The sequence below is a fragment of the Triticum aestivum genome, chromosome 3A, assembly GCF_018294505.1.
Source record: "Triticum aestivum cultivar Chinese Spring chromosome 3A, IWGSC CS RefSeq v2.1, whole genome shotgun sequence".
Lineage (NCBI taxonomy): Eukaryota > Viridiplantae > Streptophyta > Magnoliopsida > Poales > Poaceae > Triticum > Triticum aestivum.
This window is the reverse complement of record NC_057800.1, coordinates 676,098,632-676,170,720: the sequence shown is the minus strand read 5'-3', so window position 1 is coordinate 676,170,720 and position 72,089 is coordinate 676,098,632.

Genomic DNA, 72,089 nt, shown 5'->3' with positions numbered 1-72,089 from the left:
ATGTTTGCAAACTAATTGACAAATTCAGAGAGTTCACATATATTTAGGTCAATCAAGGAGATACTGTACTGTTCTGGGATGATAATTGGCAATTGGACAATTCAGTGGTACCACTAAAGCAAAGATTTGCAAGACTATTTTCCTTTTCTAATGATACTTGGGCTACAGTCAAGGACTTTAAAGATTGCCAACAGTGGGAGACTCTTTTTCATCTTCCATTGTCTCAGCAGGCACACCAGGAACTTCTCCAGGTTCACCAGATGGTGCAGTCCATGCAGTGTCATGATGCTGAGTTAGACTGCTGGGTGCTCAAACAAAATGGCAAGACATATTTAGCCAAAAGCTACTACCAATATGTCCACAAAAATATCATCCCTAACTCCTTGTTGAAATGGATTTGGGCTTCTTCCTGCACAATGAAAATCAAGGTTTTCTCTTGGATGATGATCATGGGCAGGCTCAACACTCAGGATATGTTACTGCATAGGCATTGGAATGTCTCTGACTCCCCTGCTTGTGTCCTCTGTCTAGGAAATAATCGAGAGGATAGAGACCATCTCTTTTTTAATTGCAGATTCAGCCACATAATATGGAATTTTTTGCAAATATATTGGACTCCAAGGGAGGATCTGGCTCAGAATGTGATTGAGGCTAGGAGAGATTTTGCTAAGCCTTTCTTTACAGAGGTGGTATTCATAGCTTGCTAGAATATTTGGACAGTCAGAAATGGAAAGGTCTTCAGAAATGAAAGACCATCTTTCTACAGATGGAGATCTAATTTCATCTATGATATCACTCTGATGACACACATGATCAAACCAAAATTTAGAGATGAGCTATTTAGATGGATTGCTTTCTTACCTCCTTGAGATGTTTTATTTTAGTTACCCCTAGTGCTTTTTGTAAGGTAGGTACAGTATATCTTTTTGTCTTTAGTCCCTCTGGGACTTTGTACATTTGTATATATGTTTTCTTTCCTTCAATTAAGTAAGGCTGTGGAACCAAGTTATGTAGTGGTTTCTCAAAAAAAGTATATAGCTACTTGAAAATTAAAAAAGAGATCAACATGCTGAAGCATAGCACATCCTCTAAAATGGGAGATGTATATATGGAAATAAGACTTTATACTGAAAGATGACCAACATCAGATCAATTATCTAAATTGTGATCAAACATTGTAGAGATATATGATATATGATATGATAACAACACTAAGATTGTGAATGTTGTGATGAACTTCAATGTGATTATGCAGTACCTACTGAAAAGCACCTTTGAGACATGGAAGTAACTACCACACACACACACACACACACACATATATATGTATATATATATATATATATGTTGCAAATCTCTGAGCAGATCCAAATCAATCAAAGATATCTGAAAACCACTTTTGTATCTGTAGGCATATTTGTAATCGACATATTTATTGTATCTTGATTCTTCACTTTTGATTCTCTTGAATCCATCAGAATGGTCTTCTTGGTGCGGACTTCGTCCTTCATCAACTAAAAAGACGAATCAGCTTGTACACAAAATCTTACATCACTAACAAATTTCCAAGATCAATATATACTCCCCGTTGTGAAAAGTTAGAACATGTTCAAATTCAGAAGAGTTAGAACATGCTAATCAATTTTTTCTCTTGCTCTGGTTTTGCTATTATTACGACTTGCCGTGCTTAGTTTAATTTTCCCTTCGTTCTTTGACTATAACTGATCAATTAACACCAGTCCTTTGTATGATCTACTACTTCGTACTTGTTAGTCTTGTTTCTCTGCATCGTTTGCTGCAAAAATTAAAACTTTTAGGTGTAGGTTCACAAGAATATTAGGAAAATATTCAATATTTTTTACAAAAATTGATATTGTACGTTGGATTGCTACCTCAAGGTGCTCCAGAGATCTAAAAAATAAAAATGTCCAAGGATCTTTTACCCATGAGCACACACAAATGGGCACACAATCAAAACTTATGACCTTTTATAGTCTGCTGGATAATGTACATGCTAAGATGCTGGAATTCTAACCTTCAAAGAACTCCTAGTCAGTCTGTATGCACAAATAGAGGCGCACTTTAGCTACCTCTCCCAATCATGAATCTGTTGGTAAACTAATTATAGGCTGCATAATCTACTGGATACACAGAAATATGATGCACTTGTTCTTGGAGTAACCTGCAACCAAAACAGCCATTCATGCCCATCTTCTCTAAAGTTTGAGGCAGCGGTTGCTCTACTACAAGTACCGCGACAGTAGCATGATTGAGATTCTGTATTGTTTTTGCCTAAAACCAAAAAGGAATAAGAAAAATAATATTTGGTCAAGGTTGTTGCAATTCCTCTAACAAATTTCTATGAAGTCCTGCTAGCTGGTATAAAATGCAAACTTACTATATTATCACTGCCAACCTCTAATAAAAATTCTTGACCTTGATTCCCTTGAAAAGAATACTTTTCCACATGAAGTTATTCATCAAAAAAGGGAGAACTTACATGTTTCTAAAGTTAAAAGGACACAATACTAAATAGCTAATACTCATGCACACCTTCAGCTAAATAACTACAGAGACGCAAAGTGGAACCATGTAGCACTGGTCTTACAAACAACTCAATTATAAACACACCTAGGTATGGAACTCTTGCTCAATTAATCTGGCAACTTTAGCTTCCTCCTCTGCTGTCATCTTCAATATTTTAATCCCTCTCTAGCAGTTGTGTTAAGTCCATTTTCAGACCCTCAACCTGAAGAATGCATCAAACATAGATATGTCCTTCCTTGTTGACTCTATGCTTCTTAGGAGAAGAAGTATACTTGAATCATCATAATAGACATGAGAATATTACACTTTCGTACATTAGACAACTAATGGCTTGACTGAATTAATCAAGCACATGTTATGTTTGGTTTTTTCACAGCAAGCCATACACAAAGAGGAAGCACAGGATCATAGTAGGCATGCTTGAACACTTAATAATTTAGCAAGAACATGATTTATTAACCGTAAATAATTTTCTCTAGCCATGTAATCTATAGTATGTCTTGAACTACAATGCAAAAAGCCTCTCCACATACCCCGAAACAAAGCATCATCAATAAAAATTAGTAAAATCCTATCCATCCAGATTTATCTGTTGACAATATCTAGCGCTTAGTTGTTAAATAGGTAAAAAACAGCTTGGCTAAGCCCCCACTGGTGCTGGTCTACATACCAAGAAGATGGTGGTGCACTTGAGGCCACCGTCCATGTCGGTGTTCAAAGTCAGACATTGGTTCACGCATTGTAGCCACATCAAGGATAAGTAGGCTGGCCACAAGTCCGTGGCAGTCACTGGTACACGTCGGTCCTAAACAAACGGTTTTAACCCCTTTCCGCGATGGCATTTGGAACCGCCACCAAGTGAGTGTGTGCGATAGGGTGTCCATCCCACATGACCCAGAAATCGTCGGGGATAGGCCCTCCTAGGATCCAGTCTGGGGCCGTGTGTGATCGGGCGAGGCATCGAAACCCAATCATTTCTGTAGGTATGTACATCCCACACGGTAATCCGAGAAAATCATTTCCGTAGGTATGTACAATCCACACGGTGAATCCTAGAAAAACATTTCCGTTTGTATGTATATCACACACAGTCAATCCAAGGAATACATTTCTGTTCTTATGTACATCCCACACAGTCAATCCAGGGAAAACATTTCCGTTCAGATGTACATCCCACATAGTTTTATGTATATGCTCATGTGTGAAAGGTGTAACTATCACACATGCTCTGCCTTGGTTAACTGTTTGCTTTCATTAACTACATCACACATGATTTGATGTAGAAAATTGTGTGGCATTGGGCTATACATCACAAACACCTTTTACTGCCAGAACTGTTTGCAAAGTTCCATGACTATCTGTTCTCTTTTTAGTTTTGCCTATAATTTATTATTCGAATTGGAAATTTTGAAATATGAAACGTGCAATTCGAATTCTTAGCACAACGGTTCAACAACGAATCCATAAATAAAATTGCCAGTACAATATGTTCAGTAATTACATCATTAGGCCGCAATTAACTATGATGAACCAGAGTATTTAAAGGCGGACAAGTGTAAATCATTTTGACTGCCGACGGTGTTGAAGAAGCGGAATACCCATAATGTGCCTTCCTGCATATGCCATTGGCACGAACCACTTTTATCCAACCACTTGTGACGATCGCCCGCCCATCCTTCACCACCTTCAGGAAGACTTCTAGAGCATTATCATGGTAGCATGAATTATATAGTTTAACCTTAGTTGCCTCCACTCCGGTCATGTAGTTTGCAAGATAATGATCAGTAAATAGCTTCAGAAACCACTGAAAAGAGAAGAATATTAGATATTGAGGTCTAGAAGAGTAACTTGTTGTGGGTAGGGGGAAAAGGCAACACATTACTTACCATCCTAAAGTTCACTGTTGTCTTCGACAAAGTGTAAATAAAGAGCTTAATTCCAATCACCCCTTTCTTTCGCCTAACAATCTTTCTTAGTTTCCTCACTTGACGCGTGTTCATGAATATCTCATTACCCAATACGCAAAAGGGATCGAAGCATGGATCAGTACCGCTCATACATGTACCTACAAGCAACCAGTAAATGTTAGAAGCTAAACTGAGATTGCACAAATGATGTAAAATACAACTACCTATGTTCCTAAGTACAAGTATTTTTTTTGAGATTTCAATATGAACTACATACATATGTATATAGAATTATAGATATAGTTTAGATTAGAATCTAGATTCACTCATTTTGCTCCTTATGTAGTCTATATTGGAATCTCTAAAAATACTTATATTTAGGAATAGATGGTGTATAAGACATGGGATGCAGCTAACCTCGATGGCAAACAATAACATCGCCCATTATAGCCTTGTGTAAGTACATGGAAAGCCAATGGTAACTACAACATGGTTAACATCCACCAAAAATAGCAAATGGTAATAAAACAACATCATCTGTAGTGATATCTTCATTTTGAAAGAGTAGCACGGTAGCAAAGGGACGGATTAAAAAATGGATACAACTGTTAATTACAACAGGCTTAACAACATCCTAATTCATGTTTTGTAAGTTTGTAGCCATTGAAATACAACTCTTTAAAAATGGATACAACTGTTAATTGCAACAGGCTTAATGGCCATTGAAACCGGTACTGATAAAAATGCAATTGGTAGAGTTAAACATCACAGGGCAGGTGCGGCCAGAGCAGATAATGGCGCAATTGTCTTTAAAAAGGTAGGGAAAATAGCTCAAACATGTTAGGCATGTTTACTACAACATGCTTAATACATCGATAGTACAAAACATAACCATTAATTGCAACTGGTATTGTTAAGATTGAACTGGTGGGTACATACTTGGTAAGTCCTGAGAGGTAGTTGCTGGGGCACTTCATCTTGGCCAGAGCCCGCCCAAAGTCAGCAGCGGCGGAGGCGATCTGTTCCTCTGGGTCGAAGCGTGGATCAGTGCCACTGACATGTGTACCTACAGGCAACCACTAAATGGTAGAAGTTAAACTGCAATTGCACAAATGATGTGAAATACTGTAAGACATGGGATGCAGCTAACCTCGACGGCAAACAACAGCATCAGCCGTTATGACCCTGCGTAAGTACATAGAGAAGCATGTTAAGTACAATAGGGTTAGCATCCACTAAAAATAGCAAATGGGCAGCATCTCTAGTGATATCCCGAGTCATGTATTGTAAGTTTGTTGCTGGTATTGGTGAAATTGAGCTGGACACGGTAATATTTGAACATCACACAGTGTGCAGTACTGAAATAAACAAGGCATGAACATGCTTAATACATCAACCGTACAAATCATAGCCATTGCAAGTGGTATTGGTAAGATTTAGCTGGTCAGATCTTACCTGTTAAGTCCTGGGGGGTAGACGCTGGGGGACTTGATCTGGGCCAGAGCCTGCACCATGTCTGCAGCGGCGGCGGAGGCGAGGTGTTCCGCCGGGTCAACACGCACATCAGCCATCGTGCCATAGACCGCCATCAGCTCTTGGCGAGGGGGGGGATTTGGAGGCATGAGGATGTTTTGCAGGAGGCATTTAGGCAATCAGGCCGTGGACGTGATAGAGATCGGTGGGTTACCTGACTGTATCTGAGCAGAACGTAGATGTGGTTGAAGCTATGGTTGCGGCGGCGGCGGTTTGAGATGCCGGTAGGGGGAGGCGCGAGGGAGGGGGGATACTGAGGGGAAGGGGATGTGGTTGGAGGAATAAATTCTGAAATCGCGCGCCTAATGAAAATTTCGGTGCGAAACTTGAAAATTGTGCGGGGGAAACACACAATGCAGACAAAGCGCATAAAATACTCGTGTGTAAGAAAAAAGGAAGTTGGCAGATCCCGTCTCCAAAAAAATGTACACGTGTACTTGAATTTTTTCGGTCAATGGTATGCCTGGTTTATTAGGAAATATCGCACAGGTAACTGACTTATGGGTCATTAACGCAAAAAACGCAGACGGGTACAGCATAGAAACCGTGTGTTTTGTGATCTTCTAATGATTAATGCAAAAAATGCACACAGGCACACATGCTAATCAACGCTCAAAGACCTCAGAGGATGCTCTTACCGACATTGTACGTTAATACTTCAAACTTAAAGTACTACTGGTAATTTGCTCTAGTACTACAAACTTAAACTACTTCTCACATGTTGCCATAAGGGCATGCTGGCCAGACGCCGGCGTTCTCCTTCCCAGCCTTGTAGGCGGCAGCCCACCGTGCTTCGATCTCTGCCAAGCTCTCCTCACCATGGCATGCGGCCTCTTTTTTCTTGCGGCGGCGGGACTCTCTTTTTTTGACTGCCTTTTGCCTTTTTCGCTCCTTCTGTGCAACTTTGGCCGCCTCTAGATCCACCACCCATTCGGCCATGGCAGCCTCAAAGTCTACCAATGTAACTGTCTAGCCGTTGGCGGCGATGAACTCGGCACGGCGAGATGCCATCGCTTCCTTACCACATGTGCGGTCACGGGAAGCGAGGAACGCGGCATGGCAGGATGCCATCGCTTCCTTACCAGTTACTATGCGCCGCAGTGTCATAGACGATGCCTGAAGAGAGCTCTGGGATGGAGGGGCCGGGCAACCATACAGTGCGGTGGCATTCAAGAGATCAACGACAAACGACAACATAAATTTGGCTTCCCTTGCAATTTTGCTCGTTCATTATCGTACACGGTACATCTCCGTCGCTTCCAGAAACAATGTGCGCAGTGTGTTGCGTTATGATTGGCCGGAACCCCAGCCACGCGGGTTGCGCGTGTGCACCGTTGGATGCGCCAAGATCGAACGACAATCCATGTCCCTCACATCACACCCGTGCACCTGTAGCTAGATTGGATTTATATGCGCTAAATGCCTAGAAAATGCACATAATCCCCTAAATATGGTAAATGAGCCCGGAAAAATGCCAAATTTGAACACTGTGATCTGCAGGGTGTATGTTCATCATAGAAAAAAACTCCAGGGAAAATAACAAAGAAAATTTGGATTCCCCTTCAATCTTGGGGATTTCCCTCTCGAAAGCATGGAACTTCCTCGGTGATGGTTCGATTTCTGAAGGGTGTGCATGATGACATAGTCCAAACCTTCTCAAATATTTACCAGGGCATGGTGAGGTCATACCATGACACCATGCCAGGCATCATGTTTTTAAGCATTTATTTCATTTTTTCTATAGTTGAAAACCCAACAAACAAACATTTGTGGTTGACTATTGCCACACATTTCATCGAAATATCTGTCCATTCCTTGTAAAAGGCATGATAATTTACTAAATGACACAAGAATGGTTTTCTAGGCCGTTCTTATGGACCCTTTCATGCATCGATTGTTTGAACTTGAATTATGCGCATTAATGCCTAGGAAATGCACATAATCCCCTAAATATGGCAAATGAACCCGGAAAAGTGCCAAATTTGAACACAATGATTTGCAGGTTGTATGTTCATTGTAGAAAAAAACTCGTGGACAAAGGACAAAGGAAATTTGGACCCCCCTTCAATCTTGGTGATTTCCCCCTCGAAACCATGAAACTTCCTCGGTGATGCTTCGATTTATGAAAGGTGCGCATCATGACATAACAAAAACATTCTCCAATTTTTACCAGGGCATGGTGAGGCCATACCATGGCACCACGCCAGGCGTCATGTTTTCCAACCATGTGTTTCATTTTTTTTGTATAGTTGTTAACCGAGTAAACAACGTGTTTATGGTTGACTATTGCCACACATTTCCTTGAAATATCTTCCCATTCCTTGTAAAAGGCATGGGAATGCACTAAATAACATGCGCATGGTTTTCCAGAACGTTCTTGTCCACCTTTTCATGCACCGATTGTTCAAATTTGAATTATGTCCATTAATGCCTAGAAAATTCACATAATCCCCTAAATATGGTAAATGTGCCCAGGAAAATGTCAAATTTGAATACGTTTCATTTGAGGTGGTATGTTGATCGTTGGAAAAAAACTTAATGGCAAACTAGGACGGAAATTTGGATTCCCCTTCAATCTTGAGGATTTTCCCTCTCGAAAGCATGGAACTTCCTCGGTGATGGTTCGATCTATGAAGGGAGTGCATGATGACATAAGACAGACCTTCTCAAATTTTTACCAGGGCATGGTGAGGTCATACCTTGGCACCATGCCAGGCATCATGTTCTTTCAGCAATTATTTGATTTTTCTATATAGTTGAAAACCCAACAAATAAACATTTGTGGTTGACTATTGCCACACATTTCATCAAAATATCTATCCATTATTCTTTGTAAAAGGCATGGGAATTTACTAAATGGCACGAGCATGGTTTTCCGGGCTATTCTTTTGGACCGTTTCATGCACCGATTGTTTGAACTTGAATTATGTGCATTAATGCCTAGGAAAGGCACATAATCCCCTGAATATGGCAAACGAACCCAGAAAAGTGCCAAATTTGAACATGATGATTTGCAGGTTATATGTTCATCATAGAAAAAAACTCGTGGACTAAGGACAAAGGAAATTTGGACCCCCTTCAATCTTGGTGATTTCCCCCTCGAAACCATGAAACATCCTCGGTGATGGTTCATTTTATGAATGGCGTGCATGCCAACATTTTTACCAGGGCACGGTGAGGTCATACCATGGCACCACACCAGGTGTCATGTTTTTCCAAGCATATATTTCATTTTTGTATAGTTGTTAACCCAATAAACGATGCGTTTATGGTTGACTATTGCCACACATTTCCTTGTACTATCTGCTAATTCCTTGTAAAAGGCATGAGAATGTACTAAATAGCACGAGCATGGTTTTCCAGACTGTTCTTTTGCACCTTTTCATGCACCTATTGTTCGAATTTGAATTATGTGCATAATTAATGCCTAGAAAATGCACATAATCCCCTAAATATGGTAAATGAGTTCGGAAAAATGTCAAATTTGAACACATTGCATTTGAGGCAGCATGTTGATTGTTGGAAAAAAATTGAATGACAAACTAGGATGGAAATTTGGATTCCCCTTCAACCTTGGTGATTTCCCTCTCGAAAGCATTAAACTTCCTCGATGATGGTTCGATTTATGAAGGGCGTGCATGACGACATAAATCAAACCTTCTCAGCTTTTAACCCGAAAGGTGTGTGATTTGTTCAGGAAGCAGTGAACTTCCTCGGTGATGGTTCGATTTATGAAGGGTGTGTGATTTGTTCAAATCCCAAAAGCACAAGTTCGACAGGGCACCAACTACATCAGTAACATTACAAATTGAACAACGTACCCCCACGGCCAGGTTAAATACGTACGATGTCGGGAACACAATTCGAGGCGGATGGGGGAGTAGGGGCCAGGTGCCATCCAACACATGTGCTGAAACTTGATTTGCTCTAACATAGCACACGGAGCAAAGAGTAAACCCTTCTCGTGTGTTGAGTCAAAGGGATAATTTGTGTGGGCCAACAGATGTCGATCATTGATACGCCCATTTTGCATCATGCTTTTATATCGATATTTATTGCATTATGGGCTGCTATTACACATTATGTCACAATACTTATGCATATTCTCTCTTATTTTATAAGGTTTACATGAAGAGCGAGAATGCCGGCAGCTGGAATTCTGGGATGGAAAAGGAACAAATATTAGAGACCTATTCTGCACGACTCCAAAAATCCTGAAGCTTCACGGAAGTCAGTTTTAGCATATATATAAAATATTGGGTGAAGAAAGCATCGGAGGGGGGCCACCCACCATCCACGAGGGTGGGGGCGCGCCCTACCCCTGGGTGCGCCCCCCTGCCTCGTGGGCCCCCTGGCAGGCCTCCGGTGCCCATCTTTGGCTATATGAAGTCTTTCGCCCTGGAAAAAAAATCATAAGAAAGCTTTCAGGACGAAACTCAGCCGCCACGAGGCGGAACCGTGGCGGAACCAATCTAGGGCTCCGGCGGAGCCGTTCTGCCAGGGAAGCATCCCTCCGGGAGGGGGAAATCATCACCATCGTCATCACCATCGATCCTCTCATCGGGAGGGGCTCAATCTCCATCAACATCTTCACCAGCACCATCTCATCTCAAACCCTAGCTCATCTCTTGTATCCAATCTTTGTCTCAAAACATCAGATTGGTACCTGTGGGTTGCTAGTAGTGTTGATTATTCCTTGTAGTTGATGCTAGTTGGTTTACTTGGTGGAAGATCATATGTTCAGATCCTTTATGCATATTAATACCCCTCTAATTATGAACATGAATATGATTTGTGAGTAGTTACGTTTGTTCCCGAGGACATGGGAGAAGTCTTGCTATAAGTAGTCATGTGAATCTGGTATTTGTTCGATATTTTGATGAGATGTATGTTGTCTCTCCTCTGGTGGTGTCATGTGAATGTCGACTACATGACACTTTTGCGCCTAGGGGAAGGCATTGGGAAGTAATAAGTAGATGATGGGTTACTAGAGTGACAGAAGCTTAAACCCTACTTTATGCGTTGCTTCGTAAGGGGCTAATTTGGATCCATATGTTTCATGCTATGGTTAGGTTTACCTTAATATTTCTTTTGTAGTTGCAGATGCCTACAAGAGGGGTTAATAATAAGTGGGATGCTTGTCCAAGTAAGGGCAGTAGCCAAGCACCGGTCCACACACATATCAAATTATCAAAGTACCGAACGCGAATCATATGAATGTGATGAAAACTAGCTTGACGATAATTCCCATGCATCCTCGAGAGCGCTTTCCTTTATATAAGAGTTTGTCCAGGCTTGTCCTTTGCTACAAAAGGATTGGGCCACCTTGCTGCACCTTATTTACTTTTATTACTTGTTACCTGTTACACATTACCATATCACAAAACTATCTGTTACCGATAATTTCAGTGCTTGCAGAGAATACCTTACTGAAAACCGCTTGTCATTTCCTTCTGCTCCTCGTTGGGTTCGACACTCTTACTTATCGAAAGGACTACGATAGATCTCCTATACTTGTGGTTCATCAAGACTCTTTTCTGGCGCCGTTGCCGGTGAGTGAAGCGCCTTTGGTAAGGAAAGATTTATATAGTGTGTTGAAATTTACTGTCACTTGTTACTGTGGAACATAATCCTTTGAGGGGCTTGTTTGGGGTATCTTCACCCCGACCAGTAGAGCAAAGAGTTTCTCCTCAACCTACTAAACCTAGTGAAAATGTTTACTTCAAAATTCCTTCGGGTATGATAGAGAAACTACTAGCTAATCCATTTACCGGAGATGGAACATTGCATCCCGATTTACACCTAATCTATGTGGATGAAATTTGTGGATTATTTAAGCTTGCAGGTATGCCCGAGGATGTTATCAAGAAGAAGGTCTTCCCTTTATCTTTGAAGGGAAAGGCATTGACATGGTTTAGGATATGTGATGATATTGGATCATGAAACTACAACCGATTGAAATTGGAATTTCGTTAGAAGTTTTATCCTATGCATCTGGTTCATCGTGATCGTAATTATATATATAATTTTTGGCCTCGCGAAGGAGAAAGCATCACTCAAGATTGGGGGAGGCTTAAGTCAATGTTATATTCATGCCCCAATCATGAGCTCTCAAGAGAAATTATTTTTCAATTTTTTTGCTCGGCTTTCTCTCAACAATCGCTCCATGCTCGATACTTCTTGTACTGGATCTTTTATGATGAAGAATATTGAATTCAAATGGGATTTATTGGAAATAATTAAACGCAAATCTGAAGATTGGGAACTCGACGAAGGTAAGGAGTCATGCATAACACCTAAGTTTGATTGTGTTAAATCTTTTATGGATACCGATGCTTTTCGTGAATTTAGCACTAAATATGGACTTGACTCTGAGATAGTAGCTTCTTTTTGTGAATCCTTTGCTACTCATGTTGATCTCCATTAGAAGAAGTGGCTTAAATATCATCCTCCCATTGAAGTAAAATTAGTTGAACCTATTAAAGTTGAAGTAAAAGTAGTTGAACCTAGTATTGCTATGGTTAAAGATCTCTTGGCCGATAATATTGATGGGCATGTTATTTACTTTTGTGATGAAGCTGCTAGAATTGCTAGACCCGATACTAAAAATAAACATAGACTTGTTGTAGGCATGCCTGTTATTTCTGTTAAAATAGGAGATCATTGCTATCATGGCTTATGTGATATGGGTGCTAGTGTCAGTGCAATACCTCATTCTTTATATAAAGAAATTATGCATGATATTGCACCTGCTGAGATAGAAGGTATTGATGTTACAATTAAGCTTGCCAATAGAGACACTATTTCACCGATTGGGATTGTTAGAGATGTTGAAGTCTTTTGTGGGAAAGTTAAATATCCTGCTGATTTTCTTGTTCTTGGTTCCCCACAAGATGACTTTTGTCCCACATTATTTGGTAGACCCTTCTTGAATACTGTTAATGCTAAGATAGACTGCAAAAAGGATATTGTTTTTGTTGGTTTAGGCGATATGTCTCATGATTTTAATTTTGCTAAATTTCGTAGACAACTCCATGATAAAGAATTGCCTAGTAAAGATGAAATTATTGGTCTTGCTTCTATTGTCGTGCCTCCTACTGATCCTTTAGAACAATAACTGCTAGACCATGAAAATGATATGTTTATGAATAAAAGAAGGGAAATAGATGAAGTATTCTTTAAACATGGACCTATTTTGAAAGACAACTTGGGGATCCTCCTCCACCCAAGGGTGATCCCGTGTTTGAGCTTAAACCGTTGCCTGATACTCTTAAATATGCTTATCTTGATGAAAAGAAGATATATCCTGTTATTATCAGTGCTAACCTTTCAGAGTAGGAAGAAGAGAAATTATTCAAAACTCTGAAAAAGCACTATCTTGCTATTGGATATACTCTTGATGATCTTAACAATGAAGACCACATGCCCTTCAATGGCAATCTACACCCCCTCCCTGGCAATTTGCAGTTTGATAATCACAATTGGGTTATGCCAGAATTTCCTGAGCTAGGTTGGAATGATGTGCCACATCCTGTCAATGAGAAACAACACAATGATATACATCCGGTCCAGGAAGCTGTGCAGCAAGAGGAACTTCAGGATATTCACTCTCAGGAGTCTATAGTTCTGCAACTTTCTGATGAGTCAGTTAACAATGCTGACAATGCTGCAGAGGTAGCTGTCTTCCAGCCCCCAATGGGACCACAACAACCTCCTCTTCTGATTGGGCAAGTTTTCACTATCTATGGACCGGTTTTGCCACCTACGATGCAGTGGCAGCGTACTTTCGAGAAGATGTCGCCGCTTATGTGGTCTTCGGACAGTCCCCAGTTTGTTTTCAAGTCTGACATTGGTGCCATGCTCAGCAAGCAGTCCTTGGAGGTTCTCTGCAATGCCCCATCTTCCACTCTTAAGCTCCTGCCTGCACCTGCCTCCTCGATCACCTCTGCTCTGGATGTGCCAACTGCTCCTGTTAAAGGCCAGTTGCTCGGGCTCTCTGCTTTGAGGACCTTGATGAGCAAGTTTTTGAAGTCTTTGAATTCTCAGCTGTGCCTGAAGTAGCTTTGAAGAGAGCAAGAAAACCTAAAGCCTCAAGAGTTATTGCTGACACTGATGTTCGGTGCAGTGCACGTCTCAGCGCTCTCCGTGATGGCTACCACAAAGTAACAGGTGGCACTTCATCCAAGAAGCCTCACACTTCGAAGAAGCGCAAGAATAGCAGTTTCCAGTCTGAAGATAGTCCTTCTGTGCCCCACCAACTGCTATTACAGACCTTCAATGCATTGGCGCTCTTCTTCGCATTGCACCCGAGAAGATCTCTACGGATAAGCTTGTTGCTGATCCTGCCAACTCCAATAGCAGTGTGGGTTCTGATGATTAGTTACTTCATGCAGGGTTCTAGTCTATGGCGTACCACAATCGCCATTTATCTTTCTTTCTATGTTTGGAACTATGCGATGCTTGTTTGCTCTGTGGGTCAGTGTAGGTCACTGCGTGGTCTACTTTTTATGCTTTTACTTTTGGTTTGTAATGAATCGGACAAGGTTTAAGGAGTGGAAAGTTCTATGTTGGAATGTTCGGGGCCTCAATTCTGAAGCGCGTCAGCTTGCGGTTAGACAAAAGATCGATGAAAGTGGTTGCTCTATTATTTGTCTTCAGGAAACTAAATGCATGCATATGGATCAACGTTTCATTAGGAAGTTCTGCCCGAGGCGTTTTGATAATTTTGTTTATGTTCCCTCGACTGGTGTGTCTGCTAGGATGGTGGTTATTTGGAATTCATACTTTTTCATAAGTTCTTTAATTGAGGAAAAATCCTATGGGATAATTGTGGAGTTCAAATCCAAGCATACTTCTGAAACATGGTATTTAGTTTCCGTTTATGGCCCGTGTCAAGGCCCTGCCTGTGACGAATTTGTTCAGTGGTTATATAATCTTGATATTCAGTTTGGTGTCAGTTGGTTGCTTTTGGGTGACTTCAACTTCATGCGATCGCTTGAGAACCGCAATCTTCCGGGTGGTGATGTTAATGATATCTTCTTGTTTAATGAAATAATTGGTCATTTGGGTCTTGTTGAGCTGCCAATAAAGGGTCGTCAATATACTTGGTCGAATATGCAAACTTCCCTGCTTCTCGAACAGATTGATTGGTTCTTCACGTCGGTTGCTTGGACATCGGACCACCCCAACACGATGGTATTTCCTCTTGCACACATTGCCTCTGACCATGTTCCGTGTGTGGTCTCGATTGCCACATGTATCCCCAAGGCAAAGGTTTTCCGCTTTGAGAATTATTGGGTTGATTTGCCTGGTTTTGCAGACTGTGTTTCTAAGGTTTGGAATAGGCCAGTGGCAAAATCGTCAATTGCCTTAACAATTTCGGCTAAGTTTAAGTCTCTCCGTTATGCTCTCAAGAAATGGCATTTAAACCTGTCCACAGTCAAAGCTCTAATTGCTGATTGTAATAAAGTGATTATTTTTCTTGATAATCTTGAGGAAATTAGGCCTTTGAGTTGGCCGGAGTTCAATTTTCATACAATTGTTAAATTGCACCTTGAGGATATATTACATTGGCAATTTATCTACTGGAAGCAGCGTTGCACAATCAGAAACATCAAAGTTGGTGAGGAGAATTCGAATTTTTTTCATGCCATGGCTACGGAAAGATATCAGAGGAACACTATCTCCTCGATCAAGTTTGTGGAGGGTGATGTGGTCACGGATCACCAACAGTTGGCAGGGATGTTCTGGGCTGATTTCAACCAACGAATGGGCCAATCAAAAGGGATTCAAATGGGATTTGATCTATACACATTATATCCCCGGATCAATGGTCTAGGGGAGTTGTCTTTACCGTTCACGGACTCTGAGGTGGATGCGGTCATTAAGAATATGCCTGCTGATCGTGCTCCGGGACCAGACGGGTTTACTGGCCTTTTCTTAAAGAAATGTTTGTCTATTTTGAAGGAGGACTTTATGAAGCTTGTGCAAGAATTCTATGAAGGGAGGTGTAATTTTGAGTGTCTCAACACATCTCTTATCACCCTCATTCCGAAGAAGCTGAGCCCTGTATATGTCGGTGATTTCCGACCCATATCATTGACTAATACATGTTTGAAGTTTTTAACCAAGCTTTTGGAAAATCGTCTTAAGGGTGTGATCTTGAAATGTATCCACCGCAACCAATATGGTTTTCTTTGGTGTCGATCCATTCAGGACTGTCTGGCATGGTGTTTTGAGTACATCCACCAATGCAAAGCCTCCAAGAGGCCTATCATTCTTCTTAAGCTTGACTTCACAAAGGCTTTCGACACCATTGAGCATGAACTTATTCTTAGGATTCTGAAATGTAAGGGATTTGATGATCGTTGGACAAGTTGGGTTGAGAGCATTTTGTGCACGGGCTCTTCTTCGGTTCTTTTGAATGGAGTACCTGGTAATCATTTTGTCTGTCGTTCGGGTGTTCGTCAAGGAGATCCGCTATCTACTTTGCTCTTTGTGATTGCGGTGGACTTACTTCAGTCGGTCGTAAATGAAATATGCTCAAGGAATATTCTCACCTTGCCAATCCCAACTACCTCGAGGGACTATCCGATCGTTCAGTATGCGGACGATACCCTCATCGTTCTTCCAGCTATTGACGACCAGCTCATTGCTTTTAAAGACATGCTTGAAGTCTTTGCTAAATCAATTGGTCTAAGGGTAAATTTTAGTAAGTCCTCTTTGATACCCATCAATATGAGTGATGACGAGGGCAAGCGTGTTGCTTGCATGCTCGGGTGTGATGTTGGTTCCATGCCATTTACTTACCTGGGACTACCAATGGGTACCACCCGGCCAACAATTTATGATCTGTTGCCTTTGGTGGATCGTATCGAGCGACGATTATCTGCATCTTCTTGCCTGTTGAACCAAGGAAGCCGGCTTCAGCTCTTGTAATCTGTTCTTAGTTCTATGCCAATATATTTCTTGTGCACTCTTTCACTACCGCGGGGCATCTTAAAGCAGATTGAGCACCTCATGCGGCAATGCTTGTGGAGAGGGAACTCGGATAAGCCCCGGCAATCATTGGCGGCTTGGGACTTGGTATGTCTTCCTAAATCATTTGGAGGTCTGGGCGTTCTGGACTTGAGCATTCAGAATGATGCCTTGCTGATCAAGCATCTTTTCAAGTTCTTTAATAAGATGGACGTGCCATGGGTATCTCTTATTTTGGACACTTATTATGCCGCTGCGCCTCCCCAAGTCACTCAAAGCTGCGGTTCTTTCTGGTGGAGGGACGTATCCAAGTTATATGATAAGTTTTGCAAGTTGGCAGTTCCACACGTTCGAACGGGAGATACGGTGATCTTCTGGCTGGACCGTTGGCAACTTGGCAACAATACGGTTATCATGCAACATCAGTTTCCGAGGATTCACTCTTTTGTGATTGATGACTCTTTCACAGTCAAGGATATGATGGAGCTATCAGACCTAACGGGAAATCTCCATCTGCCACCGTCTGCTGAGGCCTTTGAAGAATTTAATCAACTTCAGGCGTTACTTCCCTTGGTCAACCTTCACGATGGGGAAAAGGATGTCTAGAAATGGCCTTCCAAGTCTAGTGACAATCTGTCCAGGATTTATTACTTGTCATGCTTTTCGGACACAGTGGTTGATCCCATATTCCGGTGGATCTAGAAATGTTCTTGTACTCTGGAGTTTAAGGTTTTTGGTTGGCTCCTTTTGATGGATCGCCTGAACACTAGGGACATGATGCAGCAGCGGCATTGGATTGTCCAGGATGACACTTGTGTTATATGTGACTTGGCCTCTCATGAGGATAGAGCGCATCTCTTCTTTGCTTGTAATTTAGGCCAGCGTGTCTGGAACTATCTGGGTATTTTATGGAATCCTCAACCTAACCAGACCACTTATGACATAGCTTCTGATGCTAGGAGGGATTTTGGCCAACCTTTTTTCTCAGAAGTAGTCTTCACTGCCACTTGGAATATTTGGACACAAAGAAATGGGAAGATTTTCAGAAATGAATCACCTTCATTCAGATCATGGAGGAGAATTTTTTTGCATGACATCTCTCTTTTAGCTCATAGAATCAAATGTAAATATAGGAATAGATTAATCTCTTGGATAGCTACCTTACCCTAATCACTTCTTTTGTAAGTATTTTTCTCCTCCCTTCTCTTACCTTTGTAACTTGTAATACTTTGGTATTGTGGTTCAATAAAGGACTGTGAGGTTGTTGCCTTGCAGTATATAGTCAAAAAAACAACAACATTAGTCCCACTAGTCATCGACCCGTGCAACTGCACGGGCTAGTTTTAATAACCAATAAATTAGCTAAACTATTTTGAAAAATAAAACTGGTTGTGCAGAGTTCTACAAATGATGATATAGACACTTGGCGATAAGATCTTGAGTTTATTAGTGCATTCGGATGATGCTTATATTTCATTGTACAACTGATGCAACAACCAAAATGTTAATTTGGAAATCCTCCAGGAGAACCATTAAGTTCTATAACTAACATAGTCTGAAATATTATTATAAGGAAAAGGTAGTTACATTTATTTAATATTTCTCTTACTTTTTCTTTTAAAAGTGCTCTGATTAACATATGTTTTTACGCTGCTTATAAATATTATATAAAATAAGCCTATAAAAACAACTTTCAACCTCGTTTTCATTAATAACGAACTTTGTCTACACACACAGAGAATTCCAAGTGGTAACATGATATGAACTATTTGTATCTTCTCATTTCTTTTCAGAGTGTTCCATGAAATATTTGTATCTTCTCATTTATTTTGTCCACCCACACACCAATAAGTATTCCCCAATGTATATGCTACTAAGTTTTGGTCTATATAAGACTACATCAATCCATCATGTAATGGTAAGAGTATGTCCACGTGAGCTACAAAATTTTCTTTTCCTCACAAAAATAAATAAACTAAAAGCTACCAAATTATATGTTTCTTATTCATCTCAACCCGGACTCATCAACAAAATATCCTAAGTTGGTAACTAAAATTGTCTGCAATGATTTTATAATGTGCATAGACACACAATCTAAGATGCAATGTGACAATAGTCATGAGTGATCTTATTGTATTATTAATCAGAGAGAACTTAATAGTCAACTGCATAATAGAATAACTTTCTTAGGAAAACTTCCACGCCATTTTACATATGGAAGGATATATAGTTCTTCATTTGTCCACTTCCCAATAATTCAAAGGTTTCCGAAATATAGAAAGCATATTGATTAGTCTATCTCAAATGAAACTATAATTCTGGGTTACAAATAGTTGTCACATCTTATGAAAAGATGAACAAAACATTTCTGTAGTCTTCCAAAATAGTGTATTAATATTGAAAATCATGTGCTAAACAAAGTAACAATATGCATGTATATCCACCATGGTGCGTACTAACAAACAACTCAACAAATCTGAGCTTTTGGTTACTCCATGGTTGTATGTTGACTAACTCATTGTTCCTTGATACATACAACTCCTTCTATATTATTCATGTGTAACTGAAAAAAGATAACACGTAGCATATGATGCAATCACTTTGTAATTAATTATTGGATTCATCCTCACGGAAACATACATATGTCTGTTTTCTTTAAAATGGGAAGGCCCAACAATAATTGAATATTTGCATGTATGATACAAATATCAAATGTTTCACTCTATTTAGGTTGTATCAGGTATGCTGAACAATATACGTTAAAACTGGATTAATAAATTATGTGTACTATCGTCGCAATTACTCTGAAGTTGTTTTGTACAAAAATGATTACTTAGTCGCCATGAGCTTCATAGTATCTCAACCATATCAGATCCAAGTAGCTATATGAAATACTTCTAGATCTGACATGAATAGGTGAGCGCTTAGCTTATCTAGTATCAGATCTAAGTAGAGCATGCTCCAAAGAAACTGATGCGGGTGGCTGCATGATCTTGGCGTCCACTACTGCAGAAGTTCTTAACCTGCACAATAGTGAGAGACCATGGGGAGGTAGAGAAGGCTTGTCAACCATCCACTGTTGTAATGGGGCTTGGTGAAAACTAAGAGATGAAATGCTGATTCACAGCCAGTGTTCTCAAGTTAACTAATAATCTAACGGGCTCATAATAGAACCAATTTATTCTGCCATTCGAAGAGCTATACAAAACTAAAACTAGATACATCATATGTACCTAGGTCTGCACCAAAAGGGGACAGAACTTGGAGTCTCCTTGTCGATCATGGTTTCAAGGAGATCGTTGGACGTCGCAGAAAACGAATAGTCGTCCACACAGGAAAGTTTAAGTCCCCCGGGACTGGCTATGGTGATAGCATGGATAGGGTGCATATCTTGAAACAGAGAACTATTTCCAGGAGGCCAGATGCGACCTTAAGCACATCTCCTATGCTTAGGTCATCCTCGTCGCCCATACATCCTGGACCTGGAGGAAGTAATTTTCCCACAAATCACCGAAGACATCTGGAAGTTGGCTCTTGGCTGCATATTTGCTCCACCGGGGAGAAGAGGTAGCAGCGCATAGACCTAGATTTTTTCCTGGATCCCCCAGATTGATTATGGGGCTAATGAGCTGCGGGATGCTAGGGAGGCGGAGATGTCTTCTTTTTGGGAGCCAGAGGAAGACCTTTGTAAAGAGGCATGTGTGTTGGATACTTCGCCATGACTCCGTAAGGGACAATGTATGGCTGCACACAGGTAACACCCAGATCGGATGGATGATCTTCACAAGTTTTTCTAGGATTATAATGTGGTGGCTCCATTGGTGCCTCTAATTCCATCGTATTTTCTACATCAAAGCATCAAATCGATCCGTCTTGAAGGAGATCATGGCCACAGGGAGGCAGCAACGACTATCTTCAACCGAAGATATATCAAGAGGATAGTTCCTCATTCAATCTTAACCACACAAAAAATCATGGATTGTCGCATGGTTGGGGCAGAACTGTTGGAGAGAAGGTAATCAGAGAGAGCCTCGTTCATAGCATGGAAATTATTAGGACGCCGTGGGAGGAAGCTTTCCATGTTTTTTTCAGGGGACCTTTCCTTGTGTTTCTACATGAGTCTTTCCATTTATTCTGTATGTTACGCTATCCTTATTTTTTTCACAAACGTTGGAATTGGATGGGTTAGATGCGTTTTTCTATAGGACTGTTTTCTTAATGTGATGCTTCCCTTGAATAACATTGAACAAATATTGGACGCATCATCTTTCCTTATTTGGTATGTACGTGGGGCTTTCCTTGCTTTTTAGACTAACATTGGACTTTTTTTGACAATTGACTAACATTGGATTTAATTAACGTGTTAGATGCGTTTTACTCTAGGACTGGTTTTTTTAACGTGAGGCTTCCCTTCTATTTTGTACATGACGCTTTCCTTTTTTCCACTAACATTGGACTTTAATGTGTTAGATGCATTTTTCTATTAGATGCCATCATTTGCGTTACGCGAGTTTTTATTTTATCCTGGCCGTAAATTTTATAATCTAACGGTTTAATTAATTTTGATGATGTGGATTAATGAGGCGTCATGAATGATGCCTTCAATTAGTAAATATAAGATATAAGACTCTATATATGCCAGCACAAAATAAAATTGGAGAAAGACGCTAAAACAGTTGTTGATCACCAATGACATTTAAATCCTAAGATGAAAGAAGTGGTAAGAAAAGAAATACTAAAGCTTCTGGAGGCAGGTATAATTTATCTTGTTGCTGATAGTCAGTGGGTAAGTCCTGTCCATTTTGTCCCTAAGAAGGGAGGTATTACTGTTGTTCCTAATGATAAAGATGAATTGATCCCACAAAGAATTGTTATAGGTTATAGAATGGTAATTGATTTCTGCAAATTAAATAAAGCTACTAAAAAGGATCATACCCTCTACCTTTCATTCATCAAGTGCTAGAAAGATTATCCAAACATACACATTTTTGCTTTCTAGATGGTTATTCTGGTTTCTCTCAAATACCTGTGTCAAAAAAGGATCAGGAAAAGACCATTTTTACTTGTCCTTTCAGTACCTTTGCTTATAGACGTATGCCTTTTGGTTTATGTAATGCACCTGCTACCTTTCAAAGATGTATGACTGCTATATTCTCTGACTTTTGTCAAAATATTGTTGAGGTATTCATGGATGATTTTTCTGTATATGGAACTTCTTTTGATGATTGCTTAAGAAACCTTGATCGAGTCTTGCAGAGATGTGAAGAAACTAATCTTGTCTTGAATTGGGAGAAGTGCCACTTTATGGTTAATGAGGGTATTGTCTTGGGACATAAAGTTTCTGAAAGAGGTATTGAAGTTGATAAAGCTAAAGTTGATTCTATTGAAAAGATGCCATGTCCTAAGGACATTAAAGGTATAATAAGCTTCCTTGGTCATGCCAGTTTTTATAGGAGGTTCATTAAAGACTTCTCTAAAATTTCTAGGCTTCTGACTAATCTCTTACAAAAAGATGTTCCTTTTGTCTTTGATGATGATTGTGTAGAAGCATTTGAAATACTTAAGAAAGCCTTGATTTCTGCACCTATTGTTCAGCCACCTGTTTGGAATTTACCCTTGAAGTTATGTGTGATGCTAGTGATTATGCTGTAGGTGTTGTTCTAGGACAAAGAGTTGATAAGAAATTAAATGTTATCCAATATGCTAGTAAAACTCTAGACAGTCCCCAGAGAAATTATGCTACTACTGGAAAAGATTTTTTAGCAGTTGTATTTGCTTGTGATAAGTTCAGACCTTATATTGTTGATTCTAAAGTAACTGTTCACACTGATCATGCTTCTATTAAATATCTTATGCAAAAGAAAGATGCTAAACCTAGACTTATTAGATGGGTTCTCCTACTACAAGAATTTGATTTGCATATTATTGATAGAAAGGGAGCTAAGAACCCCGTTGCAGACAACTTGTCTAGGTTAGAGAATGTTCTTGATGACCCACTACCTATTGATGATAGCTTTCCCGATGAACAATTAGCTATCATAAATGCTTCTCGTACTGCTCCATGGTATGCTGATTATGCTAATTACATAGTTGCTAAATTTATACCATCTAGTTTCACCTATCAGCAAAAGAAATTTTTTTTCTATGATTTAAGACATTACTTCTGGGATGACCCACACCTTTATAAAGAAGGAGTAGATGGTGTTATCAGATGTTGTGTACGTGAGCATGAACAGGAACATATCTTACGCAAGTGTCACTCTGAGGCTTATGGAGGACACCATGCTGGAGATAGAAGTGCACATAAGGTATTGCAATCTGGTTTTTATTGGCCTACTCTCTTCAAGGATGCCCGTAAGTTTGTCTTGTCTTGTGATGAATGTCAAAGAATTGGTAACATTAGTAGACGTCAAGAAATGCCTATGAATTATTCACTTGTTATTGAACCATTTGATGTTTGGGGCTTTGATTATAGGGGACCGTTTCCTTCCTCTAATGGGTATACACATATTTTAGTTGTTGTTGATTACGTTACTAAGTGGCTAGAAGCTATTCCAACTGGTAGTGCTGATCATAACACCTCTATTAAGATGCTTAAAGAAGTTATTTTTCTGAGGTTTGGAGTCCCTAGATACTTATTGACTGATGGTGGTTCACATTTTATTCATGGCGCTTTTCGTAAGATGCTTGCTAAGTATGATGTTAATCATAGAATTGCATCCCCATATCACCCACAGTCTAGTGGTCAAGTAGAACTGAGCAATAGAGAGCTTAAATTAATTTTGCAAAAGACTGTTAATAGATCTAGAAAGAATTGGTCCAAGAAACTTGATGATGCATTATGGGCCTATAGAACTGCATATAAAAATCCAATGGGTATGTATCCGTATAAGATGGTTTATGGAAAAGCATGACACTTACCTCTCGAACTAGAACATAAGGCATATTGGGCCATTAAAGAGCTCAACTATGACTTCAAACTTGCCGATGAGAAGAGACTTTTTGACATTAGCTCACTTGATGAGTGGAGAACCCAGTCCTATGAGAATGCCAAACTGTTTAAACAAAAAAGTTACAAGATGGCATGACAAAAGGATACAAAAACATGAGTCTAATGTAGGTGATTATGTATTGTTATACAACTCTCGTTTGAGATTTTTTGCAGGAAAACTCCTCTCTAAATGGGAAGGTCCTTACATTATCAAGGAGGTCTATCATTCTGGTGCCATAAAAATCAACAACTTCGAAGGCACGAATCCGAGTGTGGTGAACGGTCAAAGAATCAAACATTATATCCCAGGTAATCCCATAAATGTTGAAACTAATGTTATTGAAACCGTAACCCCGGAGGAGTATATAAGGGACACCTTCCAGAATGTTTCAGCCTTCGAAAAGGAAGAGGTATGTGGTACGGTAAGCAAACCGACTCCAAAACAATTCTAATAGCAATTTGTCACCGTTTTGGGATATTTAAGAAAATAGGAAAATAAGAAGCAGTCCGGAAAGGACACGAGGCGTCCACGAGGGTGGAGGGCGCGCCCTACCCCCGTGGGCGCGCCCCCTGCCTTGTGGGCACCTTGTGTGCCCTCCGGACTGAGTTTTCTTGCCCGATACTTCTTTTGGTCGGTAAAAATTCACTATATAATCTCCTGAAAGTTTTGAACACCTTACCATGCAATTATCCTCTGTTTTTGTTTCGAGCTGTTTTCTACCAGAGTTGTCAAGGTTAGGCATCATGTCGTCCCCCTCCTCGAACAATGAGGGCGACGATGCTTGGCTAATGAAGATAGAGCTGAAGAGAGAAGAACCCAGGGAGATCAACAAGGATGATGGGATCAAGAAGGCCATGGAGGATCAAGCTCCGACAGCAGCAGAAGAAGAAGACATCCTTCAACCTCATTACAATCTTCTTACCCCTACTGAAATTGAAGCTTTCGAGATGATTGAAATAGTTCGGGTGCAGAACAAGTATATAAGTCATGAAAATATTCTGTTGTAAGAGCATATCATCGCACTCAAAGGGCATTATTTGTAAGTTGGAGCATCTCCTGCACTCGATGCTAGACAACAAGCCTACATCAACAACTCCATCATCACTACTTCCCAAGAAAGAGACGTAAATACATGGGTATGGGCACTCCCCTTGGCAACTGCCAAGCTTGGCGGAGTGCCCCAGTATCGTATCACCATCACACTTTTATCTTTACCGTTTTCTTAGTTCGATCCTTTTGGTAATATCTTGATCTAGTAGAATAAAGTTTTAGTATGATTTAGTTTTGAGTTTTGCTTTATGATCCTTCTATGTAATTGAGTCCGTGAGCTATATATAATAAAGATTAGTTTTGAGTCGTGGGCTTGATTACCTTGCTTTGATCATGAGGGAATAAAAGAAAAAATAAAAAGAAATAAAGATATCATATTGATCTTATGGAGAGTAATGACTTCATGTCGGTGGGAACGACACCTATGGGATCACAAGAATCCCTACTACGGTTGCGGGGCGCGGGGTCGTGAGAAGAGCGGATCAAATAGATAGCACACGATTCGTTTATCCAAGTTCGGGCCGCGAGGATGCGTAAAACCCTACTCCTGCTTTGGTGGATTGTATATTTGTGTTCTTGAGCTGGCTATGGGGCGTGAGGAGCTCCAAAAAAGCCGAATCCTCCTCCTGGTCGCCTCAGGCCTCCTTTTATAGGAAAGGGGTTGCTATAGTGGCACATAGTAGGTGGAAAGGGAACAGTGATGTGAGGTTATCCCTCACATTACATGACAAGGCGCATTTAATGCGTCTTGCCCAGGTGTCCTTGCTTTATCGGGGACGGGGGAGAGCCCTGTCTCGTCCGTCGCCGCTCCCTCTCGAGTCGACACGCGCCCTGGCCAGCGGCGCCCGCGGTGCCATGTAGGCAGGCAGGCAGCTGAGGTGGCGCAGTGGTGGCTCTCCACGAAGACCTTCGTGCCGCCACGCAAGTGCCTGCCCAGCTGGTTGGGTCGGCAGCTGCATGCGAACGGCGGTGGAGGTTTGACTGGCGTGGTCCTGATGGTGGCCCTACGGGTGTTCTTAGCAAGGGACTTGCCGGGGCCCCGACAAGGGTCTTGCCGTGGCGCCTGCTGTCATCCCCGGCAAGGCTCTTGCCGGGGGCCTTGTGGTCCTCCTTGGCTGGGATCCCGCCAAGGATCATCATCTTCTAAAGGGTGTATCTGATCTTGAATGTCTTCACAAAGATCTGCAAGCCACCACGGGGATGTCTCCCAAATCCTTGCCCCATGGGGGCAGTGGACTCAAGGGTGACTCACTCCGTAGGTGTGGGGCGAGCTGCCACGGCAAGGGCCTTGCCGGGTTTGCTATCCTTGCCGGAGGGTCCGTTTCGTCCCCTTTGCTCTTTGTGGTCTTGGTCTTGGCGTCGTTCTGCTTCTCCTGAGCTTCGGCCTTACCTTGGCTCACCTCCCTTGCCTTGCTCAGTGTGGTGGTGCCCATGGCTCAGACTGCCTGTGCACAGTTATAGGGGTACAAAAAGCGTACCCCTCTTTTTTTACACCGACACTTCACATATAAAGAGTATGATGAAAAAAAGTTGTTGAGAGTTGACAAACATAGTTTTGGTCATCGTTGCAATTAATAGGAAGTAATAAATAAAGAGAGGTTTTCACATATAAATATACTATCTTGGACATCTTTTATGATTGTGAGCACTCATTAAATATGACATGCTAAAAAGTTGATGTTGGACAAGGAAGACAACGTAATGGGTTATGCTTTCTTACATCCGAAATAAATTATATTTTCATGCATCATCCAATATATTGAGCTTGACTTTCCCCCTCATGCTAGCCAAATTCCTTGCACCAAGTAGATATACTACTTTTGCTTCCAGATATCCTTCAACCCAGTTTTGCCATGAGAGTCCACCATATCTACCTATGGATTGAGCAAGATCCTTCAAGTAAGTTGTCATTGTTGCAAGCAATAAAAATTGTTGTTTAAACATGTATGATTATTAGTGTGGAGAAAATAAGCTTTATACGATCTTGTGATGTGGAAGAAATAAAAGCGACGGACTGCATAGTAAAGGTCCATATCACAAGTGGCAATATAAAGTGACGTCCTTTCGCATTAAGATTTCATGCATCCAACCATAAAAACACATGAAAACCTCTGCTTCGCTCTGCGAAGGGCCTATTTTTTATTCTTGTCTTATGTCTTATGCAAGAGTCGTGGTGATCTTCACCTTTCCTTTTTACATTTTGTCCTTTGGTAAGCACTGTGTGTTGGAAAGATCTTGATATATATAGCTAATTGGATGTGAGTTTTCATGAACTACTATTTTTGACATTACCCTTGAGGTAAAAGGTTGGGAGGCAAAACGGTTGTCGGATTTCGGGTTCCGGCAGACCCTTGAGGTTCGAACACTGGGGTGCGCGCGGAGATCTCTCCCCTACCGATCTACGTCTGATCTCCTCGCGTGATCTAAGCTGGAAACAATGAACAACAAAAGGGACACGAGGTTTATACTGGTTCGGGCCACCGTTGTGGTGTAATACCCTACTCCAGTGTGTGGTGTGGTGGATTGCCTTAGGGGCTGATGATGAATAGTACAAGGGAAGAACAGCCTCGCGAGAGGTGTTCTTGAGCTGGTGCGATGAACTGCTTGGGTGAGTTCAGTTGCCGCTCTCTCTCTGCTAGGGCTCTATCAGATCTCTAGATGTCTAGGTGTGTCGATCTCTCTCTGTCTCGATGTCTTGATGCCCCCCCTCACTCTGTGGTGGCTAGCTCTATTTATAGAGGCCCTGGGCCTCTCCCCAAATAATGAGCGGGAAGGGCGCCAACAATTGGCCATTCTGAAGGGGAACATCTAGTACAAGTTATCCTAACCAAAGGTGGTCTTCGGCTGCCAAAAGCACTGGTGGTGACACTCTCTTGGGCTCCACGGTGACCTCCGTCCTGCCGCTCTGCTGGTCTTGGTCTTGTTGCACCGGAATGGTAAGCTTTGCCTGATGCCTTGGCATGTGCTTGCCCCCTTTGCACCAAAGGGGAAACAAGGATACTGCGCAGGCTGGCGCCCGCCTGGTCTCGATCATCATGGCTTGCGTCACGGGCACCTCACGAGGTACCCCTGCCTTGGTCTCTCCGCCACCTCGCGAGCCCGCCTGAGGAGGCTACCTCTGAGGAATCTTTTTGTCGTCCGCCCCGCGAGGCTCGGCCCCTCGCGAGGGTCTTGAGCTTGAGCTGATGAAGATGGGCCACGCTGGGCCCCCACTTGAGCCACGCCGCAAGCCGCAGGCAGGCAAGTCTGGGGACCCCCGTTCCCAGAACACAGACAGTAGCCCCCGGGCCCAAGGCGCGCCCGGGCTTGGCCAAGTAGGGAAGCGAAGAGGCAAGCGCGAAGCGCCGCGGGCCCCAATAGCCTGCGGCCTTGGGCGCCGCGTGGCGATTGATGGGACGTGGGCGTCTGCGCTTCCCCACGACACCTCGGCGACCGCACGACTTGACAAATCCCTGCATGTCGCGCTCCTCTGGCCATAAGTACGGGACTGCGCGAGCCCCTTCAGCCCATCCCTTCTTGCTACTCCTTTTCTTCTTCTTGGCTACTCGCCATTCCCATGGCTCCAAAGAGATTCTCGACCGCGGAGAAAGGAAAGGCCCGCCAGGCTGGGCCTGATCTCCCCCTACCAAGCGTGGCCGAGGCCGCCCTCGCAAGTATTCCACGGTCCCCGTAGTGGCCTCCCGCGGCCATGGAGGCGGTTCCCTGCGCGGTGGTGAGCGCCCGGCCGCCGATGGGGGGCACGCCGTGGCTACGCCCCCCCTAGGCCATGCTTTCGCTCTGCGGAGGTGCTGCCGGAGTTCGTCGTGTGGTCAGCGGACCCAACTAGCACCCGGCTCCAGCTCTCCCCTTTCTTCGTAGGTGAACTGCCGGCCAGCGCCCGGTGCGGCCTCTGGCTCCAGGCAGACGGCTGCTGCAGCAGGGCCTCCTGGGCTTCGCTGGAGGTCTCCATTTCTAGGAATGGGGCCCTGACCTGCGGCTGGCAAACGTTTTCCCGCACGCGCGGCCTAGGCTGGTGGTGCACCCTGCACTTCAAGTTCGATGGCGACGCCACCCTCTACGTGAGGGCGTTCGGGGAAGACGGTCGCCGTGCTGGGTGCTGCCCCGAAGACGACAACCGCGGCCGCCTGCCCAGCACCGGTACTGACCAGGATGAAGATGGCGACAGGCGTACAGGCAGTGGTGCTCGGGGTTCGCTGAGCTTTGGCGACTCCCTCGCAGACAGCAGCTTCTCTAGCTGTGGCCGGGACCAGCCCCCGCGCCGTCGCGCCCGCCTGGGTGAAGGTAGCGGGTCAGCCCGCCGTTGCACTCCGGCGAAGTGAGAGGAGGGATCCGCCTGAGCCCCAGGAGTAGCTCGAACCTTCACTGTGGGTTGGTGCATGATGAATCGTGCCCATTTTGTTTTCCTTCTTTTCCTGCGCAAAAATAGAAGGTAGTATAGGGCCCCGCGGGGGCATGTTAGAATTGTTGCAGTTAACCATCGTGCTGCTTCCGCTATTTCTGCGCTGTGTTTCCGCACCGTGCACCCATGTGCGGGTATTATTTTTGCTCGGTGGGGCTTGACGCGGTCCTCGCCTCCCGAGGCTGTGGCCTCGCCTTGCGCTTTGTGCCCTATAGGGATCAGTAGGAGGGGTAACTTTCGGTCTTGGTTGTGGGGGCGATCGGCCCAGGTCATGTGCCCGTGTCGCGATGCCCGTGGGGCACGGACTGGGAGGGGTGCTCCCGCAGAGGACTCGGATAGGAAAGCTCCAAATGATTGGGGCAGAAAACACTCGCGAGGGCGCCCATGAACCTCCCTCGCGAGACTTGTGCGAGAGAAAACGAGGCAAGCGAGTGAAAAAGATAAAGAGTCACAAGCCAGGAACGTCAACAGCTTTAATAAAACTTCAAATGGGAATAAACAAGCCAACTGCAGAAAGCAAATGGAAAAGCCGACTCCGGCACCTATTCTAGTCTTTGACGTCTTCTCACCAGTGCGGAGCTAAGTGCTGCCACTGGGCGTGGGCGGGAGCCCCCGAGGCCCGAGGGCGGCACTCCGGAGACTCCGGGGCGTGTACAGTCCCACTCATTATTACGTGAGAGTGTCACGTGCGGCGAGCTTCATAGGCATTGGCCTTCTTCACAGGCACCGGGCCTTTCCCGCAATGCGGCAGCTTCACGGGCATTGGCCTTCTTCACAGGCACCGGGCCTTTCCCAAAACACGACAGCTTCACAGGCATTTGCCTTCTTCACAAGCACCGGGCCTTTCCCAAAACACGACAGCTTCACACGCATTTGCCTTCTTCACAGGCACCGGGCTTTCCCAAAACATGGCAGCTTCACAGGCATTTGCCTTCTTCACAGGCATTTGCCTTCTTCATAGGCACCGGGCCTTTCCCAAAACACGGCAGCTTCACAGGCATTTGCCTTCTTCACATGCACCGGGCCTTTCCTAGGTGCTAGACCCCGCTCAGGGATAGAACCTCCGGAGATGTTGAATGTTCCACGCGTTCTGGACAGGTACCCCCTCTGTGGTCTCCAAGCGCGCGGAGCCAGGCCTGGAGACATGAACAACCTTGAATGGTCCCTCCCACATTGGAGAGAGCTTGTGCAGCCCCTCCCTGGAGAGAACCCGTCTGAGCACGAGATCCCCTACCTCAAGAGTTCTGGGGCGGATGTTGCGGCAATGGTATCGTCGCAGCGCCTGTTGGTACCTTGCCGCTCGCAGTGCGGCTTCTCGGCGGCGTTCCTGCCCGAGCACGAGATCCATCCCCCGCATGGCGTCCTGCTATGTCTCGTCGAATGCCAGGACCCATGCGGAGCAACGCCTGACCTCGTGAGGGGGAACAGCCTCTGCTCCGTAGACGAGGAAGAACGGGGTCTCACCAGTCGGCTTGGTCGCAGTTGTGCGGATTGACCATAGCACGGACTGGAGCTCGTCGTACCAGCCCCTGCCAAATTTCTCCAACTTCTTCTTAAAGGTCCTGGCTTTGAGGCCCCTCAGGACCTCTGTGTTGGCTCGCTCGGCCTAGCCGTTGCTCCGGGGGTGTGCTACCGAAGCGTAGCATATCTGCGTTCCAAGGTTAGCACAGTATGTTTTGAAGAGATTACTGGTGAATTGTGAACCGTTGTCGGTGATGATGCAGTTGGGCACCCCAAATCGGCTCACGAGGCCCTTGATGAACTTGACAGCGGAGCCTGCCGAGATTGTGCGGACGGCTTCCACCTCAGCCCACTTGGTGAACTTGTCCACAACGACGTAGAGGTAGCGATAGCCCCCTGGCGCCCGAGGAAACGGGCCCAGAATGTCCAGCCCCCAAACTGCGAATGGCCATGAGAGGGGTATAGTCAGTAGACCCCCCGCAGGCTGATGGATCTGCTTAGCGTGAAACTGGCAGGTCTCGCAAGCCTTCACCAGCTCAACGGCGTCGATGAGCGCCGTGGGCTAGTAGAATCCACTACGGAACGCCTTGCCGACGAGGGTTCGTGACGACGAGTGGTGCCCGCAGTCTTCGCCGTGTATGTCCGCCAGTAGCTCCTTCCCTTGCTCTCGGGAGATGCAACGTAGGGACACGTCATTTGGTCGCTTCTTGTAGAGCTCTCCATCCCTGATGCAATAAGTTGTGGCCTACCGCGCCACACGCTCCGCTTCCTCCTCGTTCTCTGGCAGAGTCCCTTGCATCAGGTAGTTCTTGAGCTCCGGGATCCAACACCCTTCCTGAGGCTCCAACGCCAGGAGCAGGCGTGCCCCTGAGGCCGGGCCGCAGACCGGGGCTCCTGAGGCAGGCGGCTGAGGGAGCTCCTCCCTTGGTTGCATCGTGCTCGACAGTGACGGCACCGCCGACGGTTTGAAGAGCCGCTCCTCGAAGACGCTAGGCTCCTAAGGCAGCCGCCGAGATGCCCTCTTGGCAATGTCATCAGCGCCCTGATTGGTGCCGCGGGGCACGTGTTGCAACTCCAGCCCCCAGAACTGTTTCTCCATCTTGCGAACCTCAGCGAGGTAGCCTTCCATTTGCTTGTCCTTTGGCTCGTATATCTTGTTGGAGAAGTTGACGAGGAGCCGCGAATCGCCCTTGATGATGAGGCGCTTTACCCCTAAGGCCATTGCGGCCTTCAAGCCTGCTATTAGGCCTTCGTACTCTGCTATGTTGTTGAAAACCTTTTCTCCATGCTGGAAGCAGAGTTGTACGACGTAGTAGAGTTTGTCCTGGGTAGGGGATACGAGCACTGCGCCAGCTCCCGCACCGTGTCGGGAGAACGCCCCATCGAAGTACATGACCCAGCCGTCCAGTGCTTCACTTCCCGGGGAAAGTGATTGGTCTTCGCCTGCCTCAAGACCTGACGCTTCTGCCCATTCTGCCACGAAATCCGCAAGTGCGGCTCCCTTGATGACTCTGGTCGTACTGAATTCTAGCTGAAATGCCTGTAGTTCAATGTTCCATTTAGCAACCCTCCCAGCTGAGTTGGGGCTCCTGAGTACTCTTTCCAAGGGGTATGCTGAGACGACTTTGATGGGCTGGCCTTGGAAGTAGTGGTGCAGCTTGCGTGAGGCCACTAGCAGCGCGAGGAGGAGTTTTTGAGGCATGGGATACCGTGCCCTTGCGTCCTGTAGCATCGTGCTGACGAAGTACACGGGATGCTCGACGAGGTTGAGGGTGCTGGCACAGCTTGCGTCCTTCAGAGGTTGACGCGTCTCTTGAGACGACGGAGCCCCCAGCGCTTGGTCGCCTGAAGAGGCCTCTCCTACCCCGGGTGCGTTCTCCTGCTGCGGCTGTTCCTTTCCGGCTGCGGTTGCGGCCTTCGCGAGGCCCTCTCGGCTCTGCTTGGCTTCAATTCGAACGGTCGATGCGGCCTTGTCACAGCGCTCCTGCCTGACCGCCACCAGGGCTGCGCTAGCGGAGTAGGGGGTGGCCGCAAGGTAGAGCACTAGGGGCTCCCGAGGACGTGGAGCTACCATCACTGGTGGGCTGGTAAGGTACCTCTTGAGGTCTTGGAATGCCTTGTCAGCCTCTTCAATCCATTCGAAGGGGCCCTTTTTCTTCATTAGCTTGAAGAAGGGCAGCGCTCGTTCCCCCAGCTTGGAGATGAAGCGCCCCAGCGCAGTTACACGCCCGGTGAGCTTCTGCATTTCTCTGAGGGTCCTTGGCAGGCTCATGTCTTCGACTGCCTTGACCTTCTCCGGGTTGGCCTCGATGCCCCTGTGGGACACGAGGAAACCCAGGAGCTTGCTCGAGGGGACTCCAAACATGCACTTCTCCGGGTTGAGCTATAGGTCCACTTCGTTGAGGCTCGCAAAGGTTTCTTCCAGGTCCTGTATCAGGGTTCTTGCCTCACGAGACTTCACCACAATGTCATCGACGTAAGCTTCAGCGTTCCTTCCGAGCTGCCGGCCTAAGGTGATGTGCATCAGCCACTGAAAGGTCACGCCTGCGTTGCGCAACCCAAATGGCATGCATGTATAGCAGTACACTCCACACGGGGTCAGGAAATCCGTCTTCTCCACGTCTTCTACCGCCATCTTGATCTGGTGATAGCCCGAGAAGGCATCTAGGAAGCACAATAGGTCACACCCTGCGGTGGAGTCGACTATCTGGTCAATGCGTGGGAGCGGGAATGGATCCTGTGGGCAGGCCTTGTTGAGGTTGGTGAAGTCAACACACATGCGCTCCTTTCCTCCCTTTTTTGGCACAACGACCAGATTAGCCAGCCAATCAGGGTAGCGTACCTCGCGGATAACTCCTACCGCCTCTAGCTTCCGGGTCTCTTAGACGATGAAAGCCTGTTTCTCAGTGGACTGTCGCCTCGCCTTCTGCTTCACGGGGTGCACATTGGGGCACACGCTGAGGTGATGCTCAATCACTTTCCTTGGGACGCCTGCTAACTGATCAGGTTCCCACGCAAACACCTTCTTGTTCGCACGCAGGAACCTCACCAGGGCCTCCTCCTGCTCGGGCTCGAGGTTGGCCCCTATGGTGAAGGTGGCGCCAGTGGACCCATCCTCGTCGACTAGTACCTGCTTGGTTTCCGCCTTGTCTTGGGTGAATAGCTGCTTCTTTTTAACCGGTGCAGCCCCCTTGGGCTCAAGGGCATCAGTACTAGTGGGCTGTGCCACCACGGCCGCCCTAAAAACAAGCTGGAGCACTTGTAGCGCATCCCTTGTGTCTCCTGACACGGTGAGGACGCCGCTGCTCCCAGGCATCTTCATGAGATTGTACGTTGGGTGAGTTGCCGCCATGAACCAAGCCAAGGCCGGATAGCCGAGGATGGCCTTGTAGGGGAGGCCAATGGGGGCGATGTCGAAGTCGATCAGCTCCATGCGGAAGTTGTCGTAGGTGTCGAAGGTCACTGGGAGGCGGTGGAACCGGCTCCGACGCCCGCGAAAGGCTTGCTGGGTTGGAGCCGCTCCAGCGGCACGTGGAGGAAGCTGAAGGCCTCCACCGAGAGCATGTTGAGGCCGGCACCACCGTCGATGAGGGTCCTGGTGATGGCCACTTGGCAGATGGTGGGGGTGCACAGCATCGGGAGCGCGCCCAAACCGATGGGGTTGAAGGGGTAGTCCTCCGAGTCAAAGGTTAGATCGGCCCCGGGCGCCACCCAGCCCGGGGGGGGGGGCTCTCGGCGCTTGGAGGCGGTGCTGATCCGGCGGGTGAATGGCTTGACGTGATGGCTCGAGGGTGGTGCCTAGGAGCCACCCAGGAGAGCTGCAACGACGGACGGCGCTCGTGCAGCGAAACGGGCGAGGAAGAGGTCGCGCAGCTCCTCCGAGGAGGTGACAGAAGCCGTCGGCAGGTGGAGGAGCCACGCGCACGGGACGCCGGTGAGGGCCATGGGTAACCAGTTGGCCATCACCCGGTCGTCGCCCCCGGCTCTAAGGACGGCCTCCTCGTACGCCAGCAGGAAAATCATTGGGTATGTCGCACCGTTGTAGCGCAGCGGCATCTCGGGCTTGAACTTGTGCAGCCACTACACCTGTCGCAAGGTGGGGGCCAAGGCCCGGAGCCGCCTGGCCCCAGTGCCGGCATCCGCTGCTGGAGCGGGCGGCGCGTTATTCGCCATGAGGGCGGGATGCGATGTTGGGGGAGAGAGGGTCGTCAGGAGGGAGAATTCCGGCGCACCCCTACCTGGTGCGCCAAATGTCAGATTTCGGGTTCCGGCAGACCCTTGAGGTTCGAACACTGGGGTGCGCGTGGAGATCTCTCCCCTACCGATCTACGTCTGATCTCCTCGCGTGATCTAAGCTAGAAACAACGAACAACACAAGGGACACGAGGTTTATACTGGTTCGGACCACCGTTGTGGTGTAATACCCTACTCCAGTGTGTGGTGTGGTGGATTGCCTCAGGGGCTGATGATGAATATTACAAGGGAAGAACAGCCTCGCGAGAGGTGTTCTTGAGCTGGTGCGATGAACTGCTTGGGTGAGTTCAGTCGCCGCTCTCTCTCTCTGCTAGGGCTCTATCAGATCTCTAGATGTCTAGGTGTGTCGATCTCTCTCCGTCTCGATGTCTCAATGTCCCCCCTCACTCTGTGGTGGCTAGCTCTATTTATAGAGGCCCTGGGCCTCTCCCCAAATAATGAGCGGGAAGGGCACCAACAATTGGCCATTCTGAAGGGGAACATCTAGTAAGTTATCCTGACCAAAGGTGGTCTTCAGCTGCCAAAAGCACTGGTGGTGACGCCGTCTTGGGCTCCACGGTGACCTCCGTCCTGTCGCTCTGCTGGTCTTGGTTTCGTTGCACCGGAATGGTAACCTTTGCCCGATGCCTTGGCCTGTGCTTGCCCCCTTTGCACCAAAGGGGAAACAAGGACACTGCGCAGGCTGGCGCCCGCCTTGCGCCCGCCTGGTCTCGATCGTCATGGCTTGCGTCACGGGCTCCATGCGAGGTACCCCTGCCTTGATCTCTCCGCCACCTCGCGAGCCCACCTGAGGAGGCTACCTCTGAGGAAGCTTTCTGTCATCCGCCCCGCGTGGCTCGGCCCCTCGCGAGGGTCTTGACCTTGAGCTGATGAAGATGGGCCGCGCTGGGCCCCCACTTGAGCCACGCCACAGGCCGCAGGCAGGCAAGACTGGGGACCCCCGTTCCCAGAACGCCGACAACTGTAAGCCCCTATATTTCTCTGTGTCTGATTAAAACTTCATACCCATAAATTTTGCATGAGTGCTAGCAATTGTGAAAGACTAAATGATAGTTGAGTATGTGGACTTGCTGAAAAGCTCTTATATTAACTCTTTCCGATGTTATGATAAATTGCAATTGCTTCAATGACTGAGATTATAGTTTGTTAGCTTTTAATGAAGTTTCTGATTCATACTTGAAATTGTGAATGAATTGTTACATTAGCATAAGAAATCATACGACAATATATATATGCTGTTCTAAGAATGATCATGATGCCCTCATGTCCGCATTTTATTTTATCGACACCTCTATCTCTAAACATGTGGGCATATTTTTCGATATCGGCTTCGGCTTGAGGACAAGCGAGGTCTAAGCTTGGGGGAGTTGATACGTCCATTTTTTATCATGCTTTTATATCGATATTGATTGCATTATCGGCTATTATTACACATTATGTCACAATACTTATGCCTATTCTCTCTTATTTTCCAAGGTTTACATGAAGTGGGAGAATGCCGACAGCTGGAATTCTGGGCTAGAAAAAGGAGCAAATATTAGAGACCTATTCTGCACAGCTCCAAAAGTCCTGAAACTTCGCGGAAGTTAGTTTTAGAATATATAATAAATATTGGGTGAAGAAAGCACCAGAGGGGGCCATGCACCATCCATGAGGGTGGGGGCGTGCCCTACCACCTGGGCACGCCCCCTGTCTCGTGGGTCCCCTGGCAGGCCTCCGATGCCCATCTTTGGCTATATGAAATCTTTCGCCCTGGAAAAAATCATAAGGAAGCTTTCGGGATGAAACTCCGCCGCCATGTGGCGAAACCTTGGCGGAACCAATCTAGGGCTCCGGCAGAGTTGTTTTGTTGGGGAAGCATCCCTCCGGGAGGGGGAAATCATCACCATCGTCATCACCATCGATCCTCTCATCGGGAGGGGGTCAATCTCCATCAACATCTTCACCTGCACCATCTCATCTCATACCCTAGTTCATCTCTTGTATCCAATCTTTGTCTCAAAACCTCAGATTGGTACCTGTGGGTTGCTAGTAGTGTTGATTACTCCTTGTAGTTGATGCTAGTTGGTTTACTCTTGCTATAAGTAGTCATGTGAATTTGGTATTCGTTTGATATTTTGATGAGATGTATGTTGTCTCTCCTCTAGTGGTGTCATGTGAACGTCGACTACATGACACTTCACCATTATTTTTGCCTAGGGGAAGGCATTGTGAAGTAATAAGTAGATGATGGGTTGCTAGAGTGACAGAAGCTTAAACCCTAGTTTATGTGTTGCTTCGTAAGGGGCTGATTTGGATCCATATGTTTCATGCTATGGTTAGGTTTACCTTAATACTTCTTTTGTAGTGCGGATGCTTGCAAGAGGGGTTAATCAGAAGTGGGATGCTTGTCCAAGTAAGTGCAGTACCCAAGCACCAGTTCACCCACATATCAAATTATCAAAGTACCGAACGCGAATCATATGAACGTGATGAAAACTAGCTTGACGATAATTCCCATGTGTCCTTGGGAGCGCTTTACTTTATATAAGAATTTGTCCGGGCTTGTCCTTTTCTACAAAAAGGATTGTGCAATCTTGCTGCACCTTATTTACTTTTATTACTTATTACCTGTTCCACATTACCTTATCACAAAACTATTTGTCACCGATAATTTCAGTGCTTGCAGAGAATACCTTACTGAAAACCGCTTGTCATTTCCTTCTGCTCCTCGTTGGGTTCGACACTCGTACTTATCGAAAGGACTACGATATATCCCCTATAATTGTGGGTCATCAATCATTCTTTGATTTTTTGAACAAAAAATAACCAATAAAACATAGTCTACAAATTAGCAAAACAAGGATCCCAAGGTTTATATAATCACCATGATATGTCACTATAGAGTCAATCACTCTTTGATTTTTTAGATCAAAAAATAACCAATAAAAACCTGCTCTACAAATTAGCAAATCAAGGATCCCAAGGTTTATATAATCACCATGATAGGTCACTATAGAGTCAATCATTCTTTGATTTTTTAGAGCAAAAAATAACCAATAAAAACATAGTCTACAAATTAGCAAAACAAGGATCCCAAGGTTTATATAATCGCCATGAGAGGTCACTATGGAGACATTTATCTCTATAATGACCATGTCGTAGCATTTAAATGAGGCTTGAGATATGAAACTTCCCACCGGGTCACCCATCCTTGGAATACTCCAGCCCGAGCACGCTTAACTTCTCTGTTCTATTCGACTAGGCTAGCGGATGGGAAGGCGCCCCTTACTGATAGGAATTGCCTCCTTGTCTTTAAGGCATTTCATGCTGGTCACCCTACGGAGTGTCGTTGCCTATCCTTCAATGAGCACTGACACTAGCAGTGGGAGAACAATGGGAGAAGGGGCGGGAAACCAATGAGAGGAGTGGCGGGAAACGGTAGCGTGTTTGGATATATAACAACATTAATATAGAAAACTTAGTAGAGAAGGAAGTGTGAGCTAGCACAACGCATGCGCAGAGTGCTTACCCATATACTGCATGTGCTATAGAAAGGGATGCGGATTTTCGTTCAATCTGGGAGCATCCAACGGTGCAGACGTACAATCCGTGGGGTTTGGGTTCTTGCCAATCAGAACGCACGACTCAGATCGCGCGCGCAGCAGGGGGTGCACCGGCCATGGTTAGGTAGGCACACGGCTTTCGTGAGTGAATCGTGTGCTATTTGAAAACATTTTGTGAGAAGGATCTTGGTTTTTAAATCCCCGTAAATCCAAAACTCACGTGAAAATCGTGAAACTTGGCATGGTGTGACGACATGGCACATATATGTTGAGGATTTTTTTGTCCATTTTGGCCCAAGTTTTATTACAAGCCTCTTACAAACCGGAGCTTCTCTCAAAGAAGCCTCGTGGTTCCGATAGGGAAACGTGTCCCCCTTGTGGGAGAAACGATTATCACTGCCTCTTTTCCCTTGTATTTTCTTCTATGGGCAACATGGAACGACATGATATCCGTGCTGAAATTTAAATTTATTCAGGGTTCGTTTGGCCTTTTTATACACTAATTGAGTTTCCTAGGCATTTAATGTCCATAATTCAAATCTGAACTACAAATACATGCTCTATTTCACCAAAATGGCTAGAAAAATTATACATGTGTCCTTGGGTGCATGTTTAGGTCCCATGCCAGGAATGGGAATGAATTACAACCGTACCAGCGTCCTGGCTCGTCCTCAAACATTTGGAATCTTGGTTTTTAAATCCCCATAAATCCAAAACCACCAGAAAGTCATGAACGTTGGCATTGTGTCACGTCATGGCACATATATATCATGGTAAAACATTGTCCAATTTGGGCCAAGCTTTATTACAAGCATCTTACAAACCGGAGCTTCTCTCAAAGAAGCGTCGTGGTTCTGATAGGGAAACGTGTCCCCCTTGTGGGCGAAACGATAATCACTGCCCCTTTTCGCCTTATATTTTCTTCTATGGGCAACATGGAACGATATGATATATGTGCTGAAATTTAAACTTATTTAGTGTTCGTTTGGCCTTTTTATACGCTAATTGAGTTTCCTAGGCATTTAATGTCCATAATTCAAATCTAAACTACAAATACATGCTCTAGTTCACCAAAATGGCTAGAAAAATTATACATGTGTCCTTGGGTGCATGTTTAGGTCCCATGCTAGGAATGGGAATGAATTACAACTATACCGGCATCCTGGCTCATCCTCAAACATTTGGAATCTCGGTTTTTAAATCCCCATAAATCCAAAACTCACCAGAATGTCATGAAAAGTGGCATGGTGTCACGTCATGGCACATATATTTCATGGTAAGAACATTGTCCAATTTGGGCCAGGCTTTATTACAAACCTCTTACAAACCGGGGCCTGTCGCAAGAACCCTCGTGATTTTGATAGGGAAACGTGCCCCCTTGTGGGTGAAACAATAATCGCTCCCTCTTCTAGCCTTGTATTTTCTTCTACATGCAACATGGAACAACAGGAGATTTGCGCTGAACTTTGAAATTATTCAGGGTTCGTTTGACCTTTTTTATTCATTAGTTGAGTTTTCTAGGCATTTAATGTCCATAATTCAAATCCGAACTACAAATACATGCTCGAGTGCACCAAAATGGCTATACAAAATGCACATGTGTCCTTGGGGTGCATGTTTAGGTCCCATGGAAGGAATGAGAATGAATTCAACCGTCTTAGTGTCCTGGCTTGGCCACAAACATTGTGAATCTCAGTTTTTAAATCTCTATAAATCCAAAACTCACCAGGAAATCATGAAACTTGGCATGGTGTCACTACATGGCACATATATGTCATGGTAAAATAATTGTCTAATTTGGGCCAAGCTATATTACAAGCCTCTTACAAACCGAAGCTTCTCGTAACCCTCGTGGTTCCAGTAGGGAAATCTGCCCCTCTTGTGGAGAAACGATAATCGCTGCCTCTCCTCGCCTTGAACTTTGTTTTCTACAGGCAACATATAATAACATGAGTGTCGTGATGAAATTTGAAACTGTTCAGGGTTCGTTTGGCCATTTTATATATTAATTGAGTTTTCTAGGCATTTAATGTAGTCCATAATTCAAATTTAAACTACAAGCACATGCTCCAGTGAAGCAAACTAGGTGGAAAATTGTACATGTGTCATTGGGTGGATGTTTAGGTCTCATTGAAAGAATGGGAATGGATTACAAACTTCTCATCATCCTGAAACATTGAGAATATCGGTTTTTAAATCCCAGTAAATCAAAAACTCACCGAAAAACAAGAAACTTGGCATGGTTTCATGACATGGCACATATATGTCGTGGTAAAAAAATCGTCCAGTTTGAGACAAGGCGCACACATTAATAGCCAACAAAGTGCTTTTGAAACAAATAGCTGACACGTTAATATCGCAAACGGTTGTATTATGTGAACCGTGTGTTCCCATAACCATTTAAGTGTGGCCACGCGTCCCTCTTTTCTTCTGGGATAGTACTACCTCCGTCCTCGTTCATTGGTCATCTTTGTATTTTGTTCCAAAATTTAACCATCCTCGGTGGTGTGCATGCAACTATTTGATTAGACGAGACTAGCGCGAGAAGTCCGCCGTGCAGGCTCGACGGGATGCGTGCGAGTAGTCCGCCATGTAGGCTCGACAGGACGCGTGCATCCTGTCCACCTCGCGGGCTCGATGGGACACATGCGAGCAGCAAGGCCACCCATGCTCACCGGGAAGTGAGCTCTTTGACCTCCGTCCACCAGCCGCCGCCTCGCTCTCAACTTCTCAATTAATGGCGGTCGAGCCGTTGTTTAACATGTGGTTAATTAAAGCACCTGGACAGGGGGTGTTTTCTTGTGATCCCATGGCCTCGCTCAACGTTAGCATTTTCTTTGTTAGTGTTTTCTACTCGTATTCCGTCCTAATTTAAAATGCCACATAGGGTAACGGATAATACGACGACAAATAAAATGGCGACGGATAATATGACGAAAAATTTATAATGGCGCGGATAATAATTGTCTTACATATTCCGGATAATTTGAAGTGCCACATGCGTGAAAGCCCGGAAGACACGGGGGCAAGAGAAGAAGGAAATCACAGACAATGATCTGGGTCGCTACTGTCTCTACTCGATGGATCGCCGGGCGATGGCATCCTCTAGCTCCTTCTTCAATTCCCCATGACTTTGCTTGAAAGCAGCCACAGATTCCTCCACCTCCTGCTTGCGCTCAATCTAGAGCTTCCTCAAGTCACCCATCAGTTCCTCGACGACCGTTGTCAGTGTCATCCCCAAGGCACTACTCTGCTCATGCAGCATCTTCCAGTCGGCGGCCTCCTCCTCCATCTCGGAGAGCGCCGTGAGAAGCTTCACATTGTCAACCGAGGCATCACTGATCTCGAGCAGCTTCATCAAGCCGTCGACCAGCTCCTCCTGCTTAATGAGGCTAGCGAGAATGTCGTTGGCGCCGGCCAAGGACTTCAGCAATGCCAGCTCAATCGCGATCGCTGACATGACGAGTGCGTTTTTGAGAGCCCTTGTGTTCCTGTGAGAGCTTGTTTGGGCTCCGTGGTGCGCCGGGACATCTCTGCTGCGACTGCCGCTTAGTGGCGGGACCTCTCTAGTGCTTCCGCGGCCTTGGTCTTTGTTGCCTAGTTACATGTCCACCCGAAACTCCTCCTACCGGTCATGGCGGAACGACTTGACAGGAAAGACCAGTTTTGTGGGTGATGAGGAGAGGAACTATGAAGTAATTTTTGAGTGGGTAGTTTTTATAGCCCGGTGCTAAGTGTGAACACATATTAGTTTGATCAGTGTGAACATATTTGCAATTACTTATTGCATTCTAATATGCAATGTGACGAGAAACAAGGTCAAAATTTATTGATGGTTCTGGACCGACAAAGCCCGTTTCTATTATTCTGGCTCATCGCAAACAGTTCTTATGGACCAACCGTATGCCACGCATCAGAAACCCGAAACGTGGGCCCACGTTCTCGGATGTACATGTGGGATGTTTGCTGCATATCACACACATCTTGTTTACATGAATCATTTGTGTTCTTTTGGCTCATCACAAACAGTCCATCTATGTGAACTGTATGCCACATATCACACACATCCTGTTAACTGATAACCCACAAGTATAGGGGATCGCAACAGTTTTCGAGGGTAGAGTATTCAACCCAAATTTATTGATTCGACACAAGGGGAGCCAAAGAATATTCTCAAGTATTAGAAGCTGAGTTGTCAATTCAACCACACCTGGAAACTTAATATCTACAGCAAAGTATTTAGTAGCAAAGTAATATGATAGTAGTGGTAACGATAGCAAAAGTAACATTTTTCGGTTTTGTAGTGATTGTAACAATAGCAACGGAAAAGTAAACAAGCGAAGAACAATATAGGAAAAGCTCGTAGGCATTGGATCGGTGATGGAGAATTATGCCAGATGCGATCAATCATGTAACAGTCATAACCTAGGGTGACACAGAACTAGCTCCAGTTCATCAATGTAATGTAGGCATGTATTCCGAATATAGTCATACGTGCTTATGGAAAAGAACTTGCATGACATCTTTTGTCCTACCCACCCGTGGCAGCGGGGTCCTATTGGAAACTAAGGGATATTAAGGCCTCCTTTTAATAGAGTACCAGACCAATGCATTAACACATAGTGAATACATGAACTCCTCAAACTACGGTCATCACTGGTAAGTATCCCGATTATTATCACTTCGGGGTTAACAGATCATAACACATAATAGGTGATTATAGACTTGCAAGATAGATTCAAGAACTCTCATATATTGATGAAAACATAATAGGTTCAGATCTGAAATCATGGCACTCGGGCCCTAGTGACAAGCATTAAGCATAACAAAGTCATAGCAACATCAATCTCAGAACATAGTGGATACTAGGGACAAATCCCTAACAAAACTAACTCAATTACATGCTAAATATCATCCAACCCATCACCGTCCAGCAAGCCTATGATGGAATTACTCACGCACGGCAGTGAGCATCATGAAATTGGTGATGGAGGAAGGTTGATGATAACAATGGCGGCGGATTCCCCTCTCCGGAGCCCCGAACGGACTCCAGATCAGCCCTCCCGAGAGAGTTTAGGGCTTGGCAGCGGCTCCGTATCATAAAACGCGATGAATCCTTCTCTCTAGTTTTTTTCTCCCTGAAAGAGAATATATAAAGTCAGGGTTGAGGTCCGTGGAGCGTTAGAGGGCCCACGAGGCAGGGGGCGCGCCCAGGGGGTCGGGCGCGCCCCACCCTCGTGGACAGGTGGAGGCCCCCCTGACATGGATCTTTCTTCCAGTATTTTTTATATATTCCAAAATAATTCTCTGTTGATTTTCAGGTTATTTAGAGAACTTCTATTTCTGCACAAAAATAACACCATGGCAATTCTGCTAAAAACAGCGTCAGTCCGGGTTAGTTCCATTCAAATCATGCAAGTTAGAGTCCAAAACAAGGGCAAAAGTGTTTCGAAAAGTAGATACGACGGAGACGTATCTACTCCCCCAAGCTTAAACCTTTGCTTGTCCTCAAGCAATTCAATTGATAAACTGAAAGTGATAAAGAAAAACTTTTACAAACTCGGTTTGCTCTTGTTGTTGTAAGTATGTAAAGCCAGCATTCAGGTTTTCAGCAAAGATTATGAACTAACCATATTCACAATAACATTTAGGTCTCATGTTTACTCATATCAATGACATAATCAACTAGCAAGCAATAATAATAAATCTCGGATGACAACACTTTCTCAAAACAATCATAATATGATATGACAAGATGGTATCTCGCTAGCCCTTTCTGAGACCGCAAAACATAAATGCAGAGCACCTTTAAAGATCAAGGACTGACTAGACATTGTAATTCATGGTAAAAGAGATCCAGTCAAGTCATACTCAATGTAAACTAACAGTAATGGATGCAAATGACAGTAGTTCTCTCCAACTGCTGCTTTTTAATAAGAGGGTGATGACTCAACATAAAAGTAAATGGATAAGCCCTTCGCAGAGGGAAGCAGGGATTTGTAGAGGTGCCAGAGCTCGGTTTTTGAAATAGATATGAATAATATTTTGAGAGGTATACTTTCATTGTTAACATAACAACCGAGAGATCTCTATATCTTCCATGCTACACACATTATAGGCGGTTCCCAAACAGAATGGTAAAGTTTATACTCCCCCTCCACCAGCAAGCATCAATCCATGGCCTGCTCGAAACAACGAGTGCCTCCAACTAACAAGAGTCCCAGGGGAGTTTTGTTTGCAGTTATTTTGATTTGATTTGCATAAAGCATGGGACTAGCCATCCAGGTGACTAGCCACTTTCTCGTGAGTGAGGAGCGGAGTCCATTCCTCTTGAGAATAACCCGCCTAGCATGGAAGATACATACAGCCCTAGTTGATACATGAGCTATTCGAGCATACAAAAAGAGAATGTTTATTTGAAGGTTTAGAGTTTGGCACATACAAATTTACTTGGAACGGTAGGTAGATACCGTCTATAGGTAGGTATGGTGGACTCATATGGAACAACTTTGGGGTTTATGGAATTGGATGCACAAGCAGTATTCCCGCTTAGTACAAATGAAGGCTAGCAAAGGACTGGGAAGCTACTAGCTAGAGAGCGACAACAGTCATGAACATGCATTAAAATTAATCAACACCGAATGCAAGTATGAGTAGGATATAATGCACCATGAACATAAATATCGTAGAGGCTATGTTGATTTTGTTTCAACTACATGCATGAACATGTGCCAAGTCAAGCCACTCGAATCATTCAAAAGAGGATACCACCATATCATACAACATCACAACCATTTTAATAGCATGTTGGCACGCAAGGTAAAAAATTATAAGCTCCTAGCTAATTAAGCATGGCATAAGCAACTACAATCTCTAATTGTCATTGCAAACATGTTTATTTCATAATAGGCTGAATCAGGAACGATGAACTAATCATATTTACAAAAACAAGAGAGGTCGAGTTCATACCAGCTTTTCTCATCTCAATAAGTTCATCATATAATCATCATTATTGCCTTTCACTTGCACGACCGAATAGTGTGGATAATAATAGTGCATGTGCATTGGACTAAGCTGGAATATGCAAGCATTCAATTCAAGAGAGAAGACAAGGTAATATGGGCTCTTTGTTAGATCAACAATAATGCATATAAAAGCCACTGAACATTTTAATCATGGTCTTCTCCTCTCGACCCCCAAAGAACAAGAAAAGAAATAAAACTATTTACACGAGAAAGCTCCCAACAAGCAAAAGAAAAACGAGAAATCTTTTTGGGATTTCTTTTAATTATTACTACTACAGGCATGGAAAGTAAACTAAGTAAAAGCTACAACTATTTTTTTTGTTTTCTTAAGGTTTATCAAACACACAAGAAGAAAGCAAAAAAGGGAAATAAACTAGCATGGATATTACAATGAAAAAGTATGAGCACCGACAACTAGCATGAGTGTGTGAATATGAATGTAATGTCGGTGAGAAATACGTACTCCCCCAAGCTTATGCTTTTGGCCTAAGTTGGTCTATGGCCATGGCTGGCCTGGCGGATATCCAAAGTTATAGTTGGGGTCGTACTGAGATGCAGCAGCAATTGCCTGATGAGCTGCAGCTTGGAGGCAAGCTGCCTCCGCCCTTCTTTCGTACTCGGTCGCCTCCTCCTTGGTTATAAAATATCTCCCCTTTGCCTGAAAGTCAAAGAAAGTAGGGGTAGGGAGAGCGACGTGATAGGTGCTTCGTCTGTCAAAGATTAGTCGGTACTGGAGGAACTGATCATTCCTCTCAACAAACTGATGACGAACCATAGCATCATAATCTTAATAAGCAAGAGGCAACTCAATATCATATCCATGTATGGGTATCTCAAGATAGTTAGCTATACGAGTTGCACAAATTCCACCAAAGAAATCTCCATGAATATTATTATTATGCAACCTACGTGCAACAATGGCCCCCAAGTTATATTGTCTATCTCCTAATACAGCACTCTTGAGAACACTAAGATCAGGGACACACATGTGACATTCTTCATCCTTACCATTTATGCATCTACCTATGAAGAGAGCAAAATAATGTTTAGCAGGAAAATGAATGCTCCCTATGGTAGCTTGCGTGATATCTCTAGATTCCCCCACTGTAATGCTAGCAAGAAAATTTCTAAGCTCATATTTGCTAGGTTCACTAGCACTACCCCATTGTGGGAGTTTGCAGGCAGTATTAAAATCCTCTAAATCCATGGTATAAGATTTATCATAAAGATCAAACAGGACATTTTGTGAATTGCGAGAGGATGAAAATTTAAACCTTCTCACAAATGAGTCAGTTAAATAGAGGTATTGATGGCACTTATCTGCCTCAAAACTCTCAAGATCGGCATTATGCACATATGCTTCAAATTCCTCCTTGATTCCCGCTCAAACCATGAAGTCCTCTGACGGCCATTCACAAGGCCGCACTTGAGCGTCCCTCGGTGGTTCATCGTCTGCATCGCTTATTGTGGGCCTAGGTCCTTGATTTCTTGAAGAACCACCTTGGTACATTTTTCTAAACATATTTCTTCCTCTGAAAAATTTCTGAAATTTTTAGTAACTCAAAATAAAAGTGAACCTAACTCAACAATATTAATAGCAACTACTCCTACAAGTGCCTAGAGGCAATATCATGCATTAAAACTACTTTTGACCATATGAATTTGACATGCAAGCTCAAGAACAGGGTCACCTAAGCAGCAAAAATATGCAAGGAATAAAGCACTAGAACAAAAACTAATTGGACCATCGGGGGAGTCACATACCAAAGAACAATCCCCCAAGGCAGTTTTGTGAATGGAGCTTTGAGCAAGGAGATCAAAAATGGCAGCAAGATGAGCTAGAACTCGGGTTTGAGCTGGCTAGTGATGTTTTTGGGAGGAACAAGGAGTGTGTGGTAGCTGGAATAAGTGGAGGGGAGCCACCATGGGCCCATGAGGCAGGGGGCGCGCCCAGGGGGTGGGCGCGCCCTGGACCCTTGTGGCCAGGTGCTTGCTCCCCCTGCTGTGTTCTCAGTGCCAGATATTCTCAAATATTCTAGAAAAAATCATATTTAAATTTCAGGGCATTTGGAGAACTTTCATTTTCCGGGTATTTTTTATTGCATGGATAATTCAGAAAACAGACAGAAAAATAATATTTTTGCTTTATTTAATATAAATAACAGAAAGTAAAAAGAGGGTACAGAGAGTTATGTTTCCTAACTTCATCCATCTCATGCTCATCAAAAGGAATCCACTAACAAGGTTGATCAGGTCTTGTTAACAAACTCATTTCGAATAACATGGAACCAGAGAAATTTTGGAATAACACTAGGTTACCTCAACGGGGATATGCACATCCTCAAAAATAAGAATATCATATTTCTTCTTGACAGTAGGAAGAGGAAATTCAAAACCTCCAATAGAAATTGTTGAAATTTTTCCAATAGAATTGATACTGTGGACTTGAGGTTGTTTCCTCGGAAAGTGTACCGTATGCTCATTACCATTAACATGAAAAGTGACACTGCCTTTGGTGCAATGAATAACAGTCCCTGCAGTATTCAAAAAGGGTCTTCCAAGAATAATAGACATACTATCGTCCTCGGGAATATCAAGAATAACAAAGTCCGTTAAAATAGTAACGTTTGCAACCACAACAGGCACATACTCACAAATACCGACAGGTATAGCAGTTGATTTGTCAGCCATTTGCAAAGATATTTCAGTAGGTGTCAACTTATTCAAATCAAGTCTACGATATAAAGAGAGAGTCATAACACTAACACTGGCTCCAAGATCACATAAAGCGGTTTTAACATAGTTACTTTTACTGGAGCATGGTATAGTTGGTACTCCTGGATCTCCTAGTTTCGTTGGTATTCCACCCTTAAAAGTATAATTAGCAAGCATGGTGGAAATTTCAGCTTCCGGTATCTTTCTTTTATTACTAACAATTTCCTTCATGTATTTAGCATAAGGATTCATTTTAAGCATATCAGTCAAACGCATATGCAAAAAGATAGGTCTAATCATTTCAGCAAAGCGCTCAAAATCCTCATCATCCTTTTTCCTGGATGGTTTAGGAGGAAAAGGCATGGATTTCTGAACCCATGCACGGTTCTCTTTCTTTACCGTGCTTCCTAGCAACAAAGTCTCTCTTATCATAACATTGATTCTTTGATTGTGGGTTATCAAGATCAACAACAGGTTCAATGTCTACATCATTATTATTGCTAGGTTGAGCATCAACTTGAACATCATCATTAACATTATCACTAGGTTCATGTTCATTACCAGACTGTGTTTCAGCATCAGAAATAGAAATATCATTGGGATTCTCAGGTGTGTCAACAACAGGTTCACTAGAAGCATGCAAAGTCCTATCATTTTTCTTTTTCTTCCTTTTAGAAGGACTAGGTGCATCTATTGTAGTTCTCTGAGAATCTTGCTCAATTCTCATAGGGTGGCCCTCACGATACAAAGGCTCCTTAGTCATTTTACCACCTCTAGTCATAACTCTAACAACATTACCATTCTTCTTATTATTTAATTCACTAAGCAAATCATTCTGAGCCTTAAGCACTTGTTCTACTTGAGTGGTAACCATAGAAGCATGTTTACTAATAAGTTTAAGTTCACCTTTAACATTAGCCATATAATCACTCAAGTGTTCAATCATGTAAGAATTATGTTTCAATTTTCTACCAACATAAGCATTAAAATCTTCTTGCTTAACCATAAAGTTATCAAATTAATCCAAACATTGGCTAGCAAATTTAGCAGGAGGGATTTCAGCTTTATCATATCTATAGAGAGAATTTACCTTTACTACATGTGTCGGGTTATCGAGACCATGTCTTTCTTCAATAGGTGGCAAATTAAGACCATGTATTTCTTCAATAAGAGGTAAATTCTTAACATCTTCAGCTTTAATACCTTTTTCTTTCATAGATTTCTTTGCCTCTTGCATATCTTCAGGACTGAGAAATAGAATACCCCTTTTCTTCGGAGTTGGCTTAGGAGTTGGTTCAGGAAGTGTCCAATTATTTTCATTGGTCAACATATTATTCAATAGAATTTCAACTTGATCAACTGTTCTTTCCCTGAAAACACAACCAACACAACTATCTAGGTAATCTCTGGAAGCATCGGTTAGTCCATTATAAAAGATATCAAGTATTTCATTTTTCTTGAGAGGATGATTAGGCAAAGCATTAAGTAATCGGAGAAGCCTCCCCCAAGCTTGTGGGAGACTCTCTTCTTCAATTTGCACGAAATTATATATCTCCCTTAAAGAAGCTTGTTTCTTATGAGCGGGGAAATATTTAGCAGAGAAGTAGTAAATCTTATCCTGGGGACTACTTACACAACCAGGATCAAGAGAATTAAACCATATCTTAGCATCACCCTTTAATGAGAATGGAAATAATTTAAGGATATAATAGTAGCGAGTTTTCTCATCATTAGTGAACAGGGTAGCTATATCATTTAATTTAGTAAAATGTGCCACAACAGTTTCAGATTCATAGCCATAGAAAGGATCAGATTCAACCAAAGTAATTAACTCGGGATCAACAGAGAAATCATAATCCTTATCAGTAACAAAGATAGGTGAAGTAGCATAAGCAGGATCATATTTCATTCTAGCATTCAAAGATTTTTGTTTCAGCTTAGCCAATAGTTTCTTAAGATCACCCCTATCATTGCAAGCAAGAAAATCTCTATCAGTTTCTTCATCTATAACATAACCCTCAGGAACAACAGACAATTCATATCTAGGGGGAGAATCTTCATCATCACTTTCATCAATATTATTAGTTTCAATAATTTCATTCTCTCTATCCCTAGCAAGTTGTTCATCAAGAAATTCACCTAGTGGCACAGTAGTATCAAGCATAGAAGTAGTTTCATCATAAGTATCATGCATAGCAGAAGTGGCATCATCAATAACATGGAACATATCAGAATTAATAGCAGAAGCAAGTTTAGGTGTCGCAAGCTTACTCAAAACAGAAGGTGAATCAAGTGCAGAGCTAGATGGCAATTCCTTAACCCCCCCCCCTCGTAGATGAGGGATAGATCTTGGTTTTTGGATCTTTCAAATTATTCATAATGATAAGCAGATATAAATCCCAAGTGACTCAAAGAATAGAGCTATGCTCCCCGGCAATGGCGCCAGAAAATATTCTTGATAACCCACAAGTATAGGAGATTGCAACAGTTTTCGAGGGTAGAGTATTCAACCCAAATTTCTTGATTCGACACAAGGGGAGCCAAAGAATATTCTCAAGTATTAGCAGCTGAGTTATCAATTCAACCACACTTGGAAACTTAATATCTACAGCAAAGTATTTCGTAGCAAACTAATATGATAGTAGTGGTAACGATAGCAAAAGTAATATTTTTGGGTTTTGTAGTGATTGTAACAATAGCAACGAAAAAGTAAATAAGCAAAGAACAATATAGCAAAAGCTCATAGGCATTGGATCGGTGATGGAGAATTATGCCGGATGCGATCGATCATGTAACAATCATAACCTAGGGTGACACAAAACTAGCCCCAGTTCATCAATGTAATGTAGGCATGTATTCCGAATAGTCATACGTGCTTATGGAAAAGAACTTGCATGACATCTTTTGTCCTACCCTCCCGTGGCAGCGGGGTCCTATTGGAAACTAAGGGATATTAAGGCCTCCTTTTAATAGAGTACCGGACCAATGCATTAACACATAGTGAATACATGAACTCCTCAAACTACGGTCATCACTGGTAAGTATCCCGATTATTGTCACTTCGGGGTTAATAGATCATAACACATAATAGGTGATTATAGACTTGCAAGATAGATTCAAGAACACTCATATATTGATGAAAACATAATAGGTTCAGATCTGAAATCATGGCACTCTGGCCCTAGTGACAAGCATTAAGCATAGCAAAGTCATAGCAACATCAATCTCAGAACATAGTGGATACTAGGGATAAAACCCTAACAAAACTAACTCAATTACATGATAAATCTCATCCAACCCATCACCGTCCAGCAAGCCTACGATGGAATTACTCACGCACGGCGGTGAGCATCATGAAATTGGTGATGGAGGAAGGTTGATGATGATGATGGCGACGGATTCCCCTCTCCGGAGCCCCAAACGGACTCCAGATCAGCCCTCCTGAGAGAGTTTAGGGCGTGGCGGCGGCTCCATATCATAAAACGCAATGAATCCTTCTCTCTGGTTTTTTTCTCCCCGAAAGTGAATATATAGAGTCAGGCTTGAGGTCGGTGGAGCGTCAGGGGGCCCACCTGGGCGCGCCCCCACCCTCGTGGACACGTGGAGGCCCCCCTGACGTGGATCTTTCTTCCAGTATTTTTTATATATTCCAAAATAATTCTCCGTTGATTTTCAGTTCATTCCGAGAACTTTTATTTCTGCACAAAAATAACACCATGGCAATTCTGCTGAAAACAGCGTCAGTCCGGGTTAGTTCCATTCAAATAATGCAAGTTAGAGTCCAAAACAAGGGCAAAAGTGTTTGGAAAAGTAGATATGGCGGAGACGTATCGTTAACTTGAACCGTTTCTGTTCTCTTCCCTAATCGAAAACAGGTCGTCCGAGTGAACCGTATGTCGTATATCACACAAACTTGATCTGGCTTACCATTTCTGTTGCATTCCCTAATAGCAAATAGTTCATCGGAGTGAACTATTTGCCGTATATCACACACACATTGATATGGCTGCCCGTTTCTGTTGTTCTGTCTAATCGCAAACAGTTTGTATGGATCAACCGTATTCCTACATCGCACATGTAACTAAAATCTGAACCGTGTTTTATGCCTCCACCTTCGCAAACGTTTTGCATCTTTTTTGACGGGTTTTTTACATCCCCGTTTGCAATTAATGCATCGCACATAGTTTTGTCAAAGGGTCTCTGATCGTAGTGCCGCGTTAGCAGCATCCTGCAGTAGTGATAGGTTGTTTTTAGAGTCCGTATATGTGGGAAAACATAGTTAGGGTTGGTTTCAGACCCCTCTTCAAGGGGTCATGAAATTCCCCCCTCTTCCTGTCGGTGTTCTTGGAACGGGGGTACCCAGACTTGCCTGCCTGTGGCCCATGGCGTGGCTCCATCGGCGGCCTGGTATGGCCCACCTTCAGCATCAACAACTCAAGACCCTCGCAAGGGGCCAAGCCTCGCGAGGTGGGCGACATCAAGACCTCCAAAAGGAGCGGAGATTTCTATGAAAGCCTCACCTCAGAAGGTTCAGATGACATGAGCCATGACGACCAAGGCCAGGCGGGTGCTAGCTGGCGCATGGCAGTAGTTTCCTCTTTGGTGCTAAAGAAGCAAGTGTAGGCGCGGAGTCCCGAGGAATCAACCAAAGGTTTCCATTCTCGTGCAACGAGACCAAGACCACTAGGACGGCAGGCCAGAGGTCATCGCCGAGCCCACCACGGTGTCACGACCAGAAGCTTTGCAGGCGAAGACTACTTTTGTCAGGATAATATGTACTAGTTGTCTCACTTCGAATTTGGCTGTTGTGGGATCCCTTCCTACCTTCATTTGGGAAGAGGACCAAGGCCACTATAAATAGGACTTAGCCACCACCATAGGAAGGGATCGGATCCATTCCACCCTCACACTCACCAGCTCACTGGAGTTCAAGAACACACCTCCTGAGGTTGCTCTCCCACTGTACTAGTTCATCCTCAGCCCCATGAGGCTAATCCACCACAAAGAAGGAGTAGGGTTTTCCACCACAAGGCGGCCCGAACCTAGGTAAATTGGCGTGTCCTCTTTACTTTGAGTTCGTCGAGCTAGGCCGTGGGATCAACGTGTTGGCATACTGGGGAGGTTGAGTTCTTCGCACGCACCCCAGATATCGAATCTATCTTGGATTTTTGGACCCCGAAATCCGACATTTGGCGCTCCGGGTAGGGGTGCGTCAGAGATTTGCCTCTTCGCCTGCTGTACGCCACCCGCACCACTCACCCTCATGGCGGGTGTTGCTCCACCGACCGGATCAACGAGCGCGTTTGGAGACGCCACGGGTCTCCAGGCTTTCACCCCCGCCTTGCGGTGGGTGGAGTGGCCGCCCAAGTTCAGGACGGAGCTGCCGCCCCGATACAACGGTGCAGCGGACCCGGCGGGGTTCCTTCAGGCGTACGCAGAGGCTGTTTGGGTAGCCGACGGTGATGACAATGTCTTGGCGAAGTGGCTGCCCATGGCCCTCGCGGGGGCGCCGCGCGCTTGGCTTCTGGGCTTGCCGAAGTCCATGGTGGCTTCCTGGAGGAGCTGCTAGGCCTCTTCATCGTGCTCTTCGCGGCACCGGCGCCCAACCCTATCGTAGCCCTCCTCAGCGGCTCGCAGGCGCCGGCCCCAAACCGCCATACTAAGAAGATCTTCCGCCAGATGGGCGCCGCCCGCGTGCAGCGGGGAGCTCCTCCAGGCTAGGCAGCGCCTAAGGCCGACCTCACCTTCGAATCAAGTGACCAACCCATGACTATGGCAGGTGCCGGCATGCTCCGATGCTCTGCACCCCCACCATCTGCAACGTAGCGGTAACTAGGACCCTCATCGATGGCGGCATTGGTCTTAACGTGCTCTCCGTGGAGGTGTTCGTCCTGCTTCATGTGCCCTATGGCCGTCTCCGCCCTACCAAAGCCGTTCTCCAGAGTCGTCGACGGCTCCACTTGCCCCCTGGGGCAGATCCGCCTCCCTGTCACCTTCGGCACATGGAACAACTACCGCACCGAGCTTATCGACTTCGACATCACCCGCATCGGCCTCCCGTACAACTCCATCCTCGGGTACCGGGCTTTGCCAAGTTCATGGCGGCAACCCACCCTGGATACAACCTCATGAAGATGCCAGGAAGCAGCGGCGTCCTCACCATAGCGGGGGACATCAAGGACGCACTATTGGCCCTCAAGCTCGCCTTCAGAGCCGCGACAGTCGTGCGGCCAAGCGAGGAGGAAGCCCCGGAGTCTCTGGGGGCTGCACCAGCGAAGAAGAAGCAATTGTTCTCTCAAGATCGAGTCGAGATGAAGCAGGTGCTGGTCGATGAAGATGGGGCGTCGGGTGCGACCTTCACCATAGGCGCCGGACTCCCCCCAGATCAAGAAGAAGCGTTGGTCAGCTTCCTACGTGTGAACAAAAATGTGTTTGCATGGGAGCCCAAGGATCTGGCTGGGATCCCGAGGGGGGCAATCGAGCACCACCTGAGGGTATGCCCTCACGCCCGGCCGGTGAAGCAGAAGGCGCGACGGCAGTCCACGGAGAGGCAACCATTCATCATCCAATAGACCCGCAAGCTACAAGAGGCTGGCGTCATTCGGGAGGTGCAGTACCCGGAATGGCTGGCAAACCCAGTTATCGTTCCCAAGAAAGGCGGTAAGGAGCGCATGTGTGTCGATTTCACCAACCTCAACAAGGCTTGCATTAAGACCCCTTTTCGCTCGCATGCATTGATCAGATCGTCGATTCCACCGTGGAATGCAACCTGTTGTGCTTCCTGGATGCCTTCTCAGGCTATCACCAAATCAAGATCACGGTGCAGGATGTCAAGAAGATGGCCTTCTTGACCCCATGCGGGGTGTACTGTTATACCTGCATGCCGTTCGGGCTGCGCAATGCTGGAGCAACCTTCTAGCAGCTGATGCACATCGCTTTGGGCTGGCAGCTCGGGAGGAACGCCGAGGCATACGTCGATGACATAGTGGTGAAATCTCAGGCAAAAACCCTTATCAAAGACCGGAAGGAGACATTTGCCAGCCTGCGCAAGGTGGACTTTGATACATCTCCAACGTATCTATAATTTTTTATTGTTCCATGCTGTTATATTATCAACCTTGGATGTTTTATATGCATTTATAAGCTATTTTATATGATTTTGGGACTAACCTATTAACCTAGAGACCAGTGCTAGTTTCTGTTTTTTCGTTGTTTTTGAGTATCGCATAAAAGGAAAACCAAACAGAGTCCAATTGACCTGAAATTTCACGGAGATCATTTTTGGACCAGAAGAAGCCCACGGAGTACCGGAGATGGGCTAGAAGAGTCCTGAGGCCACCACGAGGGTGGGGGCGCGACCTACCCCCTGGGCACGCCCCCTACCTCGTGGCCTCCTCGGGGACCCCCTGACTTGTTCCCGACTCCAACACCTGTTATGTAACCCCAAACTTCCAGAAAGAAACCTAGATTGGGAGTTTCGCCGCTGCAAGCCTCTGTAGCCACTAAAAACCAATCTAGACCCGTTCCGGCACCTTGCCGGAGGGGGGAACCCCTCTCCGATGGCTATCTTCATCATCCCGGCGCTGTCCATGACGAGGAGGGGGTAGTTCACCCTCGGGGATGAGGGTATGTACCAGTAGCTATGTGTTTGATCTCTCTCTCTCTCTTGTGTTCTTGATTTGGCACGATCTTGATATATCGCGAGCTTTGCTATTGTAGTTGGATCTTATGATGTTTCTCCCCCTCTACTCTCTTGTGATGAATCAAGTTTTCCCTTTGAAGTTATCTTATCGGATTGAGTCTTTAAGGATTTGAGAACACTTGATGTATGTGTTGCATGTGCTTATCTGTGGTGACAATGGGGTATCACGTGATCCACTTGATGTATGTTTTGGTGATCAACTTGTGGGTTCCATGACCTCGTGAACTTATGCATAGGGGTTGGCACACATTTTTGTCTTGACTCTCTGGTAGAAACTTTGGGGCACTCTTTGAAGTTCTTTGTGTTGGTTGAATAGATGAATCTGAGATTATGTGATGCATATCGTATACTCATACCCACAGATACTTGAGGTGACATTGGAGTATCTAGGTGACATTAGGGTTTTGGTTGATTTGTTTCTTAAGGTGTTATTCTAGTACGAACTCTTGAATAGATCGATCAGAAAGAATAACTTTGAGGTGGTTTCGTACCCTACAATAATCTCTTCGTTTGTTCTCCGCTATTAGTGACTTTGGAGTGACTCTTTGTTGCATGTTGAGGGATAGTTATATGATCCAATTATGTTATTATTGTTGAGAGAACTTGCACTAGTGAAAGTATGAACCCTAGGCCTTGTTTCAACGCATTGCAATACCATTTATGCTCACTTTTATCATTAGTTACCTTGCTGCTTTTATATTTTCAGATTACAAAAACCTTTATCTATCATCAACATTGCACTTGTATCACCATCTCTTCGTCGAACTAGTGCACCTATACAATTTACCATTGTATTGGGTGTGTTGGGGACACAAGAGACTCTTTGTTATTTGGTTGCAGGGTTGTTTGAGAGAGACCATCTTCATCCTACGCCTCCCACGGATTGATAAACCTTAGGTCATCCACTTGAGGGAAATTTGCTACTGTCCTACAAACCTCTGCACTTGGAGGCCCAACAACGTCTACAAGAAGAAGGTTGTGTAGTAGATATCAAGCTCTTTTCTGGCGCCGTTGCCGGGGAGGTTAGCGCTTGAAGGTATATCTTTAGATCTTGCAATCAAATATTTAAGTTTCTTGTTTTATCACTAGTTTAGTCTATAAAATAAAACTACAAAAAATGGAATTAAGGTTTCCTCATATGCTTCATCTTTTTAATGTCTTTCGTGAAAATAAGGATTCCGATAATTGTGCGAAAGTGTTAGAAGAAGAATGTATTAAAATATTTGGCACTAAATCCTTGGATGATGAGCATGATTGCAATGTTTTTAGTATTAATTATTTGAATATCCATGATGCTAATGATATGCAAAGCCACAAGCTTGGGGATGCTATGTTTGATGAAGATGATATTTTTTGTCCCCCAAGTTTTGATGAGCAAATTTATTTTGATGATAGCATGCCTCCTATTTATGATGATTATATTGATGAAAGTGGGTTTAGAAGAGTGTCAAATTTAGGAAGTAATGATCTCACTATTTTTTAGGGTGTTGAGTCTTATTGTGGTAATTATGAAAGTGGGTTTGGAGAGGTCATGACTTTAGCTACTGTTAATCCCACTATTTTGGAAGAGTGTCAACTTTGCATACATGTGGATCGTGTTAAGAATATGTTTTATGATAGTTATATTGTTGAATTAGCTTATGATCCTACATGTAATTATTATGAGGGAGGAACATATGCTTATAGGAATTGCAATAATATCAAGTTTCCTCTCTATGTGCTTAAAGTTTTAAAGTTATGCTTGTTTTGCCTTCCTATGCTAGTTGATTATTGTTCCCATAAGTTGTTTGCTCACAAAATCCCTATTCATAGGAAGTGGGTTCGACTTAAATGTGCTAGTCATATTATTCATGATGCTCTCTTTATGTTTCAATTCTTATCTTTTATGCGAGCATCATTAAAATCATCATGCCTAGCTAGGGGCGTTAAACGATAGCGCTTGTTGGGAGGTAACCCAATTTTTATTTTTGTTCCTTGCTTTTTGTTCCTGTTTAGTAATAAATAATTCATATAGCCTCTGTTTAGATGTGGTTTTATGTTTTAATTAGTGTTTATGCCAAGTAGAACCTTTGGAAGACTTGGGTTAAGTCTTTGTGATCTTGCTGTAAAAAACAGAAACTTTAGCGCTCACGAGATTTGCTGACATTTTTTACTGGAGAGTGCGATTAAGTTGATTCTTTTTGCAGATGATTAATAGACAAATTCCTCAGGTCCACCAATTTATTTAAGAATTTTTGGAGTGACAGAAGTATTCTAATGATACAGATTACTACAGACTGTTCTGTTTTTGACAGATTCTGTTTTCATTGTGTTGTTTGCCTATTTTGATGAATCTATGAGTAGTATCGGAGGGTATGAACCATAGAGAAGTTGAAATACAGTAGATATTACACCAATATGAATTCAAACGAGTTCACAACAGTACCAAAAGTGGTGATTTATTTTCTTATACTAACGGAGCTTACAAGTTTTCTGTTAAGTTTTGTGTTGTGAAGTTTTCAAGTTTTGGGTAAAGATTCGATGGACTATGGAATAAGGAGTGGCAAGAGCCTAAGCTTGGGGATGCCCCGGATGGCATCCCCTCTTTCGTCTTCATTCATCGGTAACTTTACTTGGAGCTACATTTTTATTCACCACATGATATGTGTTTTGCTTGGAGCGTCATTTTATTTTCTTTTGTTTTGCTTGATTTTTGGATAAAATACCAAGATCTAAAATTCTTAAATGTTAGAGAGTCTTAACATAGTTTCATAATTATTCTAATACTCATTGAGCTTCAGTTATATTTTTCGGAGTAGTTTGTCGTTTGCTCTAGTGCCTCACTTATATCTTCTTAGAGCATGGCGGTGGTTTTATTTTATAGAAACAGATGAACTCTCATGCTTCACTTATATTATTTTGATAGTCTTTTAGAACAGCATGGTAATTTGTTTGGGTTATAAAATTAGTCCTAATATGATAGTCATCCAAGATGGGTATAATAAAAACTTTCATATAAGTGCATTGAATACTATGAGAAATTTGATACTTGATGATTGTTTTGAGATATGAAGATGCTGATATTAGAGTCGTGCTAGTTGAGTAATTGTGAATTTGGGAAATACTTGTGTTGAGGTTTGCAAGTCCCATAGCATGCACGTATGGTAACCATTGTGTGACTAATTTGAAGCATGAGGTGTTTCTTTGATTGCCTTCCTTCTGAGTGGCGGTCGGGGACGAGCGATGGTCTTTTCCCACCAATCTATCCCCCTAGGAGCATGCGCGTAGTGCTTGGTTTTTGATGACTTGTAGATTTTTGCAATAAGTATGTGAGTTCTTTATGACTAATGTTGAGTCCATGGATTATACACACTCTCACCCTTCCATCATTGCTAGCCTCTTAGGTACCGTGCATTGCCATTTCTCACCCCGAGAGTTGGTGCAAACTTCGCCGGTGCATCCAAACCCCGTGATATGATACACTCTATCACACATAAGCCTCCTTATATCTTCCTCAAAATAGTCACCATACCTACCTATTATGGCATTTCCATAGCCATTCCGAGATATATTGCCATGCAACTTTCCACCGTTCCGTTCATCATGACACACATCATCATTGTCATATTGCCTTACATGATCACGTAGTTGCCATCGTATTTGTGGCAAAGCCACCATGCATAATTTATCATACATGTCACTCTTGATTCATTGCCCATCCCGGTACACTGCCGGAGGCATTCATATAGAGTCATATTTTGTTCTAGTATCGAGTTGTAATCTTTGAGTTGTAAATAAATAGAAGTGTGATGATCATCATTAATGGAGCATTGTCCCGAAAAAAGAAAAAAAAAGAGAAAGGCCAAAAAAAAGAAAGGCCAGATAAAAAAACTAAAAAAATAAGAAGGGACAATGCTACTATCCTTTTTCCACACTTGTGCTTCATAGTAGAACCATGATCTTCATGATAGAGAGTCTCTTATATTGTCACTTTCATATACTAGTGGGAATTTTTCATTATAGAACTTGGCTTGTATATTCCAACAATGGGCTTCCTCAAATGCCCTAGGTCTTCGTGAGCAAACAAGTTGGAGCACACCCACTTAGTTTCTTTTGTTGAGATTTCATACATTCATAGCTCTAGTGCATTCGTTGCATGGCAATCCCTACTCCTTGCATTGACATCAATTGATTGGCATCTCCCTAGCCCGTTGATTAGCCGCGTCGATGTGAGACTTTCTCCTTTTTTGTCTTCTCCACACAACCCCCATCATTATATTCTATTCCACCCATAGTGCTATGTCCATGGCGCATGCTCATGTATTGCGTGAAAGTTGAAAAAAGTTTGAGAATACTAAAGTATGAAACAATTGCTTGGCTTGTCATCGGGGCTGTGCATGATGAGAGCATTTTTGTGTGATGAAGATGAAGCATAGCCAAACTATATGATTTTGTAGGTATGAGCTTTCTTTGGCTATGTTATTTTGAGAAGACATAATTGCCTGGTTAGTATGCTTGAAGTATTATTGTTTTTATGTCAATATTAAACTTTTGTCTTGAATCTTATGGATCTGAATATTCTTTCCACAATAAAGAATATTACATTGATAAATATGTTAGGTAGCATTCCACATCAAAAATTCTGTTTTTATCATTTACCTACTCGAGGACGAGCAGGAATTAAGCTTGGGGATGCTTGATACGTCTCCAACATATCTATAATTTTTTATTGTTCCATGCTATTATATTATCACCTTGGATGTTTTATATGCATTTATATGCTATTTTATATGATTGTTGGGACTAACCTATTAACCTAGAGGCCAGTGCCAGTTTCTGTTTTTTCGTTGTTTTTGAGTATAGCAGAAAAGAAAAACCAAACGGAGTCCAATTGACCTAAAATTTCACGGAGATCATTTTTGGACCAGAAGAAGCCCACGGAGTACCAGAGATGGGCCAGAAGAGTCCCAAGGCCACTGAGGGACTAAGGGGTCCTCGGGCATCCGACCTGTTAGTCATGGGCCAGACTGATGGGTTGTGAAGATACGAAGACCGAAGACTACACCCGTTTCCGGATGGGACTCTCCTTGGCGTGGAAGGCAAGCTTGGTGACTAAATATGTAGATTCCTTTATTTGTAATCGACCTTGTGTAACCCTAGATCCTCCCAGTGTCTATATAAACCAGAGGACTTAGTCCGGAGGAGGGACATTATCATAGCCATACAAGCTAGACCTATAGAGTTTAGCCATTACGATCTCGTGGTAGATCAGCTCTTGTAATACTCATATTCATCAAGATCAATCAAGCAGGACGTAGGGTATTACCTCCATAGAGAGGTCCCAAACCTGGGTAAAACATTGTGTCCCCCTGTCTCCTGTTACCATCGACCTTAGACGCAAAGTTCGGGACCCCCTACCCGAGATCCGCCGGTTTTTGATACCGACCTTGGTGCTTTCATTGAGAGTTCCACTGTGCCGTCATCAAGAGGTCCAATGGCTTCTTCAACCATCTACAACGATGTTACCCAAGGGGGGGGGGGTTCTCCCCAGACAGATCTTCATGTTCGGCGGGTTCGCTCTGCGGGCCAACTTGCTTGGCCATCTAGAGCAGATCAAAAGCTACGCCCCTGGCCATTATGTCAGATTTGGGAGATTGAACTACGTTGCGGACATCCGTGGATACTTGATCTTCACTGGATTCGAGACCGCGGCTACCACTCCTGGGCACCCAGAGAGACATGACCTAAATCTGTCATCGGACAACATATAGGAGACAGCTCCCGTAACCGCTCTGGCCTTAAATCCGGAGCGGACTGCGCTATCCAAGGACGGGAGGCTCAACCCTGCCACGGAGGCCACAGATTCCCCGGCATTGGAGCCGCACATAGACTTGATCTCACACGTTACCTGTGCCACCGGAACTCCGGACTCGTCTCCGGCCATAAGTTCCAAACCATGTGAGCCCGCGGACGCCGCACTTGATCGTTTATCGATCATCGAATTCAGTGTCGCGGACATCTTCCAGCACTCACCTTTGGGTGACATGCTAAACTCATTGAAAAACCTGTCCTTGGCGGGGGACTCGCAACCGAACTATGTTCGGTTCGAACTAGGGGCTGATGACGGAGAATCTTGCTTCCCACCCGCCACCCACTCCATAGCCACTGTCGAGGACTTAACCGACATGCTCGATTACGGCTCCGAAGACTTCGACGGTATAAACGACGATGTCAGAAGAAGAGTAGGGCCGAAACCTGCCACTCACCGGACGTAGGATGGTCACTTCTTCATACGACGTATACACGGTGGATACACCTAAAGAAACTAACGGAGATGACAATGAAGATCCAGTTGAGGATGAACCTCCTGAGACACAGCCCAGACGCCGGCGTCAGCGGCGCCGCTGTAAGTCACGTCGTGCAAAAGACAGTAATACCGGCACCGGAGAAAACAACACCCCGGATGATGCCAAAGACAATGAATCCCCTGTTGGGGCAACATCCGAACAGGATGAACTGGAAGACGGGCACGATAGCCCACATGAACAGGCCATACACGAAGACTCGGAGGACAGTAATTATCTTCCGCTCTCCGAGGATGAGGAGAGCCTCGGTGACGAGGATTTCATCGTGCCTGAGGAACCTCTCGAGCAGGAGCGCTTTAAACGCCGGCTATTAGCCATGGCAAGGAGCCTGAAAAAGAAACAGCAGCAGCTTCAAGCTGACCAAGAGCGGCTGAACGATAGATGGACAAATATCCTAGTGGCCGAAGAATACGGCCCCAGGCGCATAACCAAGGGTTACCCGCGGCGCAGATTGCTACCTCAGTTTGATAAGGAAGCGCCGAAGCCTGCACCACGCGGTCGGGACAATGCGGCTAACCGACCACCATGTAGTCGGGATAAAGCGGCAGCTCAAGCCGAACAACAGGCCGCCTCACCCAAAATAAAAAATAGAGATAAAACACCCCGGGGTCACACATACGACCCTCGGCAAGACCAGGACAATAGAGCAGGACATATCAGATCGATCTACGGATCGTGAGGACGTGCCTTGACACGCAACGTCGGCTACCTATTCGGATGGGACAAGTCTAGTCATGACCGGGGCGAGAACTGCAAACGGACTCCATCTAAGCTACGTCGCGACGTGGCCCAATATAGAGGCGCCGCACACCCACTCTGCTTCACTAACGAAGTAATGGAGCATGAATTCCCAGCAGGGTTTAAACCCGTGAATATCGAATCATATGATGGAACAACTGATCCCGCGGTATGGATCAAGGATTTTCTTCTCCATATTCAAATGGCTCGAGGAGACGACCTTCATGCCATCAAATACCTCCCACTAAAACTCAAAGGTCCAGCAAGGTACTGGTTAAATAGTCTGCCTGAAAACTCTATCGGCAGCTGGGAAATCTGGAAGACGCCTTTTGTGACAACTTCCAAGGTACATATGTCCGGCCACCAGACGCCGATGACCTAAGTCACATCGTCCAACAGCCCGGAGAGTCAGCCAGAAAGCTCTGGACTAGATTCTTAGTTAAAAAGAACCAAATCGTGGACTGTCCGGACGCGGAAGCCCTAGCGGCCTTTAAACACAGTGTCCGGGATGAGTGGCTCGCCCGCCACCTCGGTCAGGAAAAATCAAAATCTATGTCAGCCCTTACCACTCTGATGATCCGCTTTTCCGTGGGAGAAGACAATTCGATCGCTTGTAGAAGCAACAGTGCCAGCGACCCGGGCACTTCCGAAGTTCGAGACAGCAACGGGAAACCACCACGCAATATGCACAAACGTGGCAATAGTAAGGAGGGAGCGCATGACACAGCAGTCCACGCCAGATTCAGCGGCCCCAAACCCAGTCAGCGGAAGAAGCCATTCAAGGCAAATAGAAACGGACCATCCAACTTGGATAAGATATTGGATAGGCCCTGCCAGATTCATCCCCACCCCAATAAACCAGCTAACCACACCAACAAAAACTGTTGGGTCTTCAGACAGGCCGGCAAGTTAAACACCGAACACAAGGGGAAGAAGCCGCCCGGCGACGACGACGAGGACAAAACTGGCCTACCAAACGCCAGGGATCAGAAGCAGCCCCCCTTGAAGTAAAGACAGTGAACATGGTACACATGGCATAGTCCCCTACAGGGGAACGCATGGAGTGCTCTCTCTGCGCAAAGGATCACGCTACGGCTATATCAGCCGAACTACACAGCGGGGGCGTTACACCGCATACCTCATCGGCCATTAAGCCACCGGTCTCCATTCAACATGACCGTTCAAATCACATACAGGACTGGCAGTTCGGCTTCCGCCATCCGTCGTAAATACCTGGAAAATCTGTACCGTGCATACATAACTATGCACTTAAAATACCCTGGGCACCGGCGGAAACACAACACGGACGGACCTGAAAGTACTCCCATAACTTTCCTTCTTTTTATTATTTTTTCTTTTTTCTTTTCTTTCTTTCTTGTTTCCCTCCACAGGTGGCTCAATGGCTGGCCTCGGACTCTATCGGAGTTCATTTCATACTCTCACTTAAGGTCTAGGAGTCCCTTCACCGAGGACAGGCGGCGTAGACGTGCGACAGGAGGTCCAAAACAACTTTTTGTAGACCACACTCTCTATTTCGAGCTTGTAAAGTGCCTTTTTCCTCTGCCTTCGACCCCTGGCATATCAAATAGCCGGGGTTGCGGCTGTATTATCTATATACACGATTGGCACATCACTTAGATCCTAGTAAAAAATAATCCATTATTTTCTAAAAGGACCGAGTTTTGCCCCTACGGTTGTCTCAAACGTAGACCTTGTCATATTTTCCAGGGCTCGGTATGGGAACAAAGGAGTTGCCGACATGTCTGAATAGCTCTATAGCGTACTTCGGCGTCGCGAGTTTGGCCTTATATGCATTAGCTCCGAATCATGTCTTGGGTCAATAGTTGGGTTGCCCGGCTCTGTGCTTGCTATCCTACGTTCCGCTCTATCGGCTAGGGTAGTAAAGGGAGAACTACTGCAATTGTGCTTTCGGTTCACCTAGTTAAGCACCTCAGTAGAGAAAGCCGAAAACTGACTGTCATGATGCGGCGAGAGCTGGTCAACCACTCGATGACTTATTGGAATCTTTCGCGACTCCCTCTGTGTTACACGAAGGACCACTTTCCGGTCAAATATGTAAACGCATCGCATGAATAAGCTGCATACATACCAGGGGCTATGTCATAGACTCACCCTAAAACTCCTATGGCTAAGTGAAAGTGTTAATGCCCTATAGTCTGGTTGCCTGGTTCACCGCATTGACACCTCCTTCACAGACCAAGACGTTGGATGAAGACTGATCAAATGCTTTTCCGAACACCCCCGTACTTCCTACGAGGGGGCTGAAGTCGACAACTGGAAAACTTTCAGTTCATATACAAACGGCCGCATAGGAGGAACAAAAGCCTTTAGGCAAAATCAAAATATAGACTGATTATAACAATTGTCTTTTACAACTCGTAAAAGGTTCACTCGAATATTATGCCTTTCGAACATTGACCCTCTATCAAGCGGGCAGCCTCTAAGACATCCTCAAAGTAATGCTTTGGTGTGTGATGGTCCTTACCCTTGGGTGGACCCTACGCTGCAACATTGACGGCCTTCATGTTCCCCCAGTATGTCTTGACTCGGGCAAAGGCCATCCGTGCACCTTCAATGCACGCCGACCGCTTCACGGTATTGATACGTGGCACCACATCAGCAAGCCGCTGCACCAAGCTAAAATAGCTATTCAGAATCGGCTCAGTCGGCCACAGCTGAAGTATGACGTTCTTCATGGCAGCGCCGGACATCCTGTGAAGCTCGGCCCACTAGGACAACTGTTCATTCAGCAGCAAAAGGCGTTTTGATGCGCCGAACTGCGACCAGAAAAGCTTCTCCATTGCATATCCCTCTTGTGCTTGGTAAAACTACGCCGCATCAGATGAACTCTTCGGCAGGTCCAAAAACACGTCTGGAGAACTCCACACTTGGTTAAGCTCATAATTCGGATCACTGAACTTCGTCTGTAATAAAAATGGCTTACCAGTCGCAATCTCCCCAGCTTGCGGATCTCCTCATGGGCCGCTCTGGATTCAGACCGCGCTTCTTTCGCCTCTCGCAGGGCCTTGTCAAGCTCAGCCGCTTTGGCTTTATTCTCCTCCTCTAGGAATTCACAGCGGCTCATAGCATTTTTCAGTTCGAGCACCATTGAGGATATTTTATCCTCATATTGGTACCGAGCAGCTTGTTCGGCCTTGTCGGTGTCAAAACCAGCGGATCTCGGGTAGGGGGTCCCGAACTGTGCATCTAGGCCGGATGGTAACAGGAGGCAGGGGACACAATGTTTTACCCAGGTTCGGGCCCTCTTGATGGAGGTAAAACCCTACATCCTGCTTGATTAATATTGATGATATGGGTAGTACAAGAGTAGATCTACCACGAGATCAGAGAGGCTAAACCCTAGAAGTTAGCCTATGGTATGATTGTATGTTGTAGTTGTCGTGTCCTATGGACTAAAACCCTCCGGTTTATATAGACACCGGAGAGGGTTAGGGTTACACAAGGTCGGTTACAAAGGAGGAGATATCCATATCCGAATTGCCTAGCTTGCCTTCCACGCCAAGTAGAGTCCCATCCGGACACGAGACGAAGTCTTCAATCTTGTATCTTCATAGTCTAACAGTCCGGCCAAAGGATATAGTCCGGCTGTCCGGAGACCCCCTAATCCAGGACATCCTCAGTAGCCCCTAAACCAGGCTTCAATGACGATGAGTCCGGCGCGCAGTATTGTCTTCGGCATTGCAAGGCGGGTTCCTCCTCCGAATACACCACGGAAGAATTTGAATACAAGGATAGTGTCCGACCCTGCAAAATAAGTTCCACATACCACCGTAGAGAGAATAATATTTTTGCCAATCTAATTCGCTGACTTGTTTTGGCAGCATGACGTTATGTCGTGTCCCAGTGATTATTCGAACCATTTCCTTTAACTAGCCCCGCACATAACGCGAGGCAGTTTTTTGACACGTCTTGTCAAAGCAAAGATCGTGTCCCCTTATCACGGGATTCACATCAATACGGGCGTGGGTAACCCAACTGCACCATCGATTACGGCGCTTGGGGGATAAGCGAGTTTTACCGGGCTAGTGGGGACGCTTAGTTTCGTCCGCCCATATAAAGGGATAAGGATTCACCTTTTCATCCACGCCTTCCTCCTCCTTTGCTCATCGTTTTCGCACACTCGAGCTCTAGCGCCCAAGTCCGCACTTCCCACCTCAACCTTCTCCAACCATGTCCAGAGCAGGAGGCAGGTGGATGGTCTCCTTCGTCACAGAGGGAGACATCAAGAAGCTGAGGAGAGCCGGATACCTGCCCGACGACATCGCGTACCGGCTCCCAGATGAGGGGCAGCTCATCCCCACCCCCGGGCCCCATGAGAGGGCAGTGTTCCTTACCCATTTCCTCCGCGGACTAGGATTCCCTCTCCACCCATTCGTCCGCGGGCTCATGTTCTACTACGGCCTGGATTTCCACGATCTGGCCCCGAAATTCATCCTCAACATCTCGGTGTTTATCGTCGCGTGTGAGGCCTTCCTCCGCATCAAGCCCCACTTTGGCTTATGGCTGAAGACCTTTAATGTCAAGCCGAAGGTTGTGGGCGGCCGCCAGGCGGAGTGCGGAGGCGCCATGGTGGGCAAGATGCCAAACGTTACATGGCTCGAGGGCTCCTTTGTGGAAACCATAAAGGGGTGGCAATCGGGGTGGTTCTACATCACCGAGCCGCGTGACCCTGCATGGGCAGCGGCCCCCGAGTTCCGATCTAGCATCCCCATGCGGCTCACCTCCTGGAAAGAGAAGGGCCGGTCCTGGGGCAGTTCAAAGAGCTGACCGGACTCCAAACATGTATTGAAAACATGGTGAACAAGAAGCTCAAATTCGTCAACGTAGTCCGGGTCATGCTCGTCCGCCGGATCCTCCCATGTCAACAATGGGCCTTCAACTTGTGGGAGTTCGACCCGGTCCAGCACCAAACTCTGAACAGGCTCTTCGACACAACACGCGTGGATGCCTGGAAGGTGCTTTTCAAGGGCGCCGAGGTTCCCCCACCCATTACTAAGGATCGCGGATTTAGCGCGAAGCGCCAAGCCAGTGCAGTAAGCTACTGTTCCTCTTATAGGATACTTGTTTTTCATAGTTTAACTCTATGTGGGATCTAAGCTCTCGTTCCTTTGACAGGACTAGCAGAAAATGGCTGGACAGATCGACTATCCGGCTCCCTTGCCCGAAGGCCCAGCAAACGCTCTCCTGACGGAGATGCTGACTCCGGCTCCTTACAAGGTGCCAGAGAAGACCAAGAAGGCCAAGGGAACCCGAAAGAGTTCCTGACGCTAGGTGTTATCGGACTCATCGTCCGATGAATCTGCGGCGCACTCCTCCCCCGAAGACGAGGAGGAAGAAGAAGATGCTCCCCCTTCAATTGGGGGAGATAAGAAAAGGAAGGCCGCCCCAACTGGGGGGCGAAGGGTCCAAGAAGGGGAGAAATCTCCTTCCGGACTACTCTACCACCGCCGCCGACGACGAAGACGAGTGGCTGCCCAGGGCCAAGCCCCTAGGGAAGTCATAAGTATTCGGATACCAGAGTAAGTCATAGTATTCCTTTGCCACACTACTTCACCTAACGCCGAAATATGATTATACAGGCCGCCCCGAGCCCATATCGATGTATCATCGGACGGCTCCTTGGGCTCGTCGGACATGGATAGCGATCCAGTTCCGACTGCCACCTCCCCTATCCTGCGGATGACGCCGAGGTGCTATCTCACGAGGCACCGGGTCGAGGGGAGACGGTCCCGGACTCCGGGAGCCGAGGGGACAAGGCCCCTAAGAGCTCCGAATTCAGCCCTCAGCCGAACACCGCGCTGGAACCTCTAGTGGTTCCGGGCTCGGGCAGGCGGCCTCCTTCTAAGAGGGGCAAGACGCCCGTGCCGGTGACCTCTGTCCATCCAGAGGCATCGGACAATCTGCTAGAAGCGCTTCGCAGTGCTTCCATTGACGAGGAGCACCATACTATTATGAGTGTGGTGGTCCAGAAGGTTCATTCCGCCAAGAGCGGATTGACTGAAGCCTGTGCCAGCCTTCTAACAGGCTTTGAGGTAAGTGTTTTAAAATATAGGAAAAATATTACCGCATAGACAGTAGCCCCTGATGCTTTGTTCGGTGTTCACAAAGAAAAGCCGAACAGAGGATCAAATAATATCGCAGGAGTCTAATATAAGTATGTCAATATGCGTATGCAGGCCTCGCTGCTGGCGTCCGCCGCACTGACTGCGGAGGTCGTCGTACTAAAGCAGGACCTCGAGGGGTCCAAGAAAGAGCTCGGCCTTGCCAAGAGGCAGCTCGATGAGAACAAGGGTAAGTAATACCCTGTCTATAAATATGTATATATATAAAAGAAGACGCGATTGCAAAATGACAGGATCATCGTATATTTGCCAGGGGCCACGACCGAGGTGGCAACCCTGAAGCAAGCACTAACCAAGGCCGAAGATAAAGCGGGCAAGGAGCACACCGAGCGGGAAAAACAAGAGGCTCGTGTGGGCGAGGTGCAGCAAGAGCTCCAGGCTCTCGCGACGAAGCACGAGGCATTGGAGCTTGACTCGAAGACGCGAGAGTCTGACCTTGCCGTGGCCCTCGAGAGCGCAAAAAGTGCCAAGGCCGAAGCCCGAAAGTCCCTCCAGGAGATTGATGCGATGGAGAAAATAGCGGCGGGTAAGGCATTCTATATGCAAAGCAAGCATGTAAAAGTAAATTACCGATTACTTACCCAAATTCGGAGCTCTCCAGGAGCATTCGCATATTTGCCCCGCAGCTTGTCGGATGCCGCACAATTTTACCAGGACGAGGAGGGAAGCTTAATGGAGAAGCTGTTCTGGTCTCAATATACTGAGACCGAACACCCGATGCCTCTGAGCGACCAGCTAAAGCAGCTGGTCGGGCTACACAAGGCGGCCGAACAGGCCATGAAGGGCCTTATAGTCCGGCTGTGGCCTGGCGACGCCCTTCCGAATAGCTGCTTCGGCCTGGTGAGGCGGCTTGTGGATGCCTGCCCATGGCTAGAGGTCGTTAAGCGGTCCGTCTGCATCGAAGGTGCACGCCGGGCTTTCGCCCGTGTGAAGGTGCAGCGGGCCAAGCTAGACGCTGTGAAGCTGATCAAGGAAGGGCCGCCGCAGGGCAAGGAGCATCGCACCCCCGAAATTTATTATGAGGGTGTCCTGAAGGGTGCCCGTCTTGTAGCGGACGAATGTTCAAAGGATGTAATATTTGAGTAAACTTGCTCGTGTGATCCTGTATGATGAAAACTTGTTTCATATGCGCTATGCAACGCTTGTGTGAATTTAAAATATTACCTTTTGTTTGGCCGTTTATCCAATATGAGAGATGGCTAGTCCTCGGCTTCTGCCCCCATGCCACGAGTGCTGGGGTGTTCGGGATAAACCTGAGCACTCTTGTTCCCATGTTTGGGTCCTTCGAGGGAGGTGCTCAGCACAACGAACAAGGAAACCGTACTAATAATGCTTTATCACTCTCACTTAGCCATAGAATTCTATAATTTTAAATTTCGGCGAAGCCCCTTGTATTCGGAAGGCTGAATTCGGGGTGCAATACACGCCTTTAAGCCGAACAGGGCCGGCCCCTCGCCCTAAGCGGCATAAGTCTTTAGGGACTCGAAAACCTCGCCGAACAGCGGCCAGTCTCTCGCCTTATCATGACAGTCAGTTTTAGCTTTCTCTACTGAGGTGCTAAGCCCGGCAGAACCGGGGCGCAATCGCAGTAGTTCTCCTAGTGCTACCTTAGCCGATAGAGCAGAATGTAAGGTACCAAAACATAGGAGCCGGGCAAACCCAACATTTGACCAAAGACATGATTCGGAGTTGATGCATATAATGCTATAAGTTCGGGGTGCCGCACTTGTGAAAGTGTTCGGACTTTTCACACCATATTGTGGGGTACGTAAGCCCCTGGTGTATTGGCCGTACCAAAGTGTACAGTTGCAAGGCGTCATTAATGAACACACATATATATATAACAAGAATGCATTAATAGTCGTGATGGTATGCATTGTTTACTCAAAAAGGTGCGTTAAAGCAGAATGATACAGATAGTGCGATAAGCAAAGAGTGGGACTATGTCCCTTCCAAGGGCAAGCTGAGGAATAGTATTAATCAAATATTTCGCTCGTTATTGTAATCCACCTAGGAATTCCGTGGTGTGACGTAGCTTTCTGCCTCCTTGATTGTTGCATCATGTGTTCGGCAATAGTGCTTCCGAACAGGGTTTCCAGAGATTAAGGTCCTGAAAAAGAGAAAAATAACCAAACGGGAAGCCCCTAGTGTGGTTTAAGCCACGTCTTCGAGCGTGCCGCAGTGTGCCCCCTCCCCACCTGTGCCCATGGTATTTTTAATGCGTAATCATGTACGCATGGCACAAGCTTCGCCGTTTGGCTGGGACTGGGGTGGGGGCCGCATTGCTACGCGAGCTCAGATCGCGCCAGGCGGTCTATCTGCCGATTGCTTCGAGCGCGCTTGAAGGTGTCCGGGTTTTGAACCGCTAAACTGGTGGATTGCCTTGAGAGGCTAATTTGCGCTTCTACTGCGAGGGCCGTAGTGTGCTCCTCTGTTCGGAGAGAGCGCTTTGTGTTTCCATTGACTGTAATAACCCCGCGAGGTCCTGGCATCTTGAGCTTGAGGTATGCATAATGCGGTAACGCATTGAATTTCGCAAATGCGGTTCGCCCGAGCAGTGTATGATAACCACTGCGAAACGGGACTATATCGAAGATTAACTCTTCGCTTTGGAAGTTATCCGGGGATCCGAAAACCACTTCCAGTGTAATTGAGCCTGTGCAATGGGCCTCTACACCTGGAATGACGCCTTTAAAGGTCGTTTTTGTGGGTTTGATCCTTGAGGGGTCTATACCC